Here is a 71,491-nt window from a genome sequence, read left to right as displayed (position 1 = left end):
ATCTTCCTCAAGACCCAGTAATGCCACTTTTGGGTATATATCTAAAGGATGTTCAATTATACCATAAGGACATGTGCACATCTATGTTCATAGCAGAAATGTTTGTCATAGCCAGAACCTGGAACAACCTAAATGTCCCTCGACCAAAGAATGGATAAGGAAAGTGTGGTACATTTACACAATGGAGTACTACACAGCAGAAAAAAAATGACAACATCTTGAAATTTTCAGGCAAATGGGTAGAGCTAGAAAACATCATTTTGAGTGAGGTAACCCAGACCCAGATAGAGAATTATCACATGTACTCACTCATAAGTGATTTTTTTTTTAAACATAAAGCAAAGAAAAGCAGCCTACAAATCACAGTCCCAGAGAATTTAGGCAACAGTGAGGACACTAAGAGAGACTTACATAGATCTAATCTACATGGGAAGTAGAAAAAGACAAGATCTCCTGAGTAAATTGGGAGCATGGGGACCTGGTAGAGGGTTGAAGGGGAGGGGAGAGGCAGGGAGAGGAGCAGAGAAAAATGTAGAGCTCAATAAAAATCAATTAAAACAAAACTGAGAAATAGAAAAAAAATCACTAGGTTGTGCACATCTGACAAATGTACCAAAGGATTGAGAAAGAAGCAGGTACAGGTGTGAAAGAAAGGGGATTCCAAGCCAACATCAAGACTTCTATCTTGAGCAAAAGGAAGAGAGCAAGGTTCTATGGGAGTCACTAAGTAGAACAAGACCTCCCTGTCCAGCATAACCATTATGAACCCATCACGTGGCATTGAAATACCTCTGGAGGGGGGAGACTCTCACTCAAGTTTCGGGATAACACGACCCCCAGGAACTCACCAGAGACTGTCCTTGCTGCAATCGCACAAGGTTTATTGACAGGACAGGAACCAGTGCACAGGGGCCAAGACTCATTTCCCATGCGGGGGTAGAGAGTTTAACCCCAAGTAGCTGGGAGAAGGGGTATTTAAGGGAAGAAACCATAACACAATAATCCAAAGGGGGTAGGGAGGGCGTCATTGGAAAATTCCGAAAATACCAGTGATCATTGAAAAATTCCGAAAATATCAGTGATAATCACAAGGGGGTAACTCCCTGTTTCTCAAGATTATAATCTAACGTTATCTTCAGCTAGTTCCTGAAACAGAGTCACTAAACCAGCTAATCTAGATTTTTGATTCTTCTCTCCCTGCTTAGATTTTTGGCTCTATTTTTTTCTGCTAGAGGGGTCTGGATTTATCTTGGTCTTTCAGCATGTGTCTGTGTGTCCTAGTTGAGGACACATAGTTGGGATGTTACAGTTATCCTGTAAGTCCCCAACTCAAAAAGCCTGCTTGCAGTTGCTTTAAGCATATGCCCTAGGTGGAAGGTAATTAGCAGTGGAAAAGTACAAAACTTGCAAAACAGCCCTGACTGCCACTTGCACCCTGACCACAGTACCCTACCACCAGCCTGCCAGCAAACATCTAGCTCCACTTGCCCCCTGACCACAATACCCTGCTCCACCAGTCTGCCAGGAAACATCTAGCTCCACTTGCCCCCTGACCACAGTACCCTGCTCCACCAGCCTGCCAGGAAACACCTATTGCCACTTGCACCCTGACCACGGTACCCTGCAACACCAGCCTGCCAGGAAACACCCAGCACCCATGATAGGGCTTGGGGACTTTCCAGGACAGGGTTTGGGGTTTTATGGTTTTCTGGGAAATAGAAGGAACAAACAGCAAATAATATAATGTAAAATATTATATCCAATCATTCTGTACCTCATACCCATTATGCTAATGTTGTGGGTTTTGCCTATAAAAACTTGCTGGAATTGCTGTTCGGGGTTGCTCTGCCTCTCCGGAGACTAGAGACACCCAGTCACGTGATCATTAATAAACCCCCTTGCTTCTTGCATCTGCTGGAGTGGTTAATTGAGTCGCGGGGCTTCTCCCTCTTGGGCCTGCACCCAGTGGATGAGGGTCTTTCAATCCCATGACTGGAAATATGTAACCAAGCCAAGACTACACCATTTTCTATTTACTAATCTTGTATTGTCTTCTTCGAGGGTAAAATATATGTGCCTTAACCTGATGGCATTTCTTGTTTATACTTTGTGTTCCAAGCTCCAGGAAGCTAACACAAAAAATGTCCCTTTCACTATTTGTGACAAACCCTCATCATGATGATGGTATGTGTTTCCTGCCTAGGGATTCTTTTATTACCGGACTTACACTATAAACAAAATTCTCCTTTTGTTGAGGATGAATCTGGCCTGCAGGATGATGATGTTCCTTATATAAACCAACAGAAGAGTAATCACAACTCTTGTTATAAGTAATTTCTTAAGTCTGGAAAGATAACTCAGTAGTTAGAAGCACATTCTGCTCTTGCAGAGGACCTGAGCCCAGTTCCAAGCACCCGTGTCAGACAGCTCACAAGCACCCATGACCCCAGTTTCAGAATCCGATGCCCACTTCTGGCCTCAGAGGACACCCGCACTCACACATGAAAACACCCACACACAGACATGTACACACATATATAAAAAGTTCATTTTTAAAAGTAACTTCTCCATAGCTACTGAGAATCCTGTCTCAGAAAACAAACAAAAAAAGTAACTTTTTTTTTTTTTGACAAAAACTGACACTTGCTTTTGCTAAGGAACTAATCCAAATTACAAAGTTTGTTTTTCAGATATTATCAGAACATTCTGGCCCAGTTCTAAAGCTTATTTACTATGCTTCCTTGCCACAAAGTGCTAAAATATGTTCCAAACATGTGAATACATAGATTTGAATTAGAATGTGAAAGACATTCCAACCACAGTTCAATACATATCTTGTGTATAACTGCTCTAAAGTATATTATTTTGTGTATTATGTGTCTGTAGTATACATTGAAAAGAATGTAAAAGTAAGATATGCATACAGATGATACGACCAACTACCCGAGTGTGTTTTGCCAATGACAACACCAAATAAACCTTGAACAGTGGGGAAAAAGTAACATCTTTTACTTCATGCTACTCTCTGCTTATATGTTAATATTCAATGCTATTTTGAAATTATCCTTATATCCCACCATACTCAAAAGAAGCCATTCAAAGTTTTTATTACATTAGCAATAAGTGTAATATATAATACCCTACAGAGAAAAAGAGATATAATTCCTACTTTACAGCCCGAGGAAACAAAGAGTTGCAAGATAAAAGAGAAATGATACACTCAGGGAGACATGCCTAGGGCTTGTCTGAGAAGACCACAGGAGCTCTCCGGGTTAATAATAAGAAGATGATCCAGCATGTAAGTTTGCATGAGACAAAGGGAAAGATGGCTTTGTATTTCTTTTTCTTCTCTACTTTGTTTTTCTGATTTTTCTCCCGCGTACTAAATTATGGGATTGAAGTTAGAGATGCAAAGAACAGGATCTATTGAAATTATTTCCTTCTCTTCCTAGGACTTCTGCCCACACCCAGCGTATCTACTTTAAGATGCATGTGTTCCAAGCTCCTAGAGCGCGGATTCTCAACCTTCCTAAAGCTGTGACCCTTTAATATAGTTCCTCATGCTGTGGTGACCCCCAACCATAAAATTATTTCATTGCTACTTCATAACTATAATTTTGCTACTGTCATGAATTGTAATATAAATACCTGATAAGCAGGGTAGCTGATATTCAACCCTCAAAGGAGCTGCAACCCACAGCTTGAGAACTGCTGCCCTAGACACTCTTGTCTGGATTAATAAATAATTCACACTTCATTGAAAACATAAGGGGTTTTTTTACATATGTACAAAGAAAGCTCTAAATGACATAAGATGGATCAGAAGACATGCTGTGTGTTATTCAGTGTTTAATGAGAGCAGATGGCTGTGAGGATGAAAAGGTGAACAGAAGTCAAAGAATGCGCAGGCTGGGTAAGGAAAGAAAGAGCGGTCTAGTGACATGAACCTGGAGTCCCAGAACGTTACAAACCCCAACAGTGAGAGCGTTCCATCTGAACCTGGGCCCCAGCTGTAGTAAGTGATAAGAATCTCTTCATTGATAGACTCTTGGTGCTTATCCAGGTTCCGAGTAGACAGGTAAATAAAGCTTTATGTTCCAGGGACGCAGACGAGAAATCAGACCCTCAGGCTTCTCATGAGCAAGTGAGCTTAAGAACATCGTCTTTATTTGAAGTCTGAAGGAGGTCAGCAGTTCATGGCTCTGTCGTGCTACTGTAGGGTAGGAGTGAGGATTCAGAAAAGTTCACAAGTCGGAATTGAGAAAGATGCTTTGTCAATGGCTAGACATTTTTCAAGATCACATCAAGATAAAAGTAACCATGGAGATCCTGGCATTCCTGCTATCATCCTGTGACTAACTCCTTCAACTGTCCCTCACCCTCCTTTTACATCCTTTCTGAGGAAGAGTCCTAAGACTCGCTCTCGAATCTGCTTGGTCTTGACACCATAGATGATAGGATTGATCATGGGTGGAAAGAGCAGATAGAAATTAGCCAGGAGTATGTGGACATGAGGGGCGGCTTGACGAGCTACACGATGCATGACTGAGGAGACGACCACAGGTGTGTAGAAGGCTAAGATGGCACCTATATGAGACACACATGTCCCAAAGGCCTTGTAGCGGGCCTCCTGAGAGGCAAGCTTAAGAACAGCACGAAGGATGAAGAGATAAGACAAGGCAACAAAGAGCAGGTCCAGCACCACAATAAACATGGCCACAGCAATGCCATAGATGTTGTTGAATCTCGTGTCCCCACACGCCAGCCTTACCACAGCCATGTGTTCACAGTAGCAGTGGGCAATCACTGTCCCTCGACAGTAGTGGAAGCGTCTGAGCAGAAAGGGGAGTGGAGTCATTAGTGTCACAGCCCTAGTCACAGAGGCCAGGCCAATTTTGATGATGAGTGGCTTGGTCAGAATCGTGGTGTAGTGCAGCGGCTTGCAGATGGCGACATAACGGTCAAAGGCCATGGCTAGCAACATTGCTGACTCCATGATAGCGAAGGAATGGAGAAAGAACATTTGAACCAGGCAGGCATGGAAATTGATCTCTCGATCCCTCAACCAGAACAGGGCAAGCATTTTGGGCAGTGTTGAAGAGGAAAGAACCAAATCTATTGCTGCCAACATGGCCAGAAAGAGGTACATGGGCTCGTGGAGGGCTGCATCAACCCGGATGATGAAAAGGAGGGTGCAATTGCCAAGCACAGCCAAGGTGTAGGCTGAGCAGAAGGGGACGGAGATCCAAATATGTAGGTGCTCTAGGCCTGGGATCCCCATCAACAAGAAGACCACTGGATGAGTTGAGTTGATATTGTTAGCAAACATGGCTGCTGGGAGTTTTCTTCCTCCTAGCTGCTTCCACAGAGCCCTTCTCAAGAGGATCCACCATTAGTAGAATCAGTGTTTAATTTAAGTCCCAATCAGTTATGGAGGAGTATCAGCCCTTCTTCACGTTTGTGAATCTTTAAATAAATAATAATAATACATATCAAAAAAATTACACAAGCGTCCTATACCCTCAAGTCACCTGCTATCAGAATATCTAATACTACTGTGGGTGGTACCAGAAAGCAACCTTCTAGGGATCGATTAGTTCAAGGCCATTCTGGACTGCAGAGGGAATTCAGAGGTATCTCTATTAAAAATAAGGATTTCTGCTTTCATCTTGTGAAACTTTACTTGGTCTCACAGACTTCTTGCTGCCTCCCAACTCCAACAAAACTCCTTAACACAAAAAGAGCTTCTTTCTGAAATAACAAACTTAAGTATATGGAAAACAAACAAACTTATCACCTCTTAATTTACTTATCTGTAAGTTTTGGATTGGTTGGTTGGTTTTATTTGCTGTGCTGAGGTTTAAACCTAGGGCCTTACAAAGACGAATCACATAGTATCATTGAGGTCTATCCCAAAAGCTCTTTTCACATTTTACTTAAAATACTATTTCACTAAATTGCCCAGGCTGGCCTTGAACTTGAGATGTTCCAGCCTCAGCCCCTCTAGTAGTTGGGCTTTAGATCTGATCCACAAGACCCAGCTACTGTTGGATTCTATACTACTACTATATTCTATACTACAGTATATAGTATATTCTATACTACTGTATTCTATAAATTCTACTGAACATACAATAATCTCTGCAATGAACATCTTTTCTACAGCTAAGAAAAACATAAAGAGTCTTTTTTTGGCTCCTTCATGTACCTTGATTTCCATCTCTAGTTCTCTCTTTCACCCGCGTCCTTGCTAGATTTCATGGCATTCAGAAAACATTCTATCCTACCATTTTACAGGCTGATCTTTGACTAGATTTCATGGCATTCAGAAAGCATTCTATCCTACCGTTTTACAGGCTGATCTTTGACTAGATTTCATGGCATTCAGAAAGCATTCTATCCTACCGTTTTACAGGCTGATCTTTGACTAGATTTCATGGTATTCAGAAAGCATTCTATCCTACCGTTTTACAGGCTGATCTTTGACTAGATTTCATGGCATTCAGAAAGCATTCTATCCTACCGTTTTACAGGCTGATCTTTGACTAGATTTCATGGCATTCAGAAAGCATTCTATCCTACCATTTTACAGGCTGATCTTTGACTAGATTTCATGGCATTCAGAAAGCATTCTATCCTACAGTTTTACAGGCTGATCTTTGACTAGATTTCATGGCATTCAGAAAGCATTCTATCCTACCGTTTTACAGGCTGATCTTTGACTAGATTTCATGGCATTCAGAAAGCATTCTATCCTACCATTTTACAGGCTGATCTTTGACTAGATTTCATGGCATTCAGAAAGCATTCTATCCTACAGTTTTACAGGCTGATCTTTGACTAGATTTCATGGTATTCAGAAAGCATTCTATCCTACCGTTTTACAGGCTGATCTTTGACTAGATTTCATGGCATTCAGAAAGCATTCTATCCTACCGTTTTACAGGCTGATCTTTGACTAGATTTCATGGCATTCAGAAAGCATTCTATCCTACCGTTTTACAGGCTGATCTTTGACTAGATTTCATGGTATTCAGAAAGCATTCTATCCTACCGTTTTACAGGCTGATCTTTGACTAGATTTCATGGTATTCAGAAAACATTCTATCCTACCGTTTTACAGGCTGATCTTTGACTAGATTTCATGGCATTCAGAAAGCATTCTATCCTACCATTTTACAGGCTGATCTTTGACTGTGGCACTACTTGTTCTTTCAACTGGGACCCTTGTCTTCCTCTTTTATCTCCTTGTTTATTATCTGCCTTGAAAATACTTAAACAGAGCCAGGTGTGGTAGCACACATCTTTAATCCCAGTCCTAGGTAAGCAAAGGCAGGAAGATCTTTGAGTTGGAGGCCAGCCTGGCCTACAGAGGTAGTTCCAGGACAGCCAGGGCTACACAGAGAAACCCTATCTTGAAGGAAGAAGTAAAAGAAGGAAGGAAGGAAGGAAGGAAGGAAGGAAGGAAGGAAGGAAGGAAGGAAAAGGGGAAGGAGGGAGGGAAGGAGAGAGAGAACCAGAGTGGGAAGGGGAGCAATTCTCAAACACAGCTGAGAATATAGCAGAATGCTGGAGCTCTTGCCTAGCATACAGAAGGTATGAGTTTTCCCAGGTGACTAAGACATGGACTTGTGTGATTAAAATACATGTACCAAAGACGGGTAAGTCTGGGAAACAGCAAAGTGCTCACCTAAGGCAGATATGCTTATTACAATTTATAAAAAGGGAGGGATTGTGGGGACCCAGAAATGTGAATCGATTTCCTCCCCATATGATGGTCAGAGAGTTGGAAGTTGCTCTAAGTGGCTGACAAGTTGCACATCCCAACTCAGAAGGTAATTAGTTGATTCTTTTGACATTAAAATAGCTCCTGCAAGTAGGTCCACGCCATCCTGACAGGTCAGGATATGCAAATGTACTTCTGCTCCTTCTTTTGTAACTGTGGGATCTCCTGGAAATGGCTGTCTTCAGTATGTGTGATTTACAGCAGCTTCACTGCCTAAACAACAAAATGCTAATGATTTGATGCCTCAAAGTGTTAAAGCGATTAACTGTTTGGGCTGTCCTTTGTATCATGTTAATAAAGCCTTTTGTCACATCCCCCCCCATTTATATTTGAGTATAAAAACATATGGAAAAATAAACACAGGCGATTTCAGGGGGGGAAAGGATGCTAGTTTCAATTCCCCACTACCATAAATACTTAAACATTTTATCAAAAAAAAATGTTGACACATACTTCCTCTTACCTTTTCCAGAGACAGCCTAAAATGTTTCTTTTGAGTATTTTGAGAGTATCATGTAAAAAGACTTAGCATAAAACATACTCAGTAAGTGCAGGTACCGTTTGAGTTAGGAAAACTGGCCATTCTTACTGCGGATGGTTACACAGCTGGAAACTGTCCAAGTCAAATTTGGGCTGTGAGAACTTTGTTGTAAGGAATTTAAATGAAATTTGCAGGAAACGGATGGCTCTTACATGTGTTCCAGTAAGTGAGTAAGTCTAGTCTCAGAAAGACAAAAGTCTCAGCTCTCTCTCTTACGGAGATCGTGGCTTTTAAGGTCTATATGAATATAAATAAGCAATCATGAGGTGGGTATAGGAGACCCAGGGAGAAGGACAAGTTCTGAGAAGGGGAGAAAGCAAAGCTCACAAGTTACATGGAAATAGAAAGAAGGCTCCTGGGAGTGAGGAGGGTGGATCTGAGGAGGTGGGGGAAGGAAATCAGCAATCAGAATATATTATATAAACAAATCTAACTCAATTTAAGAAAGAAGAAATTGCCCTCTCCAAGGCAGTATAGAACTGTGAATTTTCTCTAAGACACAAGTTAGGGGTGGACAGCATGAAAGGCCCAGGAAGACAGGATGCTCTTTTGTGTTTACGAACACTGTAAGGTCAGGTTGGCATTTGCTAGGTAGTCACTGACTCAATAAAGCTGTATCCTCTGACATCCCATCCTAAAGAAATGTGCTGCTCCTATTCCAAGCAAGCCACTACTCTTCCCTGAGTGTAGTAGAAACGGTGGGCTGCGTCCCACCACCCAGCTAGCTTTACACCTGAAATAATTACCCAGAAACTGTATTCTTGGCCCGTTATCTGTAGCCTCTTATTAGCTAATTCTCACATCTTGCTTTAACCCATATTTAGTAATCTGTGTAGCACCATGAGGGGGCTTACCAGGAATATTCTTAACCTGCATCCATCTCGGAGAGGAGAGCTATGGCGACTGCCTGACTTGGCTTTCTTTCTCCCAGAATTCTGTTCTGTCTACTCCACCCACCTAAGGGCTGGCCTATCAAAGGCCAAGCAGTTTCTTTATTAATGAACCAATGAAAGCAACAGATAGACAGATGATCCACCTACATCACCTGAGTGACCTTGTCTCTCTTACTTCCTACACACTGGTCTGTTTCCCCTCATGGCTCAGTCTCAGATCTTGTCTGTCGTGTCTACTATACCCAGAAGCTATCAAGTTTTGCTCTTTTCGTCTTCCAGGAAAACATACCTCCAGTTCCAGTCACAGTCTCCAGCAAACACTCAATCCACCTTGGCTTGGGGGTTATTCCCAGCTCTTCATGTCACTGGGACAGCTATGTTCATCGCCTGCCTCCTCACCAATGATATCAGTGAGGAGCCAAAAGAAGTTGTTTCCCCCAAACCACAGCTGATAGCATTGAAGCAACACTGTTGTCTACTTAGTTCACTATGCCTTTATCTAGAAAAAAAACCTTAAAATGGAAAATTTGGAGAAGTACATCACCAAGTCCTCGCGGAGGACTCAAGCTTCAGATCTAAGCCTAGTTTCCACATCTTTTGACCCTTCCTGCGGTGTTCCAGGATTGCGGCTGTAGGAGCACACTGTGGATACACAGCTGCTTGTTACTGAACTCTTTAATGAACCAGATGTCCCACCGGTCCTTCCCAATGCCTTCAGCCACTGAGCCGTAGCTTTGGGTGACGGAGAGAGCGCCTGAATGTGGAGTGGAAGGAAAGTAATGGCGGCAAGAGGAGAGAGGGTCTAGGCAGGGTCTGGGTTACTCAGCCAGGGTTTGCTGGTGGTAGTAGACTGTAAGGAGTACCCCAAAGACACAAGCAGTCAGGGCTTCTAATGATGGTGCCATGAGAGGATTGGATGCCCAAAGCAGACAAAGCCTCAGAAGAGGGTAGGAAGTATCTGGGCGTATACTGGAATGGGAGTGAGAGCAGGGAGCTAAGGCAATGCCCTGACCTCTTTTCTTGATCTGTTCTGCCTCCCTACCCCCCCAGATAATCTGCTCACGCCCCACCCCCAACCCCCCAGAGGCTCCCTGACCCCACCACAAGTTCCCTTCCGTGATCAGTCTGCATCAACTGCCTCATACCTCAGAATGTACCTCCATTCACTTCCTGCAGGTCATGGCAAAGCCCTGTCATGCTCCTCTCTCCATGAGAAGGGATGGACAAAACAGACTGGATATACCCTTAGCCTTCCCTTTTCCCAAAAGAAAAGGGGAAGAGTTGACCTTGTCTCTGAGGAACACCCTAACCAGGCCTTGTCATAAGTACTGACTCCTCTCTGGGGAGACACTAGGGCTTTCTAGTCTTTGCCTCTGACTTCCTACCAAGTCCACTTCCTGGCCATTTTGTGGCTGTTACATTCAGTCTTGCTTCTCCCTGGAGGCAGAGTGTGGCCTAATTATAGTCAGGTAGTGAGTGTGCCTCTTTCTACCATCCCTTGGTGTCTGCTGAGAACTGCAGCCGTCTCCAGAAGACACAAAGAGCTCGTCCTGATGCTGCTTGCTCCTTGGCTGAGGAAGGGAGGATTGCTGGTTCATAACGAGAGCACGGTCATCTATGGTTTTATCTTTGTTTGTAGGTTTGTTTTCTACACTGAGCTGCCATTTAGGATTATGGACAGGAGACCTGGGTTTAAATCTAGTTTGTAGCATTGGCAAGGTACTTAATCTCTTCATTCTTTGGATGGTTTCATTCTCATGACCCCAGTGCCTGGTCCTTCACACCTTACAGGATCCAATGAGATCATTATAGAATAACAAATTATGCTATTAATATTCGATAATCATTAGTCTCTAATATTATCAAAGTATCAACACCCCCCAGGACTGGTCTTAGATCTACTACTCTGCCATGATCCTAAGGAGAGAAGCTGGAGTTCAAATATACCTCTGTACCCCTCAGCCTGAAAACATTACTCCCTGAGGCATTGCAGCTACTTCTATTGAAGTTGTGTCCTCTTCCTGTGTGGGTGTCCTAATGTTGACCCTCAGAAGTAAGCATGCACCACCCTTGGGCCTGTTGTCTCCAGGACACATTGCCCTGAAGCAGGACTTCCCCACATTGTTAAGGTCAGACTTCAAATCGCCCTCAAAACTACTGTCTTACCCGATCCTACTACTGTAGCCACTGAAGCCCACTTACAGTGTCCAAACGCTCTTCTAGTCCAGAAATATTCCATATTCCTCCAAACAAAAGCATGGTCAGGACAATCACAACAATGCCATACTTCTGGGACCAACTTTTATCTTAGATCACTGTGAAGAGATACCATGACTATGGCAGCTCCTAAAAAATAAAGCATTTAATTGGGGCTGGCTTACAGTTTCAAAATTTTAGTCCCTTACCATCATGGTGGGTAGCATAGTGGCACACAGGCAGACATGGAGCTGAAGAGGTAGCTGAGAGTTCTACATCTGGATCGGCATACAGCAGGAGGAAAGAGTGCCACTGTTGGATGACTTGGGCTTCAGAAACACCAAGCTCACCCCCAGTAACATACTTGCCCCAACAAGGCCACACCTCCTAATGGTGCCCTTCCCTGTGAGCCTATGGGACTCACAACCACCACTCTCTTCAGTGTCTTTCATCATGTTTCAAGCAAACAGAATCCACACCACAACCTGCTACAGCCTTTGTCTCATTGGCCATGGCCTCTTCACCAAATTCATTTTTACTTTCTCCTCTGTCACTCACCTTAGCGACTGGCCTGAGGCTGTCTTTCAAATTCGTGAACTGCATTCCAGATGCTTCTATATCTACTGTTCCTTTTGCCTGTGGCAGTATACCTCATAAACTGGCTTGCCTTTCTCACTTACTTCATCAAGATCCCCAACTCAGTCAGCTCCTCAGAAAGGTCTATCATAATCACTAACTTTAACTTTTTAACATTTTCTTCCTTATAATTCATTTTTTTCCCAAAGCACCTCTCATTTTTTAATTTTTAAATAAAATTGTGTACGTTTATCATGTATAGCATAATGTCTTAAATACATGTACTTTGTGACTTGGATAAATAAAGCTGACTTAATATGTACATTAATCCCACAATAAAGGGGCAGATCACTTGTCTAGATTGCTGTGGGACAATGGTCTTGTACTCTCTGAAGATTTGTCAATTGTACTGGTTTAATAAAATGCTGATTGGCTAGTAGCCAGGCAGGAAGTATAGGCAGGGTAACCAGAACAGGAGAATTCTAGGAAGGGAAAAGGCTCAGTCTGTAGTCGTCACCCAGACCAAGAGGAAACAAGATGATAACGCCTCACTGATAAAAGGTACCAAGTCATGTGGCTAACACAGACAAGAATTATGGGCTAATTTAAGACATAAGAGTTAGTTAATAAGAAAATCTAAACTAATTGGCCAACCAGTTTATAATTAATGTAGGCCTCTATGTGTTTCTTTGGGACTGAATGACTGTAGTCCAGGCGGGACAGAAACCTCTGTCATCACTAGATCATGCAAGAACTGGATTGGATCACCAGCACTAAGGAAAAAAATTTTAACTATTGTTAACTAAGTTCAGAGCATGGGCCCTGGAGAATTTCCACAGAAGACCACCATCCACGCATGCAATCGACAAGAGCATTTGTTATCTCTAGACTAGAAATGCTAGCATGCTGGGGTTGCACAGCCAACACAAAGGCAAAAACGGCGGATGGTGACCCTAAGAAAAGCTTGCAGGCTGTTTTATAACTAAAGGACTTCCAAAAGCAGTGTGATTTCAGTGTTTAGTGTGTGATTAGTATGTTCTAATTGGTTAGAGCTAGCAGGAATTAGCTAAGCTTACAGTGTTTACAGCAAAGGTCACAGGCTTTGTCCATATTTGGTTATTGCCCTAAGGCAATGGGGAGTTTGGTCCAGGCTTATCAAGTGCAGTTTTCCAAGTCCAAAGGGTGTTGGCAATTGGATATGCTTTGTTGTATCTTCCTCAGAAACTGTCTTGTTTTGTCTCAAGAGGCAGGAACTGGGCCTAGCTCTTAACTGAGCTGTTAGGAGTTTGTCATATTTGCCTGGCCCTCTCAAATCTACCCCTCAATTAACTTCAACTTTTGTGTCCTTTGATCTAGCTTTCTTTTCCCACCACGCCAGTCTTTAAATTCCACAGATAAGAGGAATTTGTCTTTCTGTGTCTGTCTTCTTTCTCCTAATACAATCTGCAGTTCATCCATAGTGTGGCAAATAGAATTTTGTTCTTGTTATGGCTAAATAGCATTTATCTGTGCATATACACCGCATCCTCTTTGTCCACTTATCTTTTGATGGCTCTGAGTTCCATGCCACTGGCTGTGCATAAACACTGAAAGTTCAGATATCTCTTCACATACTGATTTCATTTTCTTTGAGTATACACCCAGTAGTGAATTGAGAGGTCATACGACAGTTTCATTTGTAAATAAATAAATATCACATAGTAACTCAGTAACGAGGCCCTTGCCAGGTGGAGCCCCTAGAACTTGAACTTGCAAGCCTTTAAAACCATAAACCAAAAAAAAAATTTATTATTTATAAAGCACACACTGTGGTATTGTTACAGCAGGAGGTGGATTAAGACATTCTTCCCTCCTCAAACAAAGTAAATTTCAAAGCTTCAATTTGATGCTTCTCTGCAGCATCCCAGAGGTCTCTTTACTGTCCTTATCACCAGGGAGTTTCTGCTCATACCTAGAGCCCTAATGACAGGATAAATACTGAAGCTCTAAGCCCCACAGGACCTGAACTCCACGATCACCCTCTTCTCGTACCTGGTAAGTCTGTCTGTAAGCTCACTTCTGCATTAGACATACGGTAAGCTGACCACAGACCCGGGTGCCACTAAGATCATTTCTCGCTGAGATATTCCTGGCTCTTTGGATAAAGACCTTCTCTGTCAATCAACAGTGTCCTGTAATGTATGGATCAGCCTCTCCAGGTCACAGGGAAGCAGGTGAGCAGAGTGTAGGTGAGATCATTGAATCCACACAGCTAGTGAGTTTCTGCCAGGATTTGAACTGCAATGATCTTGGTCTTTCATCAAGGAGTGATGAATTCTGGCAAAGGGTTTTCATATGCTCAAAAGAGGTGAAAAACCTGTTCCTTACCTCAAAACTTAGCTCTGTTCGTGGCATCTGGGCACCTATTCTTATATGTTTTAAGTAAGGTCTGTCCTATAGCAAATGCTAACATGATTCAAACAAGGTGAATGGATGAGAAACTACTTGCTATTTTGAGAGAGTTATTTGGAAGTGGCTGGGATATGTTTGGTAGACTGCAGGTTGCAGATGAATCAGGAAAAAAAAACACTAGAGAATAAAAAGATGGCTAGGAGATATAGAGATATAGGAAAATGCCGTAAAAGTGTCTGGTACCACCTTCACCTTGAATGGGCTCAGCAAGCATGCTGCTCAGCCCCCAGCCTAGAGGTCACTAAATCAGAAGACAGGAGTCCCTGTAAATGCTGATGGACATGCAACCAGGACATGCTCGGGACCATCTTGTTATGAGCACTTCTCTCCATGTGAATTCTGGCTTTGATTCTCTTCTCGGTTTCATTTTCATCAGCATCTCTCCCCTACTGTCCTCTTCCCATATTTTTCACTTGATCTCCCCACTCTCTTAAATTCTCAAATATTGATGGTTCATGTATAAAAAAGTGAGAAGATGTATGTAGATGGAGGGAGATCAGAGGAGTGTGTGAGGCAGACAGTGTGGAATAGAGATTCATCAAAGCCCAGCGTTGTCTTGGACAAAGTTTAACTCTGTTTGCTTATGGGTATTGTATATTGTTGATATTAAAATTCACATCTCATGCTTTTACATAACTTAACATTTTATTATAGAATATATTTGCAAGCAATTATCTGTCAATGGTCTCAACAAATCATTTATTATGACACTCAACAAATCATAAATCAGCTTGACAGCTGCTGCTACCCATTCTGCATCGCTTCACCTGGTTCTACCTACAGCTGCATAGGACACCTGACATAATTCCAGGATCTTACTAAATTGGAGCCAGAAAATCTTCTATCCACAGAGGCTACAAGAGATGTAGTCCTTCATCTGGTCAAAACTGAAGTTTCAGTCCTCATGCATGAGTTGTGATAGACTTAGGAGCTTGGAATCTCCCCCCGCCCCAACAAAATGTCTTTACCCTCCATTTACTTCCTTCAATAATAATCTTCACATCTCAAAAAGGAACCATATCTGAAGCTCCCATTCACTCCAACTGACCCTGTGCTAACATCACCTGTGTGTTGTCACACAGCCAATGCATTTGAAGAAAATAGTACTAGAGAATTTTAAAGGTTCATAGGCAGAGACAACTATGTAAACATCTCTAGCTCTGAATTTCCCATGTGTTGGTTCTATAGCCATGCCCCCTCACCCCGCCCCACAGACCAGACATTAAATCACACAGAAATGAGAAGGGTGTCCTTTGAACCTTGCTGATACTAACCCATCTCCTGCTTTGTTATTTCCCAGGGTCCTACAAATCTTCTCATCCCAGATGCTCTTATGGGTATTGTATATTGTTGATATTAAAATTCACATCTCATGCTTTTACATAACTTAACATTTTATTATAGAATATATTTGCAAGCAATTATCTGTCAATGGTCTCAACAAATCATTTATTATGACACTCAACAAATCATAAATCAGCTTGACAGCTGCCGCTACCCATTCTGCATCGCTTCACCTGGTTCTACCTACAGCTGCATAGGACACCTGACACAATTCCAGGATCTTAACTCAAATGTTTCTGCTGCCATTCAGCTAGAGCAGAAAGATGATCTTATCTCTTAAGGCTTCATAGAGCTTAGGTCAAAGCAGTGAGATCTTCCATACATGCTGGTCTTATGCCTGACCATGCAATACACAAACCACAGCCATCAGAATCCAAGCTCCTTCCTGCTTATGGGAATTCCTGGCCTGGAGTCATCCCACTTCTGGATTGCATTTCCTTTCTGCTCCATGTACGCCCTGGCAGTGCTTGGCAACATGGCGGTCCTGCTGGTGGTGCACTCTGAGCCGTCACTGCACCAACCCATGTACCTGTTCCTGTGCATGCTGTCCACCATTGACCTGGTGCTCTGCACCTCCACTGTGCCCAAGCTCCTTGCACTCTTTTGGGCAAATGCTGCTGAGATTGCCTTTGGGGCCTGTGCTGCCCAAATGTTCTTTATCCATGGCTTCTCAGCTGTAGAGTCTGGGATCTTGCTATCAATGGCCTTTGACCGCTACTTGGCCATCTGTCGGCCGCTGCACTATGGGTCATTGCTGTCCCTGGAGTCAGTGAGCAAGTTAGGGGCTATTGCTCTGCTTCGTGGCTTGGGGCTCATGACCCCACTTACTTGCCTACTGGCAAGGCTGAGCTACTGTGGCCGAGTGGTGGCACACTCCTACTGTGAGCACATGGCTGTGGTGAAGCTGGCTTGTGGCGGCACACAACCAAACAACATATATGGCATCACTGCAGCCACACTAGTAGTAGGAACTGACTCCATTTGTATTGCCATATCCTATGCGCTCATCCTCCGGGCTGTGCTGGGCCTCTCCTCCAAAGAGGCCAGAGCTAAGACCTTCGGCACCTGTGGCTCCCACCTGGGTGTCATCCTTCTCTTCTACACCCCAGGGCTCTTCTCATTCTATACACAGCGCTTTGGCCAGCATGTGCCCAGGCATGTCCACATCCTCCTGGCTGACCTCTACCTGGTCGTGCCACCCATGCTGAACCCCATCATCTATGGGATGAAAACCAAGCAGATCAGAGACGGAGCGTTCCGACTACTGAAGAGGGGTCCTGTCCAGTCATGATGCTTCAACCCCACCCCAGACCCAGCTGCCAACAGGGTGGAAGGCAGAAGCCCACACTCAATGGAATCCTTATTTTAATGTGGAGATCGCATATGTGGAGGAGGAATCATTCACTGATAGGGTCACAATGCTCAGGAAGATTTGCCTACAGGAAGATACAGCTTCCAAACTGATAGTGGCTTCCCTGGAAATCTCACTGTCTACCATCTCTCCTCTCTTCCAAAGGACGCTGATTAAATGGGAGAAATGTGGCTCCTGACCGAGAAGAACAATACTTCCCACCCACGGGTTGCTGTGTCCACCAGCTAATTCCTTTTTATTGCTGACAAATACTACAGTTTGCAAAGCCACCACAGTTTGACTCTCTGATCTTGGGCCCCTGGATGTTTTCCACTTTGAGCTGGTAGGAAATAAAGCTGCTATATTCCTTAATCTACAATTGCTAGGAAGAGGGGGGGTGTGTATTTAACAGAACCTGCTGGATGGCTTTGCTCAGTGTAGTTGTACCATGTTACAGTCTCATCAATGATGTCAAGCAGTTCCCAGTTGTCCCTCTCCTGCCCATCTTTGATAGTGTCATTATTTTTTTAACCACTCCAGTGAGTGTAAACTAAAAGAAATTCACTGCAGCATTGAGTTGAGTTTTTCTTGTAACCAATTATGTTAAACAAATTCTCTCATGTTGACAATTCATGAATATTCCTCTTATGAAAACTTTGGTCTTTTGCACATATTTAGAGATTCTTGCTTAGTATTATCTGTTTTGTCTATTTGCTCTGAGTCTAGGTTATCTGTCAAACATACATACTATTTGTCTAATTTTGTGATTTGCTTGTTTGCTTGCTTGGTTTTTGGCTTTTCGAGACAGAGTTTGCCTGTGTAACAGTCTTGGCTGTCCTGGAACTCTCTTTGTAGACCAGGTTGTCCTCAGACTCACTGAGATCTGCCTGCCTCTGCCTCCCAAGTGCTGAAATTAAAAACATGAGCAACCACCGCCTGGCTTGCTTTGTTTTCTTAATGATATCTTTTACTTAAAATTCAAGTCTTTTTTTTAATATCTAGGATTTGTTAATAACTCCTAGGCCAGGCGCACTTCATTTTTTAATTGTTTTTATTGAGCTATATATTTTTCTCCTCACCTCACTTCTCCTCTCCCCTTCTACCCTTTTCCATGATCTCCAAGCTCTCAATTTACTCAGGAGATCTTGTCTTTTTCTACTTCCCACGTCGATTAGATCCATGTATGTCTCTCTTAAGGTCCTCTGTGTTGTCTAGGTTTTCTGGGATTATGATTTGTAAGCTGGTTTTCTTTGCTTTATGTTTAAAGACCACTTATGAGTGAGTACATGTGATAATTGTCTTTCTGGGTCTGGGTTACCTCACTTACTATATTTTCTAGCTCCATCCATTTGCCCACCAGCTTCAAGATGTCATTATGTTTCCACTGAGTAGAACTCCATTGTGCAAATGGACCACATCTTTGAAGAAAGTTCTATAGAGTAAAGAGATTCACTGTTAAATGCTGATGTCAGACAATAAATGGAAACTATTTTAATGTTTTTTTAATTAATATAATTATAATTTCCTTCTTTCCTTTCTTCCTCCAAACCTTCCTATATACCAGTCCCCTTGCTCAATTCCTGGCCTCTTTTCCTTGAACAGTTGATACATATATTCCTACATACATGTCCACCACCTGCCCAGTCTGTAAATGATATTTGCATGCACGTGTTTTCAGGGCTGACTGCTGGTATTGGTTAACCATTTGGTGAGCTCTTCCCCAGGGAGACTCGGTCCCACTTTAGCTTGGATTAATGAGTCATGCCAGTGGAGTTAAGGAGCTGAAAGCCTGACCTGACCACGAGAAAGGATAGCAAGGAAAGAATTGGTGATGATGAGTGCACAGCGTTTCCATTCTTCCCCATCCTTACCTGGTGTGGGTCATGAGAAAAACTGCTTTCTCACAGGAGGAAAATCAAACCAAAAAATTTAACAAGGCCTCTGCTTCTGAGTTGCTGTTGTAAGGAGGCCACTTGCTTGTTTCCCAGCTGCCCAGCATCTCAGACCCAAAATAATCACACAGAAACTATATTATTTAAAATCCTGCTTGGCCCATTAGCTCCATCTTCTTATTGGCTAACACTTATATCTTAATTTAACCCATTTCTAGTAGCCTGTGTATTGCCACATGGCTGTGGCTTACCGGGTAAAATTCCCAGTGTCTGTCTCTGGTGGGGCTAAATGGCTTCTCCTTGACTCTGCCTCCTCCTCTTCTTGACTCTCCCAGCATTCAGTTTAGTTTTCCCTGCCTTCGTAAATTCTGCCCTATCAACAGACCAAGGCAGTTTCTTTATTCACCAATGATATTCACAGCACTCAGAGGGAAATCCCACATCAAGTTGCCGTATGTACCAAACCATCTTCTTTAAGGGGTAGGGAGTGGGGGAGATATATGTTCATGTAACCACAAACATGCTTCTGGATGAAGACAGAAGTGTGTTCATACTAACCACACAGCATGCTTCTGATGAAAACAGAAGTGTGTTCATGTAACCACACAGCATGCTTCTGATGAAGACAGAAGTGTGTCCAGATAACCACACAACATGTTTCCAGATAAAGACAGAAGTGTGTCCATGCTAACCACACAGGATGCTTCTGAATGAAGACAGAAGTGTGTTCATGTAACCACACAGCATACTTGCGGATGAAGACAGAAGTGTGTTCATGTAACCACACAGAATACTTGCGGATGAAGACAGAAGTGTGTCCATGCTAACCACACAGCATGCTTCCAGGTGAAGACTGGAGTGTGTCCATGCTAACTACATGGCATGCTTCCAATGAAGAGGGCGAGTGACTGAATATTATTTGTTTCCTAATATATTCAGCTTGGAGATCCATTAGGATCCTTGTGGTTACATAATCCAACTGGTAAGGTACAGAAATCCCTCTCTCAACCGATCCCATAATAAATTGGACCCTTCAGAAGTATAACCTTGTATGTTTGGGCTTTAGTTACTCTCTTTTTTTTTTTTTGGTTTTTTGTTTGTTTGTTTGTTTGTTTTTTCGAGACAGGGTTTCTCTGTAGCTTTGGTGCCTGTCCCTGAACTAGCTCTTGTAGACCAGGCTGGCCTCGAACTCACAGAGATCTGCCTGCCTCTGCCTCCCGAGTGCTGGGATTAAAGGTGTGCACCACCACTGCCCACCTCTTTAGTTACTCTCTTGATGGATGAAATTGACTTAAGCAGTTCTCCCAGTGAAATGGTTTTATAAGCTGACCCATCCTCCTGAATTAAAAATGCTTAGTCAGGTTAGCAAGTTTCACATCTTCTCCAATGGGAAAAGAAGATGATATAAATTAAAATTAATTTATAAAGAGGGATGACCCCAAAGGAAAAAACGAGAACTTGAAAAACGGCAGCTGCCAAACTGTAAAACATCTTTCATTGTCTCATGCATGAAGCCAGCTGGCTGTCAAGCACAATGACTGGGTTTCAGGGAAGAGAACAGAGTCTTAGGGCCAGGCCTAGTGACATATATCTGTAGCTCCAGCATTCAAGATATTGGGGTCTAAAGATCATTAATTTGGGGGCAACCTGAGATACATAATGAGACCCTGTAACAATAAAGAGGGAGGAGGAAGATGAGGAAGGGAAGGGATGGAGGAGGAAGAGGAGGAAATAAAGGAGGAGAGGTAGGGGAAGGAAATTAAGCTTTACATCTTTACAAGTGACACCTGACATGGTTGGCAGTTTTGGAGATACAGAAACTTAGCCTAGCTGAAGCACAACGCTCCCTTAAAGAGCCAAATCGTGGAATATACCATTAAATGTGGAATTGTCCCTCATAAGGCTTAGAGTATGGTTCTAATCTGCGCCTATTAATTTCAAATGCCTGATGGTAACAATCTAAAGTCTTGGGGAAGTGCCATTACACTTCTACATTACCACATCTCAATGCCTTATAAATACCTGCCAATGATGTGAAGAAAGGTGTATAGAAAGGGAAGTAGAAGTAGGGCCCTGCATGAAAAATCATCTATAAACCTTTAAAAATAGAAGCCCAGAGGCCAAGGAGATAGTTCAGTAAATAAAGTGCTTAGAGGAACGACAGCCTGAGTTATCCTCTGGCCTACACACACACACACACACACACACACACTCACACACACACACTCCACACACACTCACACACACACTCACACACACTCACACACACACTCACACACACACACACTCACACACACTCACACACACACTCCACACACACTCACACACACACTCACACACACACACTCACACACACACACTCACACACACACACTCACACTCACACACACACACTCACACACACTCACACACACACTCACACACTCACACACACACTCACACACACTCACACACACACATACTCACTCACACACATACTCACACACACACATTCACACACTCACACACATACACACTCACAAACACTCACACACACACATTCACACACACTCACACACACATTCACACACACACTCACACACACACTCACACACACACACATTCACACACACACTCACACACACACTCACACACACATTCACACACACACATTCACACACACACTCACACAGACACACGAGCTTTTTAGGAAGACTATAAACAGCAGTGAGAAGGCAAGTCTCTCCTCCCCCAACTCTCAGACATAGCAATATTCTTCCTCCATAAAAGGGAAATATCAATGCAAGCCTCCTTTGCTAGGCAAGGGTTAAAAGTCATCTTCATAAATACTTCTAAATTGTAGGTCAACATTCTTCTTAAGTTTAATTGAATTGTGAAATTGTATTAATGGTTCAGGTGATAGGGAATTAGAAGACTCTCAAATCAACTCTCAAAGCTAGGAGATGTCTCTTGGGGTTCCTAGAACTTTAGGAAAGGATAATTAAATTAGACATGATCTGGGAGTGCAGGCAAGGGCACCGCCTCAGATTTATGGGGCCCAGGGGATATATGCACTAAGTTATAGCATTATTACATTTCCTGTACTTCTTAATATTCTCCAAATAGACCCCATTTTATCTCCACGTCATTGTGGTGTAAGGGCAATTGCAACTTGAATCAATGCTACCTTCAGTTGCAAAACACTAGGAATGCAGTCTTTTGCTTATTTCTTCATTACATAAGAGGCTTGCAGTAGACTAAACCATGTTCAACAATAAGATTGGCTAAGTCAAGAAACTGTCCTCATGGTGTTTCTAGTAAGAAGGAAAAACGTCACTAATCAAATAACCCAATCCACATCGAAGAGTCCTCTATTGCTGAACTTGTGCTCTATATAGTCAAGTCTCCACCTCTGCAAGGAAGGTATCTCCATCGAAGAAAATGGCACCTCAGAAGGGTGCTGTAGTTAGCTGAAGGCTGCACAGAAGCATGAGGCAGAACTTGTGTTTCCCGCATACCCATGCAGTCTGATTAGAACACAGAGTAAGAACAGAAGCATTACATTCATGTGCATGGACATTTTTTATTTTTGTTTGTTTGTTTGTTTTTATTTTTTGAGATAGATTTTCTCCGTGTAACAATACTGACTGTCCCGGAACTCACTTTTGTAAACCAGGTTGGCCTCAAACTCACAGAGATCCATCTGCCTCTGCCTCCTGAGTGTTGGGATTACAGGCGTGCTGCAGTGCATGGACATTTCATTGACACTGAAACCTGAAGGTTACTGGACATTACGTCCTAACAATCCCTACAGGGTAAACTAATAGCAAAGCATTTTAGAGACCATCTCGGGAGTCCTTATTATGCCTGGCTCAGCCATTCTACAGCTGGTTTGTAAAGCGAAGGTAAAGACTGTGGGACATGCTGAGGTGTTTGCACAGTGGATGAAGCTGTGGAGGTACGGGATCCTAGATCCCGACCAGCTTGTAATGCCACACCAGCCATGAAAACAGTCAGGCTGCATCGACAGAGAGGGAACCCTGAGAGACATCACCAATGGTATGTGAGAGACGACCCAACAGTTTAGGACTTGTGTTGCTCTTACGGAGGACCTGGGTTTGATTCTCAGCACTTGCATGGTGACTGACACTATCCAAAACTCCAGTTCCAGGCATCCAGCACTCCCTTAGACCTCCATGGGCACCAGGTCTTAGACCTCCATGGGCACCAGGTCTTAGATCTGCATGGGCACCAGGTCTTAGATCTGCATGGGCACCAGGTCTTAGACCTCCATGGGCACCAGGTCTTAGACCTCCATGGGCACCAGGTCTTAGACCTCCATGGGCACCAGATCTTAGACCTCCATGGGCACCAGGTCTTAGACCTCCATGGGCACCAGATCTTAGACCTCCATGGGCACCAGGTCTTAGACCTGCATGGGCACTGCACCAGGTCTTAGACCTGCATGGGCACCAGGCACACACATGATGCACATACAAATATGACCCGCCCAGCAGGTCCTAAGTTACTCCAGAGTCTTGAAGAGGCACTATCTGAAAGACATGGGGGGGGGGAACAGACGCCAAGCAGTATTCCTTGTCAAGGCATCCCTTTATTGAAGCAAGTTTTATGTCTTATATACTCCTCAGTGAGGAGCTTGGGCAGGGGGCAACTGAGGAAGGGGGAAGGGGGGAAGGAAAGGAGGGACTCGGTAGCTAGGCAGCTAAGCCGGGCAGTTGCAAGGTCAGTGGCTGTTAGTTATAACCTGCTGTTAGTCATAAGCAGTGAACAAAGAAGACACTCTGAGGTGCTGTCTGAAGCTTGAATCTCCAAGGTCAGCATACAATGTCTCAGTTAACTTTAAGTTTTCCTGTCTCAAGATTTTCACCTCAAGGCCCTGTGAGACGTGAGAAAGGAGAAGCCTGAAATGGCTCCTGACACAAATATGCAGGCAAAAACTCATGTCTTATTCCAGTTATCTGCGAGGGGATGGAGGAAAAGGGGGGATAAAGTGATACAGTTCTATTTCAATTTTAAAACATATTTTAAAAAGCATTCATACAGATAAATAAATCTTTAAAAATTAAAAAGAAAAGAAAAAGACTTTGCCAAGCTCAAAGATGTTGTCACTTAAGTGTACTAGAGTCCAGGGTCCTTCTAATACAAGGCTGTGTCTGATCCTTAAGTCTATTCCTTTAATCTTTTTCTTTTTTTTCAATTTACGTGTTTATTGAGTGCCTGTTATGTGCTAAATATTGTTCAGGGTACTTGGGACACATCAGAGAATAAAACAAGGAGCCCTGCCATCGTGGAGCGCACAGTCTATCGTGTGTGTCGCCGCCGCTTCACCTATGTACTGCTTCTGACCCTGGACAAATCACTGCGCCTTTCTGGCCAATGGGGTAAAAGGAGGCTGGGCTCAGTAGACGCTGAGCTGGGTGTACTGCAGGTGCGGACCAGGACACCACCCGAACCCACCACCCAGACAGCAGAGAGGGCTGGAGGCGCATCTTTAATAATCAAGTACAGTGAGGAGAAGGGAGAGGAAGGGAGCAGCTACACGAGCTGCTGCTGCTGCTTGGTGGCGGCCTTGTTGGCCAGGTCCTTGGCTTTCTCTGTAGCTGCCAGTGCCGTCTCCTTTGCTTTTTCTTTGGCCTCGTTGGCTGTCTCAACAAGTGTTCTGGAAGAAGCCTCCCCTTGTAGCTTGGCCAAGATGTACTCAAGGCCCTTCATCGTCTTGGTCACATTGCTTTTGAACTGGGCAAGGCCAAATTCCTGGACAGCTCGAGAGACACCAAATAAGGTGGAGGAGACCCAGGCTTCCCGACGGATTTCGGTTCAGCCGCTGTTGTCAGAGTTCACACAGTAAACACATCGCTCCTCCACCACCATCAGCCTAGCGTGGTTGATGTTCCAGGTGAAGGTGGTCATGGTCTGGTTCTGTGGGTCCACAACCGAGTGAACAACGTTGGCAAGAAAAAGTCGCTCTGCCCAACGTGGCATTCCTGTTGGTCTTGATCAGGAGTCTCTGAGACAGAAGCTTCTGGTCAGGGGTCACCTCCTGGTGTACTATGTCTTCCGTTAAGACATGTTTGCTATAGGGATTCGGGTATCGTTGCCAGAAGGCAGCGAACACTTGGTCCCAGGAACTTCAGAGCACGCTCTGGCCCAGGAAATACTTCGCCACCGTCCGGACCCAGATGGGCTCAGCACCCGTGCAGCATCAGGTTGAAGAGGCCAAGGGTGGGAGGCACGTGGTTTGGCGCATGCCCGCCAGGATCGCAGCTCAGTCACTGCTGCACCCAAGTCCCTATGGCCGTCATGAAGGACTATAAGACTGCCTATTCCTTTGATCTTATGAATGGGAATGTTCTAGCCTCTGTTTGCTGTTTGTTTAACTGCTTATGCATGCCATCTTGTGAGGCTCTGGTTTCAGACAAAAACTGGTAAAACCCTCAGTGAAATGGACTTCCTCCAGGTCTAGAACCTTCTTGTTACTGGACTTACAGGTGAAGCAGAAGAGGGCCAAACCAAATTCACTGATGGTGTTGGCTGGATAGTACTAGACACAGTATATGAAAACGGAAATTTGCAAGCCAGGCCTCCATCTTCTATATTTATTTTAGTAGTCTTATCTTCCACGCTCCCGCAGAAAAACCCATTTATTCTGACCATGCAATAGTTTTCACAGCCCAGACTTCTAAACCTGTGTTTTTCATCCTTGTTTCTTGACCTCTAAGGACAGTGTCTGTAACCTTCCAACACGGGGCTCACAAAAGCCTCCTTCTACTTACTGACACGCACAGAATTCACACAACTGTGGCCAGGGGGAATGGGATACAGCAGGGCAAGCTCTCCAGTCACACAACTTTATTCCAGATTCACAGCCCTCCATGCTGTCTTCCTGCCCCCAAGGTCCTTATTCTCTCTCTTCTCAATTTATGAAAATGACAAATGACCATAATCATTGGGGTCTCAATTGTCTAGAGAGCTATAAAGTAAAAATCCTACCTAGCAGGGTTGTCATGGGCTTTTTCCACCAGGAACATCCATATTTATTCAATAAATACTTGAATAATTTGTATCAAGAGAAAGGTCATAAGTGGAATGAGAATCCTTCAGTCTCCTGAAAGTTTGGAAGCAGTAATGGAAAAGATTCCACAGTGTCCTTGGCTCCTCTCAAGCTGCTGTCTTGGAAGAAGCCACCTTCTTGTGGTCTAAGAGTGTAGTTTCCCAAATAGTATCCCGAAGGTCCGTGACTTCCATCCTTACCTCATGCATTCCAGTTTATGTATTAGGGCCTGCTTCCTCGTCTGCCTTAGATATTCAGATCTCCCAGTTCTCTGCCCCCCTGAGAACCAGCTGTTCATCTCTTACCCTTGCATCTACCCCACCCATTCCTGGTGCTAAAGACACATCCATGAACAAACATCCCTGAATCCTTTGCCTCTTGGAGACTATCAACTGCAGTAGGTCAACTGCTGTGGAACCGAAGGAAAGTCTAGCATTACTATTTGTACCTAAGAAACAAGTGTCTCCCAGAAATAACTTCCTTAATCCTGACGATAACAAACTTTCTAACTAAAAGTAAAAGGTACACAGGACAAGAAAGAAAGAAAGAAAGAAAGAAAGAAAGAAAGAAAGAAAGAAAGAAAGAAAGAAAGAAAGAAAGGAAGGAAGGAAGAAAGAAAGAAAGAATTAAGAGAATCATCAGTCTGACTATAGAGCAAGTCAAGAAGATCGGGCCCCCTCTCCTCTATTGCTTAGGGTCTTAGCCAGGGTCATTCTTGTGGATTCCTGGGAATTTCTCTAGAGTAAGGTTTCTGCTAACCCTATAATGGCTCCCTCAACCAAGATATCTCTTTCCTTGCTCTCATCTCTGTCCTTCCTCCATCTCGACTATCCCATTCCTTCAAGTTCTCCTCAACCTTCCCCTTCTCCCCTCCTATTCCCCTTCCACCCTGCCCCTCCCCACCTTAGTGCTCCTAATTTTGTCAGGCAATCTTGTCTTTTTCCAATTCCAGGTGGATCTATATATGTTTTTCTTTGGGTTCACCTTATTACTTGGCTTTCTAACATCATGAACTATAGGCTCAATGTCCTTTGTTTATATCTAGTATCCATTTATGAGTGAGTACATATCATATTCATCTTTTGGGATCTGTGTTACCTCACTCAAAACAGTGTTTTCTTTTTTTGTTATTGATTTTTGTTGAACTCTACATTTTTCTCTGCTCCCTTCCCTGCTTCTTTTCCCTCTCCCCTCCCCTTCAACCCTCTCCCAAGATCCCCATGCTCCCAATTTACTCAGGAGATCTTGTCTTTTTCTATTTCCCATGTAGATTAGATCCATATATGTCTCTTAGGGTCCTCATTGTTGTCTAGGTTTTCTGGGATTGTGATTTGTAGGCTGGTTTTCTTTGCTTTATGTTTAAACACCACTTATGAGTGAGTACATGTGATAATTGTCTTTCTGTGTATGGGTTACCTCACTCAAAATGATTTTTCTAGCTCTATCCATTTGCCTGCAAAATCCAAGATGTCATTTTTTCCTGCTGTGTAGTACTCCATTGTGTAAATGTACTACATTTTCCTTATCCGTTGTTCCATCTAAGGGCATTTGGGTTGTTTCCAGGTTCTGACTATGACAAACAACACTGCTATGAATATAGTTGAGCACATGTCCTTGTGGCACGATTGAGCATCCTTTGGATATACACCCAAAGTGGTATTACTGGGTCTTGAGGAAGGTTGTTTCTTAATTTTCTGAGAAATTGCCACACTGACAGCCAAAGGGGCTGTACCAGCTTGCATTCCCACCAGCAATGCAGAAGTGTTCCCTTTTCTCCACAACCTCTCCAGCATAAGTTATCATCAGTGTTTTTGATCTTGGCCATTCTTACATGTGTAAGATGGAATCTCAGAGTTATTTTGATTTGAATTTCTCTGATGATGAAAATATTGAACATTTTCTTAAGTGTCTTTCAGCCACTTTTAGATTTTAGATTCCTCTGTTGAGAGTTCTCTGTTCAGGTCTGTACTCCATTTTTCTATTGGATTATGTGATCTTTTGATGACCAATTTCTTGAGTTCTTTGTATATTTCGGAGATCTGACCTCTGTCTGATGTGGGGTTAGTGAAGATCATTTCTTATTCTTTCTTTGTCTTCTTGACTGTGTCCTTTGCTTTACAGAAGCTTTTCAGTATCAGGATGTCCCATTTATTCATTGTTTCTCTCAGTGTCTGTGCTACTGGGGTTATATTTAGGAAGTGGTTCCCTGTGCCAGTGAGTTCAAGTGTACTTCCCTCCTTCTCATCTATAAGGTTCAGTGTGGCTGGCTTTATGCTGAAGTCTTTCATCCATTTTGACTTGAGTTTTGTGCATGGTAATAGATATGGGTCTATTTTCATTCTTCTACATGCTGATACGGGATAGTGTTTTTTAATTCCACCTATTTGCATGCAAAATTCAAGATGCCATTGGTTTTTTTACCTCTGAGTAGTACTCTAATGTGTAAATTGCCATATTTTCTTTATCCATTTTTCGGTTGGGGGCATCTAGAAGCTTCATCCAACAACTGATGGAAACAGAGGCAGAGACCCACTTCAGAGCCATGGACTGAGCTCCCAAATTCCAGCTAAAGAGTGGGAGGAATGAGAATATGAGCAAAGAGGCCAAGGCCATGATGGGGACACCCACTGAAACAGTTTACCTGAGCTAACAGGAGCTCACCAACTCCAGCCAGACTGGGAAGGAACAAGCATAGAACCAAACTAGTCCCTCTGAATGTGGTTGACAATTGCATGGCTGGGGCAGACTAAGGGGTCACTCGCAGTAGCACCAGGATTTATCTCTACCGCATGTACTGGCTTTTTGGGAACCTATTCTCTTTGGATGGATACCTCGCTCTGTCTAGGTATAGTAGGGAGGGCCTTGGACTTTTCACAAAGCAATGTGCCTTACTCTCTCTGAGGATTGGATGGGGAAGTAGGAAGGTGTGTGGAGGGAATGGGAGGAGATGAGAGGAAGGGAGGAAGTGGGAACTTGGATTGGTATTTGTTAAAAATCTAATAAATAAAATAGAAAGAAAGAAGAAACCTCATTTCTCAAGATGAAACCTATACCTGGCACTGGCACTGTTGCCAGGGTCAAGAATCTGTGGCTGGACAGGTCATGATCTCTAAGGGAGAAACCATGACTACTATCCTGCTAAACAGACACAGCCATCCAAAGAACATCATCACACCCATAGATGAGTGCATCTCTCGAGTTTCATCAGACAGCGGCTTTCGGAAGAGCATAGTGATGGATATGGACTCGCACAACTAGCCAAGGGGCAGAGAATAAGAGAGTCTGAATGCTCAGCCTTAAATGGGATATCCTTATCATGTCCTCTTTGTCCAAGGCTCAGGGATCACTACAGCAGAGATGGAAAGATTATAGGTCACTCTCGGGAAACCATGCCTCCCAGACACAGCTGGGTAAATGCTTGTAAAATCACAGCAGCTGAGACAGCATGCACAAGACATCTGCAGGCTTCAGCCAGATAAGATCCCTCCATGGAAGAAGGGGATAGGTCCCACCCCTATCTGAGGAAAGCTGTCCAATAGGAAGAGAGTCCATTCTATGTGGTTGCTGATAGGTAAAGTACATTCTAGTGAATGGTTACATACCCACAAGTATATAAGCAGCACAAGGTGGACTTCATTTTTTTTAATGAGGGCACAAAGTTAAGAAGATAAAAAAGGAGGTGTGTTGTAATAAGAGCGGCGGGGCTGCGTCCCCAGCACCCCAGCCACCTGGCTAGCTTATGCCCCGAAATAACAACACACAAATTGTATTCATTTAAACACTGCTTGGCCCATTTCTATCTAGCCTCTTCTAGGCTAATTCTCACATATTAATTTAGCCCGTTTCTAATCATCTGTGCTGCACCCCAAGATGCACTTACCGGGAAGATTCTAGCCTACGTCCATCCTGGGTCGGAGCTGAATCACGTCTGCCCGGGAGAGCTGAGCAGGCGTCTCTCTGAGGCATCTGCTCCCGAGCGGAGAGCTGTCGAGTCTGAGCTCACTTCCTCTTCCTCCCAGCATTTTGTTCTGTTTACTCCACCCACCTATGTTCTAACCTATGAGGGCCAGCCAAGCAGTTTCTTTATGTTTTTAACCAATGACCTTCCTCCACCATTTCCCCTTTTTTTGTTTAAACAAAAAGAAAGGAAGGCTTTAACTTTAACGTAGCAAAATTACATATAACAAAATAGTTATCAAGCAAGAATTACAGTTACAATATTTATATCTATTTTATCTTTTATCATAACAATGGAAAACTATAACTATCTATTCTTCAACTCCATCAAAGATTCCAGAAGAATACAATATTACCTAAGCAAACAAAAATTAAGCAACTTTTAAAACTCTAGAAATGACAGAGACATTTTGCTGCCTGTACAGTCACCCAAAGTTCCTCTGTACCATTGGGGCATCCATCTTCAGCCTACAGGCCCATAGTTTCCAGCAGACATTTCCACAAAGCAGGAAATTTCAAAGGCAGTCACTATCTGCTTGTCCTGAAGAATGTCTTGCAGACTCTCATGAATCAGGAACCCCGAAATATCATCTCACTTTTAGGCAAGTTCAGCAGTCCTCTCTCTGCAGGTTCTCTGTGTCCAGTTTATGCAATAGTCCAGGCAAGAGCAGTTTCTTGCCCAAATGGCTATCAAACTCCATAAGGAGCCTCTTTGATGCCCATCTTCCTCTTGAAGTAGATTGGTGTTGCCAGGAGCAGAGTGTCTCATTGTCATGAAAAGTCCTCAGTTATTAAAACATTAAATGTCCTATTCTGTAATCTTTGAAAGATATGAAGAATGTCTATCTAAAATTTATCTATGTACACCTAGAAAATCTTAAATAACATGACTACAAGCTTGACTATTATGATTATCTATTAACAAGCTATATATATTACATTTTAAAAATGAACTACACAATCACACCTTATTCAAGATCAAAAATACATATACATATAACAAAATTGACCTTAAAATCCATACCAATGCAAATTATTCATACCTATATCATATCCCCCTTTAAATGTAAAAGAACATTTATAAACAATATTTTGGGAACATGGGCGCAGTTTTTTCTCTCCAAACTGCTTCCTGCTGAATGGGGGTGTCATTAATTAAGTCATTTAGGGTGTAACCTGTGTGCCAGGTTTATCTCAGTTGGCAGTTGAGTGAAATAATTTTTTGAGGGTGTTCACAGGAACTTTTCGGGAGGTCGTGGTCTATCATACCAAATCGGAATAGAAGAAATGAACAGGGTCTCATCCTCTGTGAAAACAAAATAAGAAACTCCTTTCCAAAGCATCATGTCCTTAGATCCAAATTTCAAAGTCAAGGCATTTTCAAAATATCTATGTTGGATTAGTTCAGCAGCATTTATAAATAAATATCTTTTAGCAGCTGTTGCTCTTTCCTCAGCATTCAAACAATTCAAAGAGAGCATAATAGCATACAGTATCAAAATTCTCTGTGTATTTTCCATCTTTGTACGGCTTTATTTTAACTCTATTTCGTTTATTTTTTACTTTTATTTTTTGCTTTTTGAGACAGGTTCTCTGTATCTTTGACCTGGAATAACTCTGTAGACCAGGCTGTCCTTGAACTCTCAGAGATCCACCTGCCTCTGCCTCCCAAGTGCTGGGATTAAAGGCATGCGCCACCAAACAGAAAAAGGGGAAATGATGGAAGAAGGTCATTGGTTAAAAAAATAAAGAAACTGCTTGGCTGGCCCTCATAGGTTAGAACATAGGTGGGTGGAGTAAACAGAACAAAATGCTGGGAGGAAGAGGAAGTGAGGTAAGACGCCTCAGACAGAGACGCCATGTTCCGCTCTCCCGGGCAGACACACGCGATGAAGCAAGCCGCCAGGTTAGACATGCTGAATCTTTCCCAGTAAGACCGGTGCACACAGATTATTAGAGATGGGTTGATCGGGATATCAGAATTAGCCAGTAAGGGCTAGAGCTAAAGGGCCAAGCAGTGTTTAAAAGAATACAGTGTCCGTGTAATTATTTCAGGCAAAGCTAGCCGTGGGGGCGGCCGGGTGCCAGGGACGCAGCCCGCCACTCCAACTACAACAGAGGTGGGTCTTGGAAGAGTTTGGGAAGGAATGATTATGATCAAAATATGTTGCCTGAAATTCTCAAAGAATTTTATAAAGATATAATTACCTTTCCCTAAGCTGCAAGTAAGTGCAATATTGTCATCTGTGTTTCCCCATCACCTGCCCCCCTCTGTTCTTGTTGACACGGGAGTCATTTAATACAAAATTTGGGGGAAGGCAAATGAGCATAGTTTATGTCAGTTCTTCCTTGCGTTTATGCACAAAATGCAAAAGGAAATCCAGGAAGGAGAGATGCCTGTGTAGACAGGGTGCCAATTATTTTAACTATCAATTTTACACCACCTAGAACCACCTGAGAAGGGAGTCTCCATTGAAGGATTTCCTGGATCAGCTTGGTCTGTGGGCATGTGTGTAGAGGGTTGTCTTGATCATTAAATGAAACAGCCCATTCTGGGTGGCACCATTCCTCTGGCAAGGTTCCTGGGCTGTAAAGGAGAGAAAGCGGTGGCTGAGTACACAGGCTAGAACCCATGTGTTTGTTCTCTTTCTGCTCTTGACTACAGACATGATGCTTCCAGTTCCTGTGCTGGCTTCCATTATATAACAGACTATTTGTAAACCAGATAAAAACTTTCTCCCCTGTGGCGCTTTTCACCTGGGTATTCTAACACAGTGGCAGAAATGAAACAGATTGATACCAACATTCTGTCAGAGAGACTGGCAGCCTGGGTAAGATGCTGCAACATGGTTCAGTCTAGAAAGTTCAGCTCTGATTTAGAACATGGAAAAGATTATCGATGGAGTTCTCAGATAAGCTCAGTGTCTCAAGTCTATAATGATAGAAGCTAGGAGGGCCCCCAAAGAGTTCAACGGTTAAGACATTCAAAGGCCTCAAAAGTTGACGCATTCACTACACCTCACCTCCCCAAGATTTATGGTGGCCTAGAAAGCCTCAACCCTCTTCTGTTGGAAGCGCTTCAGGAAACCTTGACGGATCTGCTTGGACTTGATGCAATAGACCACAGGGTTCATGAAGGGTGGCACCAGGAAGTGCAGATTGGCCATGAGCACCGCCAGAGCTGGGTAGCTGTGTTTCTCCACTCGGTGCAGCACAGACAGTCCCAACTTTGGCAAGTAAAAGATGAGAACAATGCAGAGGTGCGAGACACACGTGTTGAGTGCCTTGAGCCGTTCCCCTGGCGATGCGATGCTTAGCACAGTCCGCAGGATCAGAGCATAGGACAGCATGATGAGAGAGGAGTCGAGGCCCAGGGAGAGGAGGATGGAGACTAGGCCAACCACGCTGTTGATCCGAGTATCTGAGCAAGCTAGTCCCACGAGGTCACAGTGCAGGCAGTAGCAGTGGGAGAGGACGCTGATCTGAGGAAAGAGCAGGCGCCGGAGAAGGATGGGTGCAGGGAGATTGAGTAGGATGGCCCTTACTAAAACAGCAACCCCAACTTTGGCCACTGCGGAGTGGGGAAGGATTGTGGCATAGTGCAGAGGATCCCGGATGGCTATAAAACGATCAAAGGCCATGGCCAGTAGCACGCCAGATTCCACGTAGGTGAAGGCATGGATGAAGAACATCTGTGCGGCACAGAGGTCGAAGGGCAGTTCCCGAATACCCAGCCAGAAGAGCCTCACCATGGTGGGGAAGGTGGAGGCACAAAGGCCCAGATCAGAGGCAGCTAGCATGGACAGGAACATGTACATGGGTTCATGTAAGGCTGGATCTGTGCGGATCAGGAACAGGATGATGCTGTTGCCCAGGATGGAAACCACACAGATGAGATTGATAGGAACGGAAACCCAATGGTGGGAGGCTTCCAGGCCTGGAAAGCCAGTGAGGAGGAAGGTGGAGTGACCAGGAGCGCTGGTGTTGCAGAACATGCTGACTCCAGGAGGAAACTGTCCACCCTATGAGAAGACACATTCATTCATGTAGTCACTGATGTAGAAAAGGAGAGTTACTCATAGCCCATAATCAGGCCACTGAAAAACAGCAACACTCCTCCTAGGAGCTCTTGCCTAGTTTGATTTCCTTCTCTGAAGAATGTGTTGTTGGATACATTTCCTGAGTCAATTTCTGATTTTTGCTACCTGCCTTTTCTTTAGCAGGCAGCACCAGCCTTCACTGGGGCCTTAGCAACCTCTGGTTTTCACCTGAGTGAAACCTTAAAGCCTAATCACGGAGAGAGCCTTCTCGGGCTACATACTGAGGAAAGAATAATTCTCCAAAGAAATGGATGGTGGCCGGCAAGATATCTCAGCTGGTAACAGCGCCTTCTGCCAAACCTGAAGCCTAAGTTGGATCCCTGAAAGCTACACAGTGGAAGAAGAGAATCTGATTTCTACCATTGTCCTCTGATTGGCATGTGGCACACGCACACGCATGCACACACACACACACACACACACACGTGTGTGCGCACACACAATAAGTGTGATAAATATTTTTTTAATTTTAGGATGACAATACAAACAAAACATATGGCCCAGTGAGAGGAGTGTGGCTGCATTGTCCCTTAGAGGTGGGTTTTCCACCCGACACTGCCATCAAGCATGCCCGAAAGGACAGTGGACCCAAAAATGTGTTTGCAGAAGCATCCCCTTAGGAGGCTGGCTGCTTTCCCTTCTCCTGCTGTTGTGTGCATTTTCTGCAAGCCTTCTGGGAAAGGCTTTGGGGGAGGAAAACAGGTTCTTTACTTTGCTATATCTCATTTTTAGTTGCTGTTGACTGTTCAAAAGTGTGGAGTATTTTGTACTAATTAATGTGTACATTATATAATAATCGATTCAGCCAGCTAACATTTTATACCTTAAACATATTTAAACTTTTGGTGAATGTGTAATAATTGTACATATTTGTAAGGAACCATGTGATATTTCAATACACACATGCAATGTGTACTAGTCAAAATAGCCTCTTCAAATGGGCTCACTGGTGACGAATTTCTCTCCTGTGAAGATGAACTGGCTTGAAAGAAGTGGCCAAGGATTCCTCAGAGTCTGGTAAGCAAGGCAAGGTGGGAATTTACCAAATGCATTCAATCTTGCTAGTGCTTTTTCCAGTCCTACGTCCACCTCATCCTCTATGTAAAGCTTTCATGTGTGATCCTGACCTTCCTATAGGCATAGGGCTCTGGTCACAGACTCAACTAAAGAGCAGTGTCTCTGAAACCACCCCTTTCAGCCCTCTTACTACAAAAGCTCAGCTACCTCGAAGGTCTCCTTGGCTGGGAAAGTGGGGGTGGGGTTGGGGGTGAGCTGACAGAGCTCAAGGGCATCACATGATGTCAGGCAAAGCAGAATCTCCTGCTTCCAGAACCCCAGGATTAATAAAGCTCTGCCCAAGAGCACAGACTGAAGTGTGCGCTCTCTCCTGTCCTCACACATCAGACTGAAGTGTGCGCTCTCTCCTGTCCTCACACCAGACTGAAGTGTGCCCTCTCTCCTGTCCTCACACACCAGACTGAAGTGTGCGCTCTCTCCTGTTCTCACACCAGACTGAAGTGTGCCCTCTCTCCTGTCCTCACACACCAGACTGAAGTGTGTGCTCTCCTGTCCTTCACACCAGACTGAAGTGTGCGCTCTCTCCTGTCCTCACACACCAGACTGAAGTGTGCGCTCTCCTGTCCTTCACACCAGACTGAAGTGTGCGCTCTCTCCTGTCCTCACACCAGACTGAAGTGTGCGCTCTCCTGTCCTCACACCAGACTGAAGTGTGCGCTCTCTCCTGTCCTCACACACCAGACTGAAGTGTGCGCTCTCCTGTTCTGACACACCAGACTGAAGTGTGCGCTCTCTCCTGTTCTGACACACCAGACTGAAGTGTGCGCTCTCTCCTGTCCTCACACCAGACTGAAGTGTGTGCTCTCCTGTTCTGACACACAAGAATGAAGTGTGCGCTCTCCTGTTCTGACACACCAGACTGAAGTGTGCGCTCTCTCCTGTTCTGACACACCAGACTGAAGTGTGCGCTCTCTCCTGTCCTCACACCAGACTGAAGTGTGTGCTCTCCTGTTCTGACACACAAGAATGAAGTGTGCGCTCTCCTGTTCTGACACACCAGACTGAAGTGTGCGCTCTCTCCTGTCCTCACACACCAGACTGAAGTGTGCGCTCTCCTGTTCTGACACACCAGACTGAAGTGTGCGCTCTCCTGTTCTGACACACCAGACTGAAGTGTGCGCTCTCCTGTTCTCACACCTCACACATCACTTTCTCCCAGCTTCTCGCCCCAAAGCACAGCTGACCTTCCCTTGTCCACCTAGCCTTGCACACTGGTCTACATTACAGGTTGAATGAACAAAACATTAATCCCTCCCATCCCTCCCAAAGCCACAGTCCCTTTCCTGTGGACTCCTGTCTCCTTTCCTTTGTTTTATCCATAAAACACTCAAAAACCTGTCCTTTTACTCTGAATATATTCCCCTAATCAGTTAATCTTTGAACTTCTCTTCAGATCCCAATGAAACTAATCAAGCCAAACCCACACCACTTTTCTGAGTAATGAATGGGCTCCATTGTCCCATTTACTGCAATCTTTGTGTATTTCAGTTTTCAACTTTCCATTTGAATTAGGCTCAAAATATTACGGAAAGTTCAGTATAAGTACTTAAATTTTACATATACAGCTAAGAACTGATAAATGAATCAAAGAATGAATGTGTATATAAATAAATAAATAGGGGGCACTTCTGTTTGGGCAACGCTGGCATTTGTGAGCATCGAAGGCCCCTGATGTACAGAGGAGCAGAGCTAAGCGGTCTCCACGGGGCCCATCTTTTGTCTCAAATCTTTTCAGTCACTTTTCCCCTACGTACCCTGAATTACTAAGATATCCTTCCATTCATCGAATTTGCTGTTTGATTGTTTAAAAATATGTTGATTAGGACATAGCACTTACACAAGAAAGTCTGCAAATCAATAATGTAAAGCCTGATGGATTCCCACAAGGTGAATATAGCCACATAGCCAAACACTGAGGGCCAGCAAGATGGTCAGAGTAACCAGCCTGGCAAACAGAGTCACTCCTCATGTAAAGGTGGAACAAAAGAGCCATGTCCACACAGCTATCCTCTGATCTGTGCACATGTGCATAGCATGTCCACCTCTATTCCCCTTCCTCCCTCCCCCCCACACACTCATACACTCACTCACAAAATAATAGTACATTTTAAAATAAGAAACCAAGTGTTTTCAGAATCTCCAAGTTCAATTCTGCTTCCAGTGACTCGATCCTCCCCCACCCTGATTCATGACACCAAAGATGAATGTCACAAATCTTGGAACTTTATATAATTATAATCATGTAATTCACTCAACTTTATATCTATGACACATCCATACCACTGCATCTACTTGCACTTTGTTCATCTCTTTGCTGCAGGATTCTTCCACTGTGAGTATATACAACAGCATGTGTCTGATACAGTGTCTAGTTCACCTTGTCAGTTTGTTCTCTCATTCAGTGAAAGCCTGGGGACCTCAGAACTCAGGAAACCCAGAGCAAGAGGAGGCAGAAGGAGTGTGGTAACCAGAGGGGACGGAGGACACCAAGAGAACAAGGCCCTCTAAGCCAACCAAGCAAAGCTCATGTGAACTCGCAGAGACTGAAGCTGCAAGCACAGGGTCTGCATGGTGTGCACCAGACCCTCTGAGCATATATCATGGCTTTGAGTTTAATACTTTTGTGGGACTCTCATTGTGTGAACAAGCAGGTCTATGATTTTTGTGCCTGCTCTTGAGACTTTTTTTCTTCTGTTGGTTTGCTTTGTCATCTATTATAGATATAGACAGATAGATAGATAGATAGATAGATAGATAGATAGATAGATAGATAGATATACATAGATAGAGATATATACATACATATACACTAAATTTCATGAAATGCTTTGCATTTTCATCAATTTTATATTTTAGATTACAATAAAATTCAATAAAGATGAAGTTTGGATTGCTTCATCCAAAAAAGAAAGAAAGAAAGAAAGAAAGAAAGAAAGAAAGAAAGAAAGAAAGAAAGAAAGGAAATTAAGTCTGAGGACACTCTTGAGTAATGAAAACCCAGAAATATAAGCTCTTAAACAGTATCAAAGTTCTGTCATTCCTTCTTTTGCCCTATTTTAAAGCACATCTCTCTGGAGAATTGTGAGGATGGAGCTTGCTGAAGGAAAGTTAATGGCAGGCATCATCTTGTCTGTCTGAATCCTACAGTCTCCCCGCATTGTGTGCACACTTGTATGCTCTGCCTAAACCTCTCTGTCACACAATTCAAACCACACTTGGTCTCATATGTAAACATGAGCAACTATCCAGTCAGAGTAACACTGCAAGGGCTGCCCTCTACCCTTCAGCCCCAGTGAGTGTGGCCTCCAGAAGCTGTGTTTCTCATCTTGAGCTAGGATCATCTCCTTTCATGTAATAAAGGACCATGACATTGATGTCACAGAGTGCTCATGAACATGGGAAAGACTGCACACCGTTTTACACATTGTAGACATTGATGAAAGGGCAATGCTAACCATGCCCTAGCCTAGATTCTATAGCCCACATCTCATGAAGCTCCCACCTTCCAAAACCTTTGAGTGGCCTTCTCTCCTTCCTGAAGACGAGAAAACAATCAAAGAGATGAGAAATCCTGTCTTACCTCATTAGAAGTAAGCAGAAGAAACAAACGACTTGATACCAATGATGGTGTGCCTGCTATCAGCATTCTCACTCCCAAAATCTTTTTAAATACCATCTCTTCCTATAAGTGTGTGTATATATATGTATTGAGTGTGTGTGTGTGTGTGTGTGTGTGTGTGTGTGTGTGTGTGTGTGTGTGTGACTTGAAACAGTGCTTGGTACATGAGCACTGACATGGCTACCACACACATACTTCATACCTATCGCAGTGGTGAAGCACACCTGCAATGCCAGTACATAGGAGGGGTTGGGATAAGAAGATTGTGGGCTTGAGGCCAGTCTAGGCTATACAATGAGCTCCAATCTCAATAATAATAATAATAATATAAATTCCCTACTTATTATAGGGGTTTGCTATATTATGAGAATAAAATTATCCTCCCATTTTCACAAGGGAAAACTGAGACACCAAGTAATTTGATGACTTGCCTAAGACCATGAAGTGAAGAAGTGAATGGCCAGAATAGAATTCGAGGCAGCCTGATCCCAGAGGCTCTTGGCACCACGTTATGATTGCTTCTTCTATTATCTGTTGGGCCTACTAACATGATTAGTGCTGGAAATACTGTCCCCAAAGAGGTGACAGGAAGGTACATACTTGAGAGTGCTGTTCATCTAGCACCCCTGCCTCCTCCATGACCCCTTCAGTGTCCCAGTCACCAGTCCTTGAGAATTCTCATATTTCTACACCCTAAACCAAAAGGAGCTCACAAGCTCCTGTGTGTAAACCCTGTGGATCAGATATGGAGTTATGGCTGAGGAAGAACATTCTCAAAGCAGGAATCTCCTGAGAGGGACCAAGACACTTAGCCAAACTAGATGTAGAGGGAGCAGGGGGTAGACAGGGCTGAGGACGAGATAAAATAGATAAATGATGCACAGGTTGGGAAGATAGAGAAAAGTCAGAAACACAGTCAATTCTGGGCATGGAAAAAATTAAATTAGATTCTCTGTCCTTCCATCATTTTACCTATCCAGGTCCCAGAAGGTTGTGATTAGTATAAAGTCTATTTTGTTTTGCTAATCAAAGAAGATTTCTATGGCAACCAAGCATCAGTCACCAACACTCAAGGGAATGTGAGGGTTTAAGTCTCTGGCTTTGCCATCTGAGTCCTAGGGCCTAAAGGGAAGACACAGAAAAACAGATCACAGTGCCGAATCCTAAGCCTAGCAGAGATTGGCATGAGCCAGAAACTCAAGTTTCCTCAAGCCATGAGTAGGATGTGCCTCAGCTAACATGAGGGCTAAAATTACACTGCTCAGAAATAAGCTTGGGATACACATGCCTATGCCAGGCACCCGTGACAAGGAAGTTATGAACTGTTTGCAGGGTCACCAAACAGCTCACACTCCTCCACCTCCGTGGCTTTCCGATTGGCTGAAGTTTTCACTGTGTATGTGGTAGAGAGGATGAGTGCAGGGTGGGCGAAGAGGTGACATGCTCTCCACACCTCCTTCCCTACACCCCTTCAAACTGGGATCCTCGGAGTCAAAACTAATAACAAACTTGGGTCTGATGCTGTCAGCGGAGTTGCAATGAGGTTAAGAGAAAAGAATGGAAACTGGAGACTCTTGTAAAACTTTTTGTTTACACACTCCTGATCTTTATAGGAAAAAAATCTTTGTTTCAAATAAATCAGATCCTTCTCTTGTTGTTATTCTGACTTGTATTAAATCTCTTCCGATGTTTTAAATAGTTGATCTTCAAAATCTAATCGTATGAGTATTGCCTTTGCTTTAAAACAAAGAGCAACTAAAATCTTACATTTAACTGGTGAGGTTACCGTCTACAATAAGTCCAGAATATATTTAGTATCAAGATATAATAGCTATAGACACATAGAAGAAATGATGGAAGGAAGGAAGGAAGGAAGGAAGGAAGGAGGGAGGGAGGGAGGGAGGGAGGGAGGGAGGGAGGGAGGGAGGGAAGAGAGACGAACAGTGATTGACACAAAGGCTTTTATGTAAATCACAAGCACCATGACTATTTCATAGCAGGCCACTGGGCTCCTCCTCCAGGATTAACACGGGTAAGCCTAAGGACACCTGAGCTCACTGAGAACGTTAAAACCCTTTAACTTCCTTGGGCAATGTTAGTAGCATGGAGCATGCAGGCATGTAATATATATTACATTCTAGGCAGGCAGCACAGGATTAAAGGTGCACACTCTAGGGGCTGAAGAAATGGATCTGACATTGAGAGCTCTTGTTGCTCATGCAGAGGGCCCAGGCTGGCTTCCCCACGCCACACGATAGATAATGACCCTTTGAGAGTACATGTAGTGTGTATACAGACATGCAGGCAAAACACTCACACACATAATAAACTAAACTAATCTAAAAACATTAAAAGTCTGTGCTTTAGATCCATAAAGTCTGGGTTTGAATCCTAGCATTGCTACTTGCCACCAGTGAGCATTGGGCATGCTCTGATACCTCTTTGTTCTAAATTGCCTGTTTGTGAACAAGAAATAACACAAGCGCATCTATCCTTGAGGGGCAGTGAAGGTCTATGAGATCATCCAGAAGTCATGAAGTAACACTTACTGCTCTAGTAAGTGTTAACAGGACCAGCGTCACACGGTTAATGCCTCCTCAAACCGAGTTAGCTTAGCAGAAGAGAGACTGTCAACTGCCTTCCTCAAACTAGTCAGAAATCGCCACTTAGATGGAGGTTTAGCAAGGCAGCTGATCCCATGCTGCAGCTAACTTTGCCCCACAGAACGAGCTGTAGAACACTTCAGGTTCTGCCTGTGCCTGAAGCAGCCACTACACGCGTCACGAGGAAGACCTATAGCTCTTCCCAGATTGGAACAGTTAGTGGAGAATTGAAGAACAGTGTTACCCTTCATCCTGAGGTGCCCATCTTCTCGTGCTAGTCCTTGGTTCGAGCCCTAGAGAGAGCCTCACAGACCCAAGTCCCTCATGCTAAGAGATCAGGGAAAGCCTTCATCCGGGCACTCTCACGTCTCAGGGACAACTGACCCAGAGGGAAGGCGGCTGCTGTAGATGGCTACGGTGCTGCTCAGTAGCGGAAATGATGGCACAGGCAGACGGTACAGGCTCTGGTGCCCCGTCCCTCCGCCCAGTCCCGGCAGCTCATCCATTCACTCACCACAGCTCCGGAGCCCGTGTCTCCTCTCATCCGTTCCTCTGTTAGTAAGAAGCATCTCTTGCTCTGCCCATAAAGGCCAGTGCTTTATAATCTTCCTGTTGGAAGTGGAGACATAACAGGTCTGCTGGGAACCAAACGCAAATCCAAGAGATTTACTCAGCTCACCTTGTTGAGGTCCCTGAGCTCTGGGACAGGCAGCTCTGAGACTTGGTGTGGAAGCACCAGGCAACTGTTTTAATACCTGATGAGTTTTCTTAGGAGCACCAGGAGGGCGCTCAAGACAACTCATACAGAGTGGCTATGTTTCCTGAAGACCCAGCCCCATGAACTCCTGTGACAGATGGAGGCAGGTGGGGAGCAAGAAGGTACCTAGAGATTGGGCATACTCTGTCCTGTGGAAGAGACCTTGAAGAATGCCTATATCTAGAGAGCATCAGTGTGATCTTGCCAAATTCTTCCAAAGAGGAATTAGGCTAGCCAGAAACACACACCAGTGCCTTAGGCCTGGGAAACTTGGGAGAGAGGATGAAAACTTTTTCTGCTTAACCCCAAGGTGGCGCTTGGAAATGACAGTGTTGGAAGGTAAAGACACTCCAGAAGCAAGCTTTCTCTCATTCCCAGAAAAGCCCTTGGTGACCATTTGCCTAGCTTGATGTAGTAGAAAACTTCTGGGCTGTTTATTTCTGGGTCTGTCACCAAATATGTGATTGTGAACAAGTGACTTCCTTGATCTTTAGTCTTTGTTTGTATATTGGAGGTGATGATTGCTCTACAGAATCTTTACTGTGATTAGATTAGGATGTATGTGGCTGGGAGACCGTGTACAGTGCTTCTTCCTACTCTTCCAGAGGACCGGATTTTGGTCCTCAGCACTCACATCAGGCAACACAGCTGCCTAATAAGCCCAGCTCCTGAGTATCCAGCATCGCCGTCTGGCCTCCATGGGCACTTGCACACATGCACACATAAACACACACACGTAAAATAAATCTCGTTTTTCCAACACTCATTAATCTAGTTTATTTCAGATCGTTTACTTTATACAATGACTGCACATTCTCTTTTAAAATACAAACCTTTCATGTAGAATTTTTTCTTTTTTACTATTTGAGAATTTCATACATGCATATACTGTGTTTTGATCAACTGTATTCCCTATTCCCCATTCCCTTTCCCCCAGTTCCTCCCCTACTCCGCTACCATTTTTACACACACACACACACACACACACACACACTTGAGTCCTTTAAAACCTAAATAAATTATAATACATGGGGCTCTTGGGAAAGGACTTGTAAACTTTACACATGCTCTTTTGACTTCCCCATTAGTTATTAAAAGCTGGCTTTGGTGGCCCATCAAGCCTCCTCTATTCCAACACACATATTAACCTCGCCCTCCCCATGGTCAAAGCTGTGGAAGAGTTTTACTATTTTGGGGGGGTGGGAACTGTATCAAACTCATTCAAAGAGAGAGACCAGTTCTCCAGCCAGCACCTCAAGCCAGCCAACTTACAACCAAAATTAATCTTGCAGTCTGTGCATTTGCTTACAGCATTTGATCCATAACATGGTCTTAAGATTGGAGATCCCGGGGGGCTGGAGAGATGGCTCAGTGGTTAAGAGCATTGCCTGCTCTTCCAAAGGTTCTGAGTTCAACTCCCAGCAACCACATGGTGGCTCACAACCATCTGTAATGAGGTCTGGTGCTTTCTTCTGGCCTGCAGACATACACACAGACAGAATAATGTATACATAATAAATAAATATTTTTTAAAAAAGATTGGAGATCCCATCACTTCCTGAGGGAAGTAGAAGGAAGAAGCTGGGGATTCCTGGAGGAAGTGGAATGCTGCCATTATGTATAACACTAACTTTTAGCCTTCTTTTTTGCTGTGCCTAGGAAAATCTGAGCAGTATTCTAGTGATATTATTTACATTAAACGAGTGGAATTCTTCTAACAAAGTAATATGCCTGCATATGTTTTTCTTTTTATGTCTGCTAAGTGTTGCCATTTTTAAACCTGCACCACTAAGCTATTTCCAAAGCATTACCTGTAACCAGGAAACTGTTTTAGATCTAGCGAGTCCTAATAATGGGGCTTCTCTAAGGAAACCGGGATGTGCATCATCAGCTAGGACAGGCGGCCAGCAGACCTGCCGAGAGCACAGGTGTGACGCCAATTTGGAAGCCCATCTGCTGTGATCTAGATGTCTGCGTATGCATGAAATTCATATACGAAGATGATGGCGACGATGATGCTGACGACGCTGACGATGATTACAACAAGAAACGAAGCTGTAGCTTAGAATCCAGATCCAAAGAGAAGGCCCCATCTTAAGAGGAGAGCAGGTATGGGGTGGCAAGCCTGCTGTGGCCGTATCTCAGACTTCCCGCCCTCCACAACCATAAAAAAGAAACCAGTTTTTATGAATTACTCAATCCGTGGTATTTTATTGCAGGCACAGAAACCAGCAAACACCTCATTTATGAGGCTAATTCTGATGCACAGTTAAAATGAGCGACCCTCTCTTGCCCACTCTTGCGCCTCTCCCACCCCTGGTGAGCCCTTCCTCTTCCCGACTGGTCCTGCTTCTACCTCCATGTCTTTGGAGCCTCTTAGGTCACTAAGTTAGAACTAGACAGAGGATGTCCTTCCTGTCCTAGCCAGAGTGGACTTATCCCTACCACCAGGCACAACTTTGGCTACTGACACACATTAAAGCAGTCTCGGTGGAGACTACGATCAAAACCCAAAATACTCCTCCTCGGTTCACTAAACAGCCAATATGCTGGACTGTGTGTCAATGGCATTATGCCTTCCCAAATAAAGACGTGGGTCATTTTAAGTGGGGGAGGGGCGGAACAGGACTGGAATATAAAAGTACTATCTGTGGGTGAAGAAAATTTGGAATGAGTGATAGTTTGGATCTTCAAACATTTATCAACGTGGGAGTTGAGGCAGCTATCTACACCTATTGTATTAGTCAACCTGTGTGCACACTTACCAACAGAACCCTAGGGTGGGTGTGTCAATCCAGCCTGCAAACAGAAACAGAGCGCCTTCTACTGTTATATAGCAAAATAGACACCGACTCTTTGCCTTATCTGGGGATAAGGTTCTTTTCTGGCCTGATGACTGCAGGAAACACAGGTCTTCAGGGGTGTGGAGATGTCATCCTCTGAGGTCTACAGCTCTCTTCGTCACTTTGCCTGACTCTGTTTTTCATTCTGCTTGCTGGGGCTGTTTGTGTTCCTGGAATCAAATCTCACTACAGCAGCACAATCTAGACAGTATATGTCACCTGAGAAATCTCTCCTAAATAGGACTAAAAATTTCAAAACATGAGATGCTTTTATGTTTTCTAAATATAAAAAATATTAAGAAAAAAATCAACCGATTTTTTTTTAACGTGTTATAAATGCATTCGATGCCCACAAATCCCAACTCCTTTCACTGGGACAACACCTACCTTAACATCATAAGGAATCAATTTTTCACCCCAGACTATGTGAGAAGAGGGGAGAAAAATCGGAAGATAGAGCAAGAGGAAATGAACTTAATTACAGTACACTGTACAATTAATATATGGTAATAAAAAAGTGGCGGGATCTTTCAAACCCCAGATTTTAAAGAACTTCCAGTCTTGTGGGAAGGAATCCATTCCCGGGAGTAGCAAGCAGATGGCGATTCATTCCTCTCCATCCAGATCTCTTCTCCCAGATGTGACCTGAAGACCAGGGTCCGAGACAACAGATCGGTATCCTGTAGGTTACGTGCTGGGAAATGAGACGAGTTGGCCTCAGAGAGAATGCAGGACTGAGTTTCCTCCGCCTGACCCTTGGCTGACTGTGGCTTCTAGCACCTCTGACCTCTTTCCTCGTAGTCCCCGCCCAGTCTCCGCCCTCCCCTTGCTCCACCCTCTTCCTTCTAGACAGGCCTCTGAGAGGAAACTGAAAGTGAAATTTAGGGATCCGGCTTGTGCAGCGAAGCTGAGAGCAGTGGCCAATGCTGAGGATCCTGGTAAGGTGAGTGAGGCTGGGATCCCCGGCCCACGTGGGACGGCTCTCTCCTCCGCCCCAGATTCGGGGAGCCCCCTCCCACCAGAGTCTCCCACCCCAACCTGCGGGCCCGCCTGCTGCTTCTCTTCTGCAGAGTTCTCTAGTTCCAGCCCTGCCGTGGGGGCTGGGCTCTGAAAGTGACTTTCCGGTGGCCTGGAAGGGCCCTGGTGAGTGGTGCCTGAGCCGAGAGGCAGGGTGCTGGTAAAGGTGGGAGAAGCAGGCTGTGACCTAGCCCAGAGGGGAGCTCAGGTAAACCCCCAGCCCTTGAGAAGCCTTGCTGGAGGTAAGTGCATACATACATACATACATACATACATGCATACATACATACATACATACAATGCAACCCTCGCGGCTGGGAATGTGCTCTTAGCTGGTGTGCTAACGAATGCACATCTTGAAGCACACATGCATGAGCCTGTAGGGGAGCTAATGGCACACACGCTGTATGGTCTAGCCTATCAGTTGTTTTCTTACCACATACGCAGCCCCTCATATTCAACCACTCTGCCTTGTGTAATGAATAACTGTGGAATTCCCGACTTCTGTGCTTATAGTCAGGATCAATGAAGACTAACATAAGCATGTGCACCCAGCTGGAATGTGGCTGGTCCCTGGTAAATATGGCGTACGGGAAATAGCTGTGGTTAACTTCTCTGCACGCGGAGGTGTGAGATGAGAAAGTGTATGGGAGAAGTCTAGACCCTGACGGTTAGCAGGGATGGATGTGATGAAGGTGGATTTGTGGTAACAGCATTATCACCGCCAATTTTCTGTGTCTCTCCTGGAGACTCAGTTTCCCCTTCTGCCTGACTATGGAGGAGAGGCTGCTGTTACCAGGTTGATATTCTTGCCTTCTTTCGTTTCTCCCTTCCATGTCATTCTCCCACGCGTTTTTCGTTGCATTATTTTGGGGAGTTTTAGTTTTGTCTTGCTTTTGCTTTTGTCTTGCAAACTTTCATTTTATCTCTCCCCCTCTCTGCACTCCTCAGAATTCTACAGCCTCAGAAATGTCTGTGGAAAGGATGTGGGAGGACGTCACCTGTGCCATCTGCCTGGACCCCATGGCGGAGCCAGTGAGCATCGAATGTGGCCATAGCTTTTGCAAGGAATGCATTTCTGAGGTTGGGAAAAATGGAGGCAGTTCATGTCCCGAGTGCCGGCAACGCTTTCTGCTCAAAAACCTCAGGCCCAATCGACATATAGCCAACATGATAGAAAACCTTAAAAAAACAGCCCAGGATGCCAAGAAGGGCAGCCCGGAAGACTGCTGCAGAAAGCATGGAGAGAAGCTTCACGTGTTCTGTGAGGAAGATGGGCAGGCCCTTTGCTGGGTGTGTGCCCAGTCTGGGAAACACCGTGACCACACCAAGGTCCCTATCGAAGAGGCCGCTCAGGTGTACCAGGTGAGGCCCAAGCACAGAGATACACGTGGGTATAAAAAGATGGCCTAGGAAGGATGCTTTGTTCCCCAGAACGGTGGTTATTTTCTTTGTTCACTGAGAGGAACTTACACATCAAACACAAGCTTATTTCTCAGGAGCTGAGGCTACCATGAGTCCACTACACGGATCATGTGTTTTGGCTTCCTGGTGAACTAGAGATGTAATGACCCAGACCCCATCCCCCTGTCAATGTAGCTCTGTTTTGTAAGACATACTAGGTTTTCCCCCAAAGTCTTCCCATCCCCCTCCTCCATGTCTCTAGCTGGTGACTAACCTGCTGCCTTTTTCTGCAGGAGAAGCTCCACATGGCTTTAGAAAAACTGAGGAAAGGGAAAGAATTGGCCGAGAAGCTGGAAATGGATCTTGCAAAGCAGAGAACAGACTGGAAGGCAAGAGGCCAAGGATGGGCTGGGTCCCAGGTCTTGACCTCAAGAGAGCATTAACCATAACTGTGCCTCTCCAAGGGCTGGGTCACTCCCCAAGAACCTTCCACACAATATCCCTGGATAGAGAAGAATTTAAGGAAGGGAGGGAGAGAGGAAGAAACTTGAAATCAGATAAGATTTCCCCCAATCTGGCACAAAGATCAAGAATTACTGGAGAAAGTATAAGAAGGCCACTCTGTTCCTTCTGACCTGTCTCAGTGGATAACAGAATCAATGCTATAGTTTCTGGGTCTGAGGTATCCTGAGAGGAGAGTAGCCCAGCTGTGCCCTTTAGACAAAGGCTGGCTGGGGGGAACAGCTCGAAGAGATCTATGTGAGTCTGATGTAGGACGCCCACCTGATTCAGCGGCTGCTTAGTGGCGACCAGGTTATTAGTTCAAAGTCTGATAAGGAATTAAAGCTTGTCACGTTGGTAATTTGCTGGTAGAAAATGGGATACATTTGAAACTGACAAAAAAAAAGCAAGGGCTCACAGCAATCACAGATCCCAAAAGAGGAAGTGGGATTAGCTAAAACCGAATCAACTGTGGCGGCAAAGAGGTCATCCTGGGGTGGGAGAGGTGACCCTCCCCTTCCCGGGGGGCCATTGTTGTGCCCCAGAGCTTGGGAACAGTGCATTACTGGAAATGGGAACAGGTTTGTTTACTCTTCGTGACTTGTTGAGATAGATAAAAGGACTCACATGGGTGTTGCTGGGTTTTGGAAGAAATGTTGAAAAATGTTGGTGCCAGAAATTGTGATGCCGTAACTTACTACAGCTCGGGCCCCAGTGTGCCGCTTACAGCGCTGTTTCCCTGGTAGTTGCAGAGGTCGTGTGTGCGCTGGAGAACGCGCTCTGTGCATGGTATGGGTGTGTGCGTTCGAGCCTATTCCTAGACTTGAACAGAGGGATAGGTGACCAGGGAACAGAAACGCCTCCCCACCAAAGCCTAGGAAATTTCATTAAAAATAAAAATGTAAAACTCCTGTCCTTGCCTTGCCACCGCAGAGGAACGTGGACATACAGAAGTCGAGGATTCATTCGGAGTTTGTACACCAGAATAACTTGCTGGCCAAGGAGGAGCAGAGGCAGCTGCAGAAGCTGGAGAAGGATGAGCGGGAGCACCTGAGAGTCCTGGGGGAGAAGGAGATTGAGCTAGCTGAGAAGAATCAGGCCCTGCAGGAGCTGATCACAGAGCTGGAGCGGAGGAGCCGGGGCTCTAACCTGGAGCTACTGCAGGTACGACCCCACCCCCACCCTACCCCACCCCCTGCCCCCGCACCAGCTCCGGAGTAGCCAGAGCTATCTGGAACCACTCTAAAAGCAAATGCCATCTTAATCTTTGGGATACTCTTAAATACCTGAACCTTGTACCCAGGAGTGGCTTCCATTTCAGGAGAAAGTGCTCCGTGTAGCAAGCAATAGACAGACATCCCTGGGAAGCTGCAGTGGCCCGCGTGTGGGAACTGGAGCACCGCCCTAACACACATCCCTGGGATGTAGTACTGCGTATCTCCAGTGGTTTGTTTCTTTTTTCAAAAAGAATTAAATGAGAAAATCCATTCTGGTGCTTAGACAAGCAGCCATGTTTTAAAGAATATAATTTATAAAACTGAACTGTGTCGTTTCCCTCCAGAGTGTTAGGTCATGGGTTTTCCTTTCTCTACTCAGCTTCTCGTTTGTGAAGCCACGGAGGGTGGACAGGAGCGTGACCTAACGTTAGTCCGAGCTGCTGCGTTTTAATTCTTTGTGTTCTCTGTGAGCTGCCTGCTTGCGTTTTAGCTTGTCCTGCTTCTGCAAATAGGACTCACTCTTTTCCCAAAATGAAGTTAGCTTTAAAATAATTTTTTTCCAGAGCACATTAACTAAGAAATTATGTATTGGTGCTACAATTTTTTTTTCTAATTTTTTCCCGTAATGATAACTGTGGAGTCCTAAACAGCACACAGACGGCTTACTATGGCTGAGGTAAGTGGTACTGTGATCCCATCCCATGGATGAGGAAACCAAGGAGCAGAGGCTTGACACACAGTGAGAAAGTCAAGTTAAATGTTTAAGTAGTAAGAGGCAGAGATTAAGATGACACGCGTACATACTGCTCTTAGGATCACGTAGATTCCACAGCCGTCTTGCATCTACGTTGGAACACTGTGGAGTAGATGGCCTTTCTCCCTCTTCCATCACTGTGCCTTCAGTCAGATGCAAACAGACATTTCTCTGGGGTTTGTTCAGGAAAGCTGGTCATATTGGTTTGACGTGGGAGGCTTTTTCTTGCCCATCACTGAACTGGGCTCCCTAGTGCCTGTTGACTGAGCCTAGGAGCCTGTCAGTTCCAACATTGTGGCTGTCACTCTCTGGGAACGAATATTCCCACCTAAGCTCCCTCTAAATATGGCAGAGGATTAGCCACAGCACAGGACAAAGCTTCCAACCAGCTGACCCTTCCTCCCCGAACTCCTCAAGCCCATAAATGGCAAGGAGCTTTTCTGGATATCCTACCTCAGCCTTTCATTCTCTCCCTGAAACTGCCTCTGGGCTTCAGTTGGGTTTTGCTATTTATTTTCCTCTTCTTCCATCTCCATGGTCAATCCCCCTCCTCCAAGAACCTAGCCCTTGTTTTCTCTATCAGTCTTTAAATCCCTGGCTGTATCCTAACTACAGCCGTGTTGGATCCTAGATAGTCTATGAGCAGTCACTTGTCCTCTCTGCTAAGAGTCAGAGGAATCCCCTGTGGTTCAAGGGAACGGTGCAGAGCATGTGCCTGGGGAGTTAGGTCTCAGTGAGCGATCAGAAACTCCAGAATTAACTCTATGTCTCTTCTCTCCTCAGGAGGTGAGGATTGTCCTAGAAAGGTAAGGAGAGGCAGCCCTGTTCTCAGAGACCTGGTCCTGTCTGAAATGTTCTCTGGCCTCGAAAGGACATCTCAGCTGATGAGTTTTCAATGTGGTTAGACTATATCATCTTTATACATTAAAGTCCTCCACAAACAAACCAAAAAGAAAAAAGGCAGGGAGGCAATCTGATTGTGCTGGGAACTCCAGGTTCTTCACGGAAGAACCCAGCCTCCTAGATCGCTGCCTGCAGAAGTGTGTAGAACAGACTTAGTGGTGACCTCTGGCTTCGGGAAGGAATGGGGGTTTCCTTGAGTGTCCTAGAACGTGGAACTCTGAATTTGTTTCTTTCCTTTCACGTGGACATCGAATGCATGAGTATTTGTCAATTTGTATTGAATTTAATTATCAGAGGTGTCCATGATGAATGTCGTTAGGGCCCGGGGTAGAAGACAGGAGTGCCAAGTACGATTCTCAAACTCTTCTTTTCCCCTAGGAGTGGATCCTTGAACCTGGACACGTTAGATGTTACCTCCCCGGACCTGACAAATGCATGCCATGTGCCAGGGCGGAAGAAGATGCTGAGGACATGTTGGGGTGAGGTGACTTCTAGGAACTGTGGGCTCCTACGTAAGGGGACAATGAGGGTCATGGGGAGCACAGGATGGTAGCATGTGGAAAAGCCAGGTGGAGCAAAGACACACAGGTAAGGTCTTCTCACCCATCGGAGGAAGAGCCAGGATTGCTGTGGGTCTTTCCTCACATAGTGAGGTTCAGGGTCACTCCTCCCCTTTGAGTTCACATGAATCCCCTCACTACAGGCAGAGTTGCTGGCCCCACCAGGGCTTACCTATGACCTATCACCTTCTTTCCGCAGTCCATATCACTCTAGACCGTAACACAGCCAACCCATGGCTCGTCATCCCAAAGGACAGGAGACAAGTGAGGCTTGGAGAGACCCGTCAGAATGTGCCTGAAAATGAGGAGAGATTCGATAATTACCCCATGGTGCTAGGTGCCCAGAGATTCACCTCTGGGAAGATTTACTGGGAGGTAGACGTGACCGGAAAGGAGGCCTGGGATCTGGGGGTTTGCCGAGAGTCTGTGCAGAGGAAGGGGCTGTTTTCACTCAGTCCTGAGAACGGCTTCTGGACCATTTGGCTGTGGAACAAAGACAACTACGAGGCTGGCACCATCCCCCAAACCACTCTCCACCTGCAGGTGCCTCCGTGCCAAGTTGGAGTCTTTGTAGACTATGAGACTGGGATTGTCTCCTTCTATAACATCACTGACCACGGCTCCCTCATCTACACCTTCGCGGAGTGTGACTTTGCCGGACCCCTGCGGCCCTTTTTCAATGTCAGTTTCAATGATGGTGGGGGAAACTCAGCCCCTCTGAAGCTCTGTCCACTGAAGATGTGATGGTTGGACTCGGTGCCTGCTGACCACACTTTGTGGATGCTGTTCCCTCCTCCCTGTCACGACTACTGAAGGCAGTTCCCAGAGACTGTTACTTCCTGTTGGTGTTCTGCCATGCACTCTGCCTTTTTTTGCCCATCCAGTGGAACCATCTCACACCCTCATCTCTAGAGGAGCCAGAGCTCCAGAATGAAGGCGTTGGCTGGAGCAATGGAATATTCAACATCACTATTCCTACCGTAGGTTCCTTAAGGACTCCCGCCAGTAAGACCGACCCCTCACAGTGGACCCGAACTCTTCTAACCCAGACAAGACCACATTTCTGTCTCCTTCGTGTGACTTCTTTTGTTTTCTTTTCTCTGTTTGTTTGCTATTAACTTGGGCCACTTACCTATCTATTCCTGTATCGTCCATGGCTTGCCAAAAGGCGTCCTAAGAAACTGTGCCTCAGTTCTTGTTGGAGAAGCCCAAATATGTGTATTTAACATTGTACATCTTTTAGTTTGGATTGGGGTTTTTTGCTACCAGAGGTTTTTTTTTTTATTTTGTTTGTTTGTTTGTTTGTTTCTTCCACCGCCCCGGAATGCCAACACACTTCATCTGTAGACTAGGTCAGGAATATCCCGTGTGACAAACCAAAGTCAGAATAAAATAGTGAAGCTGACTGTAGCCGTGACAGTGTACTCGTGTCCCCAGTGATGACCGAAGTCTAGGTAGACACTGAGACGAGTACCTGAACTAGAACACGAATATATCCAGAGCTTCAAAAATACTGTAACAAGATAAAATGAAGGATGGATAAATGTATGATAAAGAGAATTGAGGGCTGTGTCTAATTCAGTCAGTAGTTCCAGAAGATTTTCTGTACAGTGTGGATGGAAACAACTGTGACCCAACGGCTGCCAGAGTCAAGAAACCGCAGCTGCTCCCTTGTTGCTGCGGCTCAACCCGAAGAAACCTCCCTGCTGTAGCAATGCAGCGTCATGGAGACCCAGCTCAGCCCAGAACTTCAACGATCAAAGGTTAACCGGGTGTGTGTGTGTCTGTGTGTGTGTGTGTGTCTGTGTGTGTGTGTCTGTGTGTGTGTCTGTGTGTGTGTCTGTGTGTGTGTGTGTGTGTGTGTGTGTCTGTGTGTGTGTCTGTGTGTGTGTGTCTGTGTGTGTGTCTCTGTGTGTGTCTCTGTGTGTCTGTGTGTGTGTCTGTGTGTGTGTGTCTCTGTGTGTGTGTCTGTGTGTGTGTCTGTGTGTGCGTGTCTGTGTGTCTGTGTGTGTCTGTGTGTGCGTGTCTGTGTGTCTGTGTGTGTGTGTCTGTGTGTGTGTGTGAGTGTGTCTGTGTGTGTCTGTGTGTGTGTGTGTCTGTGTGTGTGTGTCTGTGTGTGTGTCTGTGTGTGTGTGTCTGTGTGTGTGTGTCTGTGTGTGTGTCTGTGTGTGTGTCTGTGTGTGTGTCTGTGTGTGTGTCTGTGTGTGTGTGTGTCTGTATGTGTGTCTGTGTCTGTGTGTCTGTGTCTGTGTGTGTGTCTGTGTGTGTGTGTCTGTATGTGTGTCTGTGTCTGTGTCTGTGTGTGTGTGTGTCTCTGTGTGTGTGTCTGTGTGTGTGTGTGTGTGAAGACAGCTAGGATGAAAGTACCCCGTTGGTGCAACAGGTCAGAGTACCAAAGCTTACTGCCTACAACAGCTTACCTCAGAAAGCTGAAAGAATCATTAAAGTAACTGCTAGAAAAGAGGAACATGGGATGTACTCACTCATATTTGGTTTCTAGCCATAAATAAAGGATATTGAGCCTATAATTCGTGATCCTAGAGAAGCTAAATAAGAAGATGAACGCAAAGACAAACATATAGGCATCCTCCTGAATATTAACCTTCATCGGGCGATGAAAGGAGACAGAGACAGAGACCCACATTGGACACTGGACTGAAATCTCAAGGTCCATATCAGGAGCAGAAGGAGAGAGAGCACGAGCAAGGAACTCAAGACCGCGAGGGGTGCACCCACACACTGAGACAATGGGGATGTTCTATCAGGAACCCACTAAGGCCAGCTGGACTGGGTCTGAAAAAGCAGGGGATAAAACTGGACTTGCTAAACATAGCGGACGATGAGGACTACTGAGAACTCAAGAATGGGTTTCTGATCCTACTGCACGTACTTGCTTTGGGGGAGCCTAGGCAGTTTGGATGCTCACCTTATTAGACCTGGATGGAGGTGGGTGGTCCTTGGACTTCCCACAGGACAGGGAACCCTGATTGCTCTTCGAGCTGATGAAGGAGGGGGACTTGATCGGGGGAGGGGGAGGGAAATGGGAGGCAGTGGCGGGGAGGACGCAGAAATCTTTAATAAATAAATAAATTTTTAAAAAAAGAAAAAAATTCACTTGTGGTTTTGTTTGTCTTAGAAGTACACTTTGCAGAAGCCGCCTCCTTTCTCAGTAACTTAGAGGTAAACCTTGACCTATGGCAGAGCGGTGGCTTCTCTATCCAGGAACGAAGAAGCTGACCATGGGTCTCACTTTGTGAGTGCTGGTCACACTGTTTGATCAAAAAGGTGGCTTTTGTGGACCACATGCAGGTGTGACATCAGTGGTGGGATGTAAACAGTGAACTTTGAGCTAGTATGAAGTTTGCCAAAGAATGTTTTAATAAATAAAAGCCCTAAGATTATTTATAATATGTTCTGTGTTTCAGAATATCAATCAATATTTTAAATTTTTTCATAAATTTTTGTCAGCATATAGTGAGTTTCATTATTACACTTAGGTGTCTGTGCTTGGCTCACATTCTCCTCCGACAGCACTCTTCCACTCCTCCTCTCCTCCTCAACAGCACTCCTCCCCTCCTCCTCCTACAGCACTCCTCCCCTCCTCCTACAGCACTCCTCCCCTCCTCCTCCTACAGCACTCCTCCCCTCCTCCTCCTACAGCACTCCTCCCCTCCTCCTACAGCACTTCTCCCCTCCTCCTCCTACAGCACTCCTCCCCTCCTCCTCCTACAGCACTCCTCCCCTCCTCCTCCTACAACACTCCTCCCCTCCTCCTCCTACAGCACTCCTCCCCTCCTCCTCCTACAGCACTCCTCCCCTCCTCCTCCTACAGCACTCCTCCCCTCCTCCTACAGCACTCCTCCTCCTACAGCACTCCTCCCTTCCTCCTCCTACAACACTCCTCCCCTCCTCCTCCTACAGCACTCCTCCCCTCCTCCTCCTACAGCACTCCTCCCCTCCTCCTACAGCACTTCTCCCCTCCTCCTCCTACAGCACTCCTCCCCTCCTCCTCCTACAGCACTCCTCCCCTCCTCCTCCTACAGCACTCCTCCCCTCCTCCTCCTACAACACTCCTCCCCTCCTCCTCCTACAGCACTCCTCCCCTCCTCCTCCTACAACACTCCTCCCCTCCTCCTCCTACAGCACTCCTCCCCTCCTCCTACAGCACTCCTCCCCTCCTCCTACAGCACTCCTCTGCTCCTCCTACAGCACTCCTCCCCTCCTCCTACAGCACTCCTCCCCTCCTCCTACAGCACTCCTCCCCTCCTCCTCCTACAGCACTCCTCCCCTCCTCCTCCGACAGCACTCCTCCCCTCCTCCTACAGCACTCCTCCCCTCCTCCTCCTACAGCACTCCTCCTCCTACAGCACTCCTCCCTTCCTCCTACAGCACTCCTCCCCTCCTCCTACAGCACTCCTCCCCTCCTCCTCCTACAGCACTCCTCCCCTCAGCCTACAGCACTTCTCCCCTCCTCCTACAGCACTCCTCCTACAGCACTCATCCCCTCCTCCTCCTACAGCACTCCTCCTCCCCTCCTCCTACAGCACTCCTCCCCTCCTCCTACAGCACTCCTCCCCTCCTCCTACAGCACTCCTCCCCTCCTCCTCCTACAGCACTCCTCCCCTCCTCCTCCTACAGCACTTCTCCTCCCCTCCTTCTACAGCACTCCTCCTCCCCTCCTCCTACAGCACTCCTCCCCTCCTCCTACAGCACTCCTCCCCTCCTCCTACAGCACTCCTCCCCTCCTCCTACAGCACTCCTCCCCTCCTCCTACAGCACTCCTCCACTCCTCCTACAGCACTCCTCCCCTCCTCCTCCTACAGCACTCCTCTCCTCCTCCTACAGCACTCCTCCCCTCCTCCTCCTACAGCATTCCTCCCCTCCTCCTACAGCAATCCTCCTACAGCACTCCTCCTCTCCTCCAACAGCACTCCTCCTCCCCTCCTCCTACAGCACTCCTCCCCTCCTCCTTCTACAGCACTCCTCCCCTCCTCCTACAGCACTCCTCCCCTCCTCCTACAGCACTCCTCCTCCCCTCCTACAGCACTCCTCCCCTCCTCCTACAGCACTGCTCCTACAGCACTCCTCCCCTCCTCCTCCTACAGCACTCCTCCCCTCCTCCTACAGGACTCCTCCCCTCCTCCTCCTACAGCACTCCTCCCTTCCTCCTACAGCACTCCTCCCCTCCTCCTCCTACAGCACTCCTTTCCTCCTCCTCCTACAGCACTCCTCCCTTCCTCCTCCTACAGCACTCCACCCCTCCTCCTCCTACAGCACTCCTCCCCTCCTCCTCCTACAGCACTCCTCCCTTCCTCCTCCTACAGCACTCCACCCCTCCTCCTCCTACAGCACTCCTCCCCTCCTCATACAGCACTCCTCCTCCTACAGCACTCCTCCTCCTACAGCACTCCTCCCCTCCTCCTCCTACAGCACTCCTCCCCTCCTCCTACAGCACTCCTCCCCTCCTCCTACAGCACTCCTCCTCTCCTCCTCCTACAGCACTCCTCCCCTCAGCCTACAGCACTCCTCCCCTCCTCCTACAGCACTCCTCCCCTCCTCCTCCTACAGCACTCCTCCCCTCCTCCTACAGCACTCCTCCTACAGCACTCTTCCCCTCCTCCTCCTACAGCACTCCTCCTCCCCTCCTCCTACAGCACTCCTCCCCTCTGCCTACAGCACTCCTCCCCTCCTCCTACAGCACTCCTCCTACAGCATTCCTCCCCTCCTCCTCCTACAGCACTCCTCCCCTCCTCCTCCTACAGCACTCCTCCTCCCCTCCTCCTACAGCACTCCTCCCCTCCTCCTACAGCACTCCTCCCCTCTGCCTACAGCACTCCTCCCCTCCTCCTACAGCACTCCTCCTACAGCACTCCTCCCCTCCTCCTCCTACAGCACTCCTCCTCCCCTCCTCCTACAGCACTCCTCCCCTCCTCCTCCTACAGCACTCCTCCCCTCCTCCTCCTACAGCACTCCTCCCCTCAGCCTACAGCACTCCTCCCCTCCTCCTACAGCACTCCTCCCCTCCTCCTACAGCACTCCTCCCCTCCTCCTCCTACAGCACTCCTCCCCTCCTCCTCCTACAGCACTCCTCCCCTCCTCCTCCTACAGCACTCCTCCCCTCCTCCTCCTACAACACTCCTCCCCTCCTCCTACAGCACTCCTCCTACAGCACTCCTCCCCTCCTCCTCCTACAGCACTCCTCCTCCCCTCCTCCTACAGCACTCCTCCCCTCCTCCTACAGCACTTCTCCCCTCCTCCTCCTATAGGACTCCTCCCCTCCTCCTACAGCACTCCTCCTGTCCTTTTTTGGACTTAGGCTTCTGCCCTGGGATTCTTTCAGTGGAAGGGAATGTCTGGTAGCTGCTGTGGGCCCTGCCCTGGAGTTAAAGATCCCACAGTCCTACCCAGGCCTTTCAGTCTGTAGGGCCCTCCGAACAAGGGGCCGCAGCCATGTGTGCACCCAGTTGGGCCTGTGGGGAATGCATTTTGAGTCCTCTGATAAGGCTGCCTGAGAATTCGGTGCGGACATTGGAGCCCGAGCTCTGGAGCCCCTTTGCCTATGACAGCTAGTTGTGGGAAATAACTGACATTGAGCGTGGCTAAATTTCATCTTGACTGACAATGGAAGACTGTCATACCTGATCTGTCCAACACAAAGTGCTTTGCAGACTCTCCTGGAGAAACTAATATAAAAAGGCATGACTTGTGTGTTTATAGGGTGTGTGGTCTTTCCCCTGTCCCTATCTGTATACCCTGAGCGTCCTCAGGCTCCTCCAAGGAGAAGCCCAGTGGTGGCATATGTTTTCTTGAGAGTCTAGCGTATGTTTGGGGTTTGTAAACAATTCAGCTGACATAAATGCTTGTTCAGAAAAGTGCACATCGTGTGCAGTTGAAGATTATTTTTGTAATATTAGAAGAATATGCCCTTCTAATAGACTGTACATCCAGAAACAGAATTGACAACATTTCAGCAGATCCAAACAGGTTCCCTTCAAGTCATAACCCATAGGGTAATTGCTAACTTCATATTTATAACAAAGCATCATAGAATTATTATAATCTTTTGACTATAAATTATTTAAAAGCTTTCCCTCCTTTCTCCTATGTCTAGCTTAATTTTACTTCATAATGTTCATAATTCAGTAGTATATTGGTAAGAACCATCCCTTTTTTAGTCTGTGTGTCTTTTACATCATGTATCTTTTTTAAAAAATTATTTATTTTCTTATTTATTATGTACACAGTGTTCTGCCTGCAGGCCAGAAGAGGGCACCAGATCTCATTACAGATGGCTGTGAGCCACCACGTGGTTGCTAGGAATTGAATTCTCTTAACCTCTTGAGCCATCTCTCCAGCCCTACATCATAATCTTGTTACCATTCATTTCCCCATCCCTTTGCATCATCCCTCTGCCCCTGCACACAAATAAAACAAAACTAAAGAGAAATAAAATAAAGGGAAAATTTAAAAATTCATCATGGAAACTGCAAGTGCTCATTGCAAAGAGTCGTTGGTCTGGTTCGAGGTCTCTGGTTTCTACCACACTATCAATGCTGGGCCCTCGCTAGGACTCTTCTTGGATATCCTGCTGTTGCCCTGTGTTGTGAAATCCTGCAGCTTCGGGTCTGCAGGTCAGCTTCCTTCACATGTTCCAGCAGATCACAGACGGGTGAATGTTTGGGCGGGTCAACTCATAACCTTGGGTCTGGGCCTGGGCAGCTGTAGGTTGATCCACCAGATGAGGAATGGGGACAGCTCTCCCGTGCTCACAACCTGGGGGCTGGCTCACCCACACCTGCTCTCCCAGTCCTAGGACACAAGGCCAGCTCCCCCACCTGCCTCAGACCTTCATTCCTTGCATTACCAGTGCAATCCTTTCCTTTCCAGTGCAGTCACAGCTCGTTGCTTGGGCATACGCCCGTCTATTCATTCCATTCTTGATGACACAGGAGTAGTCTCCAGCTTGGGGCTATGAAATAGGTAAACATTTTCTTTATAAGTATACTTAGAAAAATCTAAAACATAAAGATGGCTACTAGATTACCTTAAAGATCAGAGTGAACAATATCAGCCAGAATTTCTATGAAATCTTACAAAATTTCTCCCCACTGAAGTAACCTTGCCTGACATTCTCGATTTCACATATATGTTGTATGCAATGAATATTAATTTATATCTTTGTGCAGATATGTACATAGTCTAATAAACATTGGGGTAAAGACTCCCAGGAATATATGATGGTCAGTCAGTTATGATGGCTTCCCTCACAATTATTTTTATCTTACAGTGTGCAAAAACACACACATACAACCATTTTGATTTTTACTTTAAGTATCCCAAGATTTTTCTGAGATAACCAACATTTATTATAAAAAGGGCTTTGAGTTAGATGATTTTGCCCAACTGAAAAAATTCAAAGTAAGCCAGGCCAAATTCCTATGCTCCCTATCTGAAACAGAATCTAATTGCCCTGGGTACATCTGCTGTGTATTTCACGAAATATTCAGATATTATACAAAGATGTCAGTAAGTTAAAAAGAGTTCATGGGTAAGAGATGTCCCTAAAGAGGAGTGACAGTCGGTCTAAATACTGAACAGAAAGGCGATCCTAGGAAGGGAAATTTCAGAGAGCAGAACAGACGAGAGAGAGGGCTGAAATCTACTTGCTGTCATTATCCAGTACGGTTGGCCAGATGGTGCGCAAAACCTGGAGCTTAAGCGGACTCAGCCCCGAACCTACCTTAGCCTGGCCACAGGAGCGCCTGGCTCTAGGCAACCACGGAGACCTGAGATGAGCAACTGTCTGGACTGTACCTCCTAGAAGGGTCATTGTGGCCCTGGATGCCACCAGAGACCAAGTTAGAATTGGTGGTCCATGCTGCTGCACCATGCCACGAAGAAACCTGAGCCCGGCGTAGACACAAGCGGTCGCTGTGGTTGCCTGACGCTTTGGACGTCCTCGGACTTTGCTGCCTCAGGGTGCCATGCTGATGTGACTGACCTGTGTACACCACCTGAGGCCATGCCTAGGAGGCTCATAGCCCCTGGAGCTGCTGAGAGTCAGAGAGGGCCAGTGTCTACACTGATACAGGTGTCTACTGCCCATGTTACCACAGAAGCCCGTCCCAACGCTGTGGTTTAGGCTTCTGCCTGGAGCAACGTACACAGGCACGCTGGCCCCTCACTTCACCACCCCACCGAACAGCGACAGTAACAGGCAGTGGCATGGGCTCAGGCCACTGCTAGGCTCTGCTCAGTTGGTGACTTCTGGCATGGATGCAGGCAGACACTCATCTTTCCTTAGGAGACTGGCCACTAGGAATCTGACCATGTTCCAGAAAACATATGAACAACACAAAATGGATTTTTTTCCCTTGGGGTGGGAAGGTCATAGGGAAGAGAAAGCAGACCTGGGAAGACTGGGAGGTCTGTGAAAAATAGAAGAACGTGGGAAGGGGAAGGGCAGCAAAGGGGAAGTGAGGGAATGGGGTGGACATACTGGCAGGACATGAATAGTCAAACGAGAGTGGAGCCCAGCACTGGGCGCAGCGAGTATACAGTGACAAAGCTATGCATCTTAAACTCCAAGTGTTCCCATCCCGTTCCTGATCTGAGACCTTGAGAAGCGTATCACAATTCCCCTAGTGCAGTTATTCCACAAAGAGAGTCATTGAGATAAATAGTTTGGCTCAACGTTGCTCAGCTACCAGGGCTGCAGAGTTCACCTCATACGTGACTAGAAGGTTGAGAATACAACAGATCGTGAGTCACTTGGTCTCGGATGTGTTCCGTCTTGACCCCATAGATGATGGGAGTCAACACTGGTGAAGCCAGAATGCAAGCACTGGCAAGCAGCACATGGGTATCAGTTGCAGTCTGGGGGGTTGAGAAGATCATAGGCCCATGGAAGAGTATGATGACACAGACATGACGCAGACCCACAGGAGTAAGAGCTTTGTGGCAAGCATCTTGGGAGGGGAGGTAGAAGATAGCACAGACAATTGGTATGTAAGAAATAAATATTAGCACAACATCTAAAGTGACTGTGGACATCAAAACAAAAAAACCCATGCTAGATATTTACTTGAATGTTGTTACAAACCAGCAAGCCAGTGTGTTCAAGAGCTGTGTGTGGAAGACTGCTGGTTCTGGAAAACGTTCGTCTTTTCAAAAGCAATATTGTGGGCAAATTGGAGATGAAGGTGGAACTGTTGGTGATGCAGGGATCCAGAGAAGTCTCCCCAGCATGGGACCAGAAAATGGCCAAGGCCTGGGAACCGTGCGGGTGGAGAGGACAATGCCCGCTCCCGCCAGCATGCAGAGGAAGAGGTCCATGGGTCCGTGGAGACCAGGCCTGAGGAACAGTGAAGATGAGCTATGACGTGGGAAATGAAGAAGGGGAGGGAGATCCGTGTGTGCTGGTCCTCTAGGCCAGGGATGCCCAGCAGGCAGGAAAGTGTATAGCCGAGACCAGTGTGGTTGACAGTATCCATCGATGCAGACGGCCTTCCACAGAGAACTGAAACCTCATGCTGTGCCCAAAGGTGGTGTCTGTGATACCAGAGTCATACAGTTCTTCCCTGCTGTGCTTCACGGCTGGCGTGCCTGGAACTATAGCAGATGACCAGCTGAATAAGATATGAACTGCATCTTTGAAGAGACAGAAATAATACAGCCAGGTCAAGTTTTGCAATGCTAATTGAAATAATATGCTCACTGAACATAGTAGTGTACAATAAGAAGTCTATGGGACCACAAGGGGGAAAGTAACTTGCTCAGCTAAACTGAAGGATCTGATTTGGCCCAAGTCCTATTGTGGGCATCTGCTACCACAAGTCAACCAACCGCTCACCAAGAGTAAAATGTATGTATCCTGAGGGAAGTCAATGAGGTACACAAACACTAGAGGGGCCCAAATCCAGCTCTGTGCATCACCCTCCTGAACAGAAACAAGAGATGCAGATAAAGTCCAATAATTGTATGTAAATAGGAAGAGATGCTAAGAAGGCTTCCAGGAGTCAAGAGGTGCCCAGTGCTTTTGGATAACAAAGCAGCAAAGTCTTATTTTAACTGTTTTCACCTAGTTTGATCTTAATTGATTTTGAACTTCATTTTTCATTGTATACTTCTAGAATCTAGCATGTAAAAATGCTGAATGAAATTTTAAGTCTGTGCTATTTAGTGAAAAGATTTTGAAGTATTGATGTTTCTCTGGAGACTATAGAATATAATTATTACGAGTCTAGTCATGGCCTTTCTTCTGAAACTTCTGTGACTTCTGTGACTTCTCCTAGGATATTGAAAACAAACATCTTACTCATCAGAAGTAGTCAGTGATAACAGGCCTAAGATATGATTCCACCCAAGTCCAACTTGACAAATGAACAAGTTTAACGAGGTTAGGAGTTGGATGGGGTCACTACCAGGAGCATGGAGGACACAAAAACCCAACCCAGTATGGGCTATAACTCATAAAAACCACATCCTTGAAACTCCCTGCCTGCCTGGTAGACAGCTTGACACAACTGAGTCTCTTGTAAACAGAAGTTTCTGTCCCACCTAGTCCTACAGCCATTCAGTCCCAAATAAATACTCAGAGGCTTATATTAATTATAAACTGGTTGGCCTCTTATTCTCAGGCTTATTACTAACTAGCTCTTACCACTCATAATTCTTATCTACGCTTAGCCATGTGGCTTGGTACCTTTTCTCAGTGAGGCAGCACTTCCTCTGCATCTGACTGGTGATTGACACTTTCTCTTTCCAGAATTCTCCTAGTCTAGTCACCCCACCTATACATCCATCCTGGCTACTGACCAATCAGCATTTTATTAAACCAATATGGGTGACAAATCTTTACAGTGTACAAGAGGATTACTCCACAGAGCCTCTTTCCCAGTAGTCATTACTACTTATGTGGCCTTGGTAGGGACCCTGTGAATAGTGTTGGTTTTGAGTCCTTTCCTGAGATTTCACATTCTGTTTGCTCCCTGAGTCTTATAGCCTCCCTCTAGGATGAAATGCTGCAGTTCAGGGACAATTACTATATAACAAAAGTCCACTTCTATTTTTTTTTTCATTTAAACACTGCCTGGCCCATTTCTATTAATGTGTGTAGCACTGAGGTGCGCTTACCGGGAAGATTCTAGCCTACGTCCATCCTGAGTCAAAGCTTCATCGCGTCTGCCTGGGAAAGGGGAGCATGGCGTCTGAGCTCACTTCCTCTTCCTCCCAGCATTCTGTTCTGTTTGCTCCACCTACCTATGTTCTAACCTATCAGGGCCAAGCAGTTTCTTTATTAATTAACCAATGACCTTCCTCCATCATTTCCCCTTTTTCTGTTTAAACAAAAAAAAGGAAGGCTTTAACTTTAATATAGCAAAATTATATATAACAAAACAGTTATCAAGTAAAAATTACAATATTTACATTTATTTTATTTTTATCATAACTAAGGAAAACTATAACTATAACTATTCTTCAACTCCATCAAAGACTCCAGAAAGATACAATATTACCTAAGCAAACAAGAAATAAGCAACTTTCAAACTCTAGAAATGACAGAGACATCTCGCTGCCTGGACAGTCACCCAAAGTTTTTCTGTACCATTGGGGCATCCATCTTTGGCCTCCAGGCCCATAGTATCCAGAGACATTTTCATGAAGCAGGAAATTTCAAAGGCAGTTCAGTCACTGTCTGCTGTGTCTTGCAGAATGGCTCGCAGACTCTTTCATGAATCAGGAACCCGGAAATATCATCTCACTTTTAGGCAAGTTCAGTAGTTCTCTCTCTCTGCAGGTTCTCTGTGTCCAGTTTATGCAATAGTCCAGGCAAGGGCAGTTTCTTGCCCAAATGGCTATCAAACTCCATAAGGATCCTCTTCGATGCCCATCTTCTTCTTGAAGTAGATTGGTGCTGCCAGGAGCAGATGTGTCTAATTGTCATGAAAAATCCTAAGTTATTAAAACATTAAATGTCATATTCTGTAGTCTTTGAAAGATTTGAAGAATGTCTATCTAAAATATATTTATGCACATCTAGAAAATCTAACTAACATGACTACAAGCTTGACTATTAATGATTATCCATTAACAACCTATATACATTACATTTTTAAATGAACTACACAATCACAATACCTTATACAAGAGCAGAAATACATATACATATAACAAAATTGACCTTAAAATCTATACCAATGCAAACTATTCATATCTATATCATATCCCCCTTTAAATGTAAAAGAACATTTATAAACAATATTTGGGAATATGGGTGCAGTTATTTCTCTCCAAACTGCTTCCTGCTGTATGGGGCGCTGTTAATCAGTTCTTTCATGGTATAACCTGTGTGCTAGGTTCATCTTAGTCATCAATTGAGTGAAGTAATTTTTTGAGGGTGTTCACAGCAACCTTGCAGGAGGGCATGGTCCATCATACCATATTGGGATAGAAGAAATCCACAGGGTTTCATCCTCTGTGAAAACAAAAGAAAAATCTCTTTTCCAAAGTATCATATCCTTAGATCCAAATTCTGAAGTCAAGGTATTTTCAAAATATCTATGTTGGATTAGTTCAGCAGCATTTATAAACAAATATCTTTTAGCAGCTGTTGCTCCTTCCTCAGCATTCAAACAATTCAAAGAGAGCATAATAGCATACAGTATCAAAATTCTCTGTTTATTTTCCATCTTTGTATGGCTTTATTTTAACTTTATTTTGTTTATTTTTACTTTTTGAGACAGGTTTTCTGTATATCTTTGTCCTGGAATAACTCTGAAGACCAGGCTATCCTTGACCTCTCAGAGATCCACCTGTCTCTGCCTCCCAGACATTGGGATTAAAGGCATGTGCTACCATACCTTGAAGTCACGGAGGTCAATCTCCCTCTGCCTCCCAAGTGTTGGGATTAAAGGAGTGTACTACCACACCCAACTACTCTCTTTCTTCCTTTTTTTTTTGTTTTTTACTTTAAGAACTTTAACTTTTAGCCTGCATATATTTTTAACACACTGTAAATCATTTAGAAGTTTTCTTTGTTTTTGACGCTCTCTTTACTCTATCTCTCTCTGTTTTTCTGACCACATGATTGGTCTTTAATTTACCAAGCAATCTCAGTAGGACTAAAGCCATGGCTTTGACAGCTGGATCCAGCCCATTCCTTAGCTTTCCAGCCTCATGGCTGAGGTATTGGCTGTAGCCATGTTTACCGCCACAACTCTGTGGCGTTTTAAGGTCCCCGCCAGCAAGCAAACTGCAGCATTCTGCTCACAGACCACATTCAGTCAGACTACCTGCTTGAGTTTGCCCTGGCAGGACGGCCCAGAAAACTGGCATTTTAAAACAGCACAACTTTTTTCCTGCTACGGCTGAAAACAAACAAACATTCAGTTGGCTTCTATCAACACCATTTAAGTGTTTTGTGGCAGGACCTCTTAAGAGCTGCAGGGTTTTGCAGCTAAAGCTGAGTCAGGAAGCCTCTCTTAGATGAGAGCGCTTGCTTGCCTCTAGCAAGCAGAGCAGACCCAAGAAATTGCTGCTACCACATCGGGTGCCATTCTGTAGTAGGAAGCTGTGGGCCTGCATTCCTGCCACCCAGCTCTAGCCGCCTGGCTAGCTTATGCCCCAAAATAACAACACACAAACTGTATTCATTTAAACACTGCCTGCCCCATTTCTATTAACGTGTGTAGCACCGAGGTGTGCTTACCGGGAAGATTCTAGCCTACATCCATCCTGGGTCAGAGCTTCATTGCATCTGCCCAGGAGAAGGGAGCATGGCGTCTCTGCTTTTATTTTTATTAATATGGCAACATTGGCTTTCAATTGATTAGTGTTTCCATGATATAGGATTTCTCATCTTTTTACAGTTAATGTTTCTGCCTCAGAGCTTATGATGGTCTTCCTATTGGAAGGATGCATAAAGAAGCAATGTTAGTTGACTGCTGACCTGAAAATCTTCAACGTTCCTTTGGAATACTCACACATAAATACATAACGCATATTGTTCTACTTCTGTTTACATCGACTCTCACGCTGTTTATTTTCTTTTTACTCTCATGATTTCTACTTCTTTAACTTTCTGTCATGTTAAATGACTTAATCACCATTGTATTCTATTTTTATTAATTTTTAAATAATATACATGTTTATGTGGAAATAAGGGCACTTTTGTGCCGATATGTGCATTGGTCTGTGGAGACCAGAGGTAACAAATGCCTTGGAGCTGGAATTACGTGAGGTTGTGAGCTGTATGAAATGCATACTAGAACTGAACTCAGGTCCTCTACAGGAACAGCACATTTTACTCTGCTAGTATTCTGCTAGTGTGTTTGAAAACATAAACACAGAGTCTGGGCTTGAAAGTAAAAAAGCATTTTCTCCGTGACGTCACTAGCACGTGACTACTTTCAGCAGGCAGGCTTTCCTGCTTCCTAACTGAGGCAGCTCCAATTAGTTGGGCGGGGTTGGCTCCTGCTCTTTGTTTGCACCTGAGTTCCACCCTTTGTACAGTATTTTAAAACAGTCTTTTCTCAGCTTCTCAGACTTCATCACCCCAAACTGCACAGTTCTTTTGTTGATTTTCCAGAGTTTTAGTACTGGTGGCAAACAGGCATAAAAGGAGGGGAAAGCATCAAAAACCACTGGAATTTCAATTACAACTTATTTCCAAGCACACGTGATATTAAATGTGCTCTCTGTGAAGAAGGAAGAGCACGACAGTCATCTCACAACTTTTACTTATTTTAAAATGTGTTAGACACAATCAATATACAAAAATGTATTTATGTACACAGACCACCCTCCTTAATTGTAGATCCTCTATCAATGGATTCAATCAAAGACAGAGAGGAAGTATTTGTGGAGAAATGTTTTATACTTCTTTAATTTATTTTACATCCCAGCAACAGTTTCCCCTCCCTCCTCTCCTCCTCCTATCCCTCCCTCCTATTCCCCTTCTGTTCCCACCCTTCCAATCCACTCTTCCATTTCTGTTTAGGAAAGGACAGGTCTCCCATGAGCATCAACAGAACATGGCATATCAAGTTGCAATAAGACTAAGCACCTCCCCATGTATTAAGACTGGGCAAGGTGACATCAGTATGGGGAGTAGGGTCCCAAAAGCCAGCAAAAGAGTCAGAGACAGCCCCTGTTCCCACTGTTAGGAGTCCCACAAGAGGCCCACGCTACACCACTGTAACATATATAGAGAGTGCCTAGGTCAGTCCCATGCAGGCTCTCTGGTTGTTGTTTCAGTTTCTGTGAGCCCCTATGGGCCCAGGTTAGTTGGTTCTGTGAGTTCTCTTGTGGTGTTCTTGATTCCTCTGGCTCCTACAATTGTTTCTCCCCTCTTCTGCAGGAGTCCTTGAGCTTCACCTAGTGTTTAGCTGTGGGTCTGCATCTGCTTCCATCAGTTGCGGGATGAAGCCTCTCTGATGACAGTTGGGCTAGGCACAGATCTGATCACAGAAGATGGCCAGTACAGGTTATGTGTCTGCTATTGCTAGGAGTCTTAGCTGGGGTCATCCTTGTAGATTCCCGGGAGATTCCCTTTTACCAGGTTTTTATCTGACCCCAAAATGCCTGGGGTGGGGGAATGTGGTTATTCTAGACAAATGCAGACCTTTTATTCTTGTCATTATTGGTTTATTATTTATTCACCAAACAATACAATATAGCAATTGCTTTACAATATTTACATTGTATTAAGTGTTATCAATAATCCAGAGGCAATTGAAAAAGCACGAGATAGCGTGTACAGGCAATATGTAAAGGCTAACCCATTTTTATGAGAGACAGGCCTCCCAAAAGTTTGGTAGCCATAAGGAAATTTGAAATGAATCTTCCATAGTACCAAATATGGCTGCTAATTTTTGTCAAAAAATAAACATAGGGGTTGGGGAGATGGATCAGGATATAAAGTTCTTGTGACGAAAAGGACACATACTTGAGTCTGGGTCCACAGTGCCCATGTAAAAGCCAGCCAGGGTAGGTGAAGGACTTGAATGTCCCCTAAAAGAGCTCTGAAGTACACAGCCTGACTTCCTCATTTTTCTGCCAGCAGGCTCCACCCCTGCAGGGACCACAGCCTCCTTCTCCAAAAACAAGTCAGCAGACACAGGCGTCTCAAGGCTGGTCTGCAAATGTGAAGCGCATGGCTTACAGTCCGGGCTGCTTAGCGTGTATGCCATCTAAGTACGCTTCAGTAGGGAATAACAGCAGATGGCACAATTAACTCAAGTCCAAATGGATCAAAAACCTCACTGTAAAACCAACCACATGAACCTCATAGACGAGAAAGTGGGAAGTACACTTGAATGCATTGGCACAGGAGACCACTTCCTATATATAACCGCAGCAACACAGACACTGAAAGAAACAATTAATAAATGGGACCTCCTGAAACTAAAAAGCTTCTGTAAAGCAAAGGACACGGTCAACAAGACAGAACAGCAGCCCACAGAATGGGAAAATATCTTCACCAACCCCACATCAGACAGAGGGCTGATCATACTTAGCCATCAGAGAAATGCAAATCGAAACAACTCTGAGATTCCATCTTACACCTGTCAAAAACACTGATGAAAATTTATGCTGGAGAGGATGTCGGATAAGGGGAATGCTTTTCCATTTCTGGTAGGAATGCAAACTTATACAGTCGCTTTGAAAATCAGTATGGCAATTTCTCAGAAAATTAGGAAACAATCTACCTCAAGACACAGCAACACCTCTGTTGGGTATATACCCAAAAGATGCTCAATTGTACCACAAGGACATGTGCTTGACTATGTTCATAGCAGCATTATTTATAATAGCAAGAATCTGGAAACAACCTAGATGCCCCTCGAAAGAAGAATGGATAAGGAAAATGTGGTGTATTTACACAATGGAGTACTACACAGCAGAAAAAAGCAATGACATCCTGAAATTTGCAAGCAAATGGATGGATCTAGAAAAAAAAACACATCAAGTGAGGTAACCCAGGCACAGAAAGACAAATATAATATGAATTCACCCATGAGTGGCTTTTAGACATAAAGCAAAGGAAAACCAGCCTACAGGCCACAACTCCAGAGAGTGTAGACAACAAAGAGGACCCTAAGAGAGATATACATGGATCTACATAGGAAAGTAAAAAAGACAAGATCTCCTGAGCAAATTGGGAGCCTGGGAGTCACATGAGTGGGTAAAAAGGAAGAGGGGAGGAAATGAAGGGAGTGGGCAAAAAAGGTATCACTCAACAAAAGCAATGAAAAAAATTTTTAAAAATTAAAAAGAAATAATAGCAGAGCCCAACGTCACTGATCCAGGATGTCACTTAACTGAAATAAAGCACATGAAGGAATGAAATGTTCTATGTGGTGGCCCAGAGATATCATAAATGTCTCAGAGCTTGAGAAACTCCATGAAGCGAATCCCAAGGCAACAGAGTGTTCTCATTCACTTTGTTCCAAAACTCATGCTAGTTTCACAGGAACATGATGTCTGGAAACAACCCCATCTACCCCAGAGTCTGCACAAGAGTTTCTTTGTTTAGTAGAGTACGTGAGAACATGACACTGCTCTCGGGTACGAAACCAGAGATTAAGTTCTACAACTTCCCTAGTAAAGTTGCTGAAGATGCAAAATTGACTGAGATATCTGTCAGGTGACCTGTCCCATCCACCAGTTCCAAACACCACTCCATAGATAACCGTGGATTCCAAAACCTGAGTTCTGAGTTTTTGGACCAAATTCACTTATGTTTTGTAAACAAGACATGAATTGCCTGCTCCTGGATTTGCCTGGGCTTGGTCTTCACTCCATAGATGATGGGGTTCCACATAGGAGGAGCCAGAATGCAGACATTGGCCAGCAGGATGTGGGTAGGAGGTGGAGTGTGGTACCCAAACCTCTGAGCGCGAGTCGTGAAGATCCCAGACCCATAAATCAAATGGTAGAGATTCTCAGGGACATCAGGGGCAAGGCATTTGTACTTATGGATCCTCAAGATTTTCTTACTAGTCAAAGGCAGACCCGTGTCACACTATGTGAGCCCCTAGGACCACGCCTATTTGGAGGGATCCAGGGCCAGTTTGTGACTCTGCTCTTTCACTTGTCAGAGATCAGCTTCAGCTACGTGGGGACGCTACAGTGTAGGGCAGAGCCCGACTAGGACAGGCCCTTCCCAGGAGCGTGTTTGCGACCCATGATGTCAGAGGTCAGGCAGCAAAGAGAGAACAAGGGAGAAAATGACCTGGTTTTAGCTTTTTATTGATGCCCTGTAGATTTCACATCGTACATTCCGATCCCACTCATCTCCTCGTCTCCTCGCTCCACCCTCTGCCCTTGCAACTTCCCTGCAAAACAAAATTTAAAATATAACAAAAACAAACAAACAACAACAAAGATAAAATAAAACAAATGTGGGAATGGAAGCTGTAGTGTGGCCCAGTGAGTCCAAACATCTTTGCTAGTCAGTGTGCATTGCAGTGAGTCATTGGTCTGGCTCGCAGCCTCTGGCTTCTGCTACCCCATCCACACTGGGTCTCTCAATGGGGCTCCTCCTTCCTCTTGGGTATACTATCATTGCCTTGTATCATGGAGATCCCATAGCCTTGGATCTGCAGGTCCAGCCCCTTCACACATTCCAGAAGTTCATAGCTGAGGTGGGTGTTGGGGTGGGCTAACTCATAGTCCTGGTTCTGGGCTGGGTTGGTCATCCTGCCAGCTTTCCCTCATTGTAAAAGACTAGGTTTTGCTGGCCTGGTGACACATATCTTTAACCCCAGCATTTGGGAAGCAGAGCAGACAGATCTCTGAGTTTAAAGTCAGCCTGGTCTGAGTTCAAAGCCAGCCTGCTCTATAGAGAAGTTCCAGGACAGTTAAACACAATTTTCCACATAAATAAAAAGCTGGTAGTATTTATTGGTTACCAGTAGTTCTCTCTCTCTCTCTCTCTCTCTCTCTCTCTCTCTCTCTCTCTCTCTCTCTCTCTCTCTCTGCGTGTATATGTGTGTACATACATACATGACATGTATGTGATGCTAATATGTGAACAAAGGCCAGAGGAGGCTGTCAAGTGCCCTGCTCTATGACTTCCTGCCTTTTTCTTTGA

General features: G+C 45.0%; 4 protein-coding genes and 1 pseudogene across 6 annotated transcripts; 2 read left to right on the top strand and 3 right to left on the bottom strand.

Annotated features, from left to right (window-relative positions):
* Window positions 1-4,375: 4,375 nt before the first annotated feature.
* LOC142851255 (olfactory receptor 52K2) lies at window positions 4,376-5,329 on the bottom strand. Its single transcript, XM_075975144.1, has one exon. The coding sequence runs from the start codon at window positions 5,327-5,329 to the stop codon at window positions 4,376-4,378; it is 954 nt and encodes a 317-aa protein (XP_075831259.1).
* A 10,801-nt stretch (window positions 5,330-16,130) lies between these two features.
* On the top strand, window positions 16,131-17,078 carry LOC142849485 (olfactory receptor 52P1-like). The gene has a single exon (XM_075971721.1). The coding sequence runs from the start codon at window positions 16,131-16,133 to the stop codon at window positions 17,076-17,078; it is 948 nt and encodes a 315-aa protein (XP_075827836.1).
* A 7,424-nt stretch (window positions 17,079-24,502) lies between these two features.
* On the bottom strand, window positions 24,503-26,407 carry LOC142851254 (PRELI domain-containing protein 1, mitochondrial pseudogene; annotated as a pseudogene).
* Window positions 26,408-33,082: 6,675 nt separating this feature from the next.
* Window positions 33,083-34,033, bottom strand: LOC142850648 (olfactory receptor 51G2-like). Its single transcript, XM_075974582.1, has one exon. It carries the CDS (start codon window positions 34,031-34,033, stop codon window positions 33,083-33,085), a length of 951 nt encoding a protein of 316 aa, XP_075830697.1.
* Window positions 34,034-45,890: 11,857 nt separating this feature from the next.
* Trim21 (tripartite motif containing 21) lies at window positions 45,891-54,480 on the top strand. 3 transcript variants are annotated; one of them, XR_012910580.1, is made up of 8 exons: window positions 45,891-45,980; window positions 47,006-47,419; window positions 47,752-47,847; window positions 48,893-49,123; window positions 50,714-50,736; window positions 51,212-51,312; window positions 51,593-53,265; window positions 53,459-54,480. XR_012910580.1 is itself a non-coding variant. In XM_075971716.1 (7 exons), exons 2-7 carry the CDS (start codon window positions 47,024-47,026, stop codon window positions 52,135-52,137), a joined length of 1,392 nt encoding a protein of 463 aa, XP_075827831.1. In that variant the 5' UTR covers window positions 45,891-45,980; window positions 47,006-47,023; the 3' UTR covers window positions 52,138-54,402. The 3 variants fall into 3 exon arrangements, 2 of the variants coding, with proteins under 2 accessions (XP_075827831.1, XP_075827832.1); XM_075971716.1 differs by having other exon boundaries at window positions 51,593-54,402; XM_075971717.1 differs by lacking the exon at window positions 45,891-45,980 and adding an exon at window positions 46,004-46,296 and having other exon boundaries at window positions 51,593-54,402.
* Window positions 54,481-71,491: the final 17,011 nt, after the last annotated feature.

This window comes from Microtus pennsylvanicus, chromosome 5 (assembly GCF_037038515.1).
Source record: "Microtus pennsylvanicus isolate mMicPen1 chromosome 5, mMicPen1.hap1, whole genome shotgun sequence".
NCBI lineage: Eukaryota > Metazoa > Chordata > Mammalia > Rodentia > Cricetidae > Microtus > Microtus pennsylvanicus.
Note: the sequence above shows the minus strand (reverse complement) of the source record. Positions and strands in the feature narration are given on the sequence as shown.

Bases quoted from the DNA above. Each gene is read 5' to 3' on its own strand.
- LOC142851255 (XM_075975144.1), bottom strand. From the start codon at position 5,329: ATGTTTGCTAACAATATCAACTCAACTCATCCAGTGGTCTTCTTGTTG.
- LOC142849485 (XM_075971721.1), top strand. From the start codon at position 16,131: ATGCAATACACAAACCACAGCCATCAGAATCCAAGCTCCTTCCTGCTT.
- LOC142850648 (XM_075974582.1), bottom strand. From the start codon at position 34,033: ATGTTCTGCAACACCAGCGCTCCTGGTCACTCCACCTTCCTCCTCACT.
- Trim21 (XM_075971716.1), top strand. From the start codon at position 47,024: ATGTCTGTGGAAAGGATGTGGGAGGACGTCACCTGTGCCATCTGCCTG. The intron at 49,124-50,713 runs GTACGACCCCAC...TTCTCTCCTCAG, and splicing joins CTAACCTGGAGCTACTGCAG to GAGGTGAGGATTGTCCTAGA. The intron at 50,737-51,211 runs GTAAGGAGAGGC...CTTTTCCCCTAG, and splicing joins GTGAGGATTGTCCTAGAAAG to GAGTGGATCCTTGAACCTGG.